The following is a 72,089-nucleotide window of genomic DNA, read 5'->3' on the forward strand; positions in this document are numbered from 1 at the left end:
GTGGTACCTATTTATCTATTCACATTTGCATGCTTTCAAACTGCTAGATGGGTGAGAGCTGGGGCAATACCTGGAGCTGACGCCATTACACAGCCCTCAGGTCTCGAACTTCGGCTGTCAGCTTTCCAGCCGACAAGCTCAGCATCTTTAACCACTGATCATGCTCCCCATAAATTAAATTACACATATTTAATTTAACATGCTAATTGTTTCTAAAAGTTCATGAAGGTGAAGAAAAAAAAAGTTCTAGTTATGTAAACTCAGCGATCTTCCTGGTGAATGCATTATCCTGGTGATGATGAAAAAGAACCCTCCACTGATTATATGGCATCCTAACCAAAGGACTTGCAATGAAAGATAATTTTCTCTATCAGACTGGATCTTATTCACTCATAATTATTAAATTATTAAATAATTTTCTAAGAAAACTTGCTCCCCTGTGGTTATTGATCACCAATCACTTAAAGTTTTTCCAATATAATTTTGAAATTATTCCATAGTATCTCTTTTTTAGGCAGATATTACATACTTTCAGAAGATGGAAACCTTTTGTGTTTATGGTGACTTTGCTTACATTCAAGAAATGCTTTGAGCTGGAAAAACCTGAAAACTGAAATTACTTAACACCTTAACAACATGCTGTTTTTGAACCAATGGATATGTATGTAATACGATAAATGTAAGGATAGTGATATTGCTGTGGGATGGAACCAAATGACCCAAAATTATTTGAAATTCACATACATAAATATTGAAATTTCTATCTAGCTTCAGCAGGGGGAGCAGAATTCCATTTTGTTTTGTAATTTTTTAGCATGAAGATAGGATGAATTAATCCAGGCTCCTATCTTGCTGAATCAGTGTGCCTCATGAAATTGCAAGATTTAAGATAAACCATTTTATCAGAAAGCTGGTGTTCGAGCAAAGCTCATGAGGGACCCATTAAACAATATTTTGCAATTTGTTCTGCTACATAGTCATTTGTCATTCCCTCTTTTATCCAAGGATTTAAGAGGATAGCCTATTAATTTCAACTGACTTTTTGTTGGGCTTTAACTCCCAAATCCAGACCCTCTGGTCCACGCAATAGCAAATTTGTATTATTATCAAATTAATTCCATGCAGGCTTACCATCTTGAGTGTTCAGAAACATTTTGAAGGCTCTGCTTTCTCTGATGCATTTTCAAAAATGTTTCAATAATTAAAAATAATGGCTTTCTCAAGTGTCAGCCTTGACAGAAATAACAGATTCAAACTGATAATAAATGCATGCACTGCTCTAGTTGAAGCACATCATTTTTCATGAAGTTTTAATTGAATTACAACTGTGTGGGTATAGAACAATAGCTAATTAACATTTAGATTTCAATTCACTAATTAGCATTTACATTGTTTAAGACAGCAAAGGTTGATTTTCAGACATGCATATCTAAAAGACACGAAAACATGACATCGCTTATGAAAAATAATTTGTATTTATCCCTAAACTTTGCCTCATTGTGTAACCTTACCCAATATCTTTTTGCTATCATAGTCATATCTACCCTGTTTCCCCAAAAATAAGACCTCCCCATATAATAAACCCAATCGGGCTTTTGAGTGCATGTGCTAAAATAAACCCTCCTTGGAAAATAAGCCCTCTCCAAAAATATTGCAACACAGCAGCAGCCATGAGGTGACTACATTCGCCACCTCCTGCAGCTCAAAAATAATAAGGCCTCCCCGAAAATAAGGTCAAGCGCTTATTTTGGGGGTCAAAAGAAAATAACATCCTGTGTCTTATTTTTGGGGGGAAATGGTAGAGATAAGCGGTGCAAACAACTGCTTTTTGATCTCTTGTTACATCAAGTTAGAAAATCAACCAAGTTACAACTCAAGAATAGACATTGAAAGTTACAAACCTAGCCGAGATGGCTAAAATATCGGCATATCTTAAAGATCATTCAAATGAGAGATATAAACGAGACTGGAAAAAATGAATTGACTATATACAAAACAAATACGGGACTAAGAAATTCCAGTTAGCCTATGCTTAAGAATGATTTAAATTGTTTAAAGTTAGCTCAGCAAGAAGAAGCTAAGGTCAATGTAGAATGTCATTAATTTCTTTATTTCTTTTTTCTCAATAGATTTTAGACTGTGTTTGTTAAAAATCCATACCGTGTACGGGTTCTGGGAAGTCGGGGGGGGGGGAGGAGGAGGGGGGTTGGGGGGGAGGGGGGAGGGAGGGAGGGGTATATATTAGGCTAAATTAGAACTATTTTGACACACAAAAAAATTGTATTTCGATGTCTTACTGATTGAGGAATGATGAAATGTTTGTTTTAAAAGAAATAAAACTTTTGAACCGAAAAAAAAAAGAAAGAAAATCAACCAAGTTAGAAAAATGTTAACATAAGAAGCCTGGAACTACATATACCCATCACACTCTGTGAAAAGTATTAAAGAGGATGTATGTGTGTGTTTGTATGTACACACACCTATATACACACAGGTGGCCCTTGCTTAACCACCACAATTGAAACCAGCATGTTGCTTCATGTCATGGTTATTAAGGAAAACATCAAGGGACTCCACCAGACTTTCCCATTGGGCCCATTAAGTGAATCACCTTTCGTCATTAAGCAAGTCATCATGTGCAATTTTACTGCTGACTTCTCCTTCGATTTTGCTTGTTGGCAGCCAGCTGTGAAATGTATAATTTCATAATAAATAAATAAATTTTATGTATGTATGTATGCATCTATCTATCTATCTATCTATCTATCTATCTATCTATCTATCTATCTATCTATCTATCTATCTATCTATCTTTCTATCTATCATCTATCTATCATCTATCTATCTATCTATCATCTATCTATCTATCTATCTATCTATCTATCTATCTATCTATCTATCTATCTATCATCTATCTATCTATCATCTATCTATCTATCTATCTATCTATATTTCTATCTATCTATCTATCTATCATCTATCTATCTATCTATCTATCTATCTATCATCTATCTATCTATCATCTATCTATCTATCTATCTATCTTTCTATCTATCTATCTATCTATCTATCTATCTATCTATCTATCATCTATCTATCTTTCTATCTATCTATCTATCTATCTATCTATCTATCAATCTATCTATCATCTATCTATCTATCTATCTATCTATCTTTCTATCTATCTATCATCTATCTATCTATCTATCATCTATCTATCTATCATCTATCTATCTATCTATCTATCTATCTATCTATCTATCTATCATCTATCTATCTATCATCTATCTATCTATCTATCTATCTATCTATCTATCTATCTATCATCTATCTATCTATCATCTATCTATCTATCTATCTATCTATCTATCTATCATCTATCTATCTATCTATCTATCTATCTATCATCTATCTATCTATCTATTATCTATCTATCTATCTATCTATCTATCTATCTATCTATCTATCTATCTATCTATCTATCTATCTATCTATCTATCTATCTATCTGATTTCTATAGCCTCCCATCTCAGCAAACGACTCTGGGTGGCTCACAATTCATTCATAAATGGTGATTAAGTGACTATGGGACACTGTGATAGTCATAAACACCTCCTCTTTGCAAAGCACCCAATTTTGATCATGTGATTGTGGTCAGGCTTCAAGGACTGGTCATAAAGTTACTTCTTCAGCACCATGATAGCTGTAACTAAAGGACTTTGTGGTTGTGGTCACTCTCCTAGTAATGGCCTAATATAATATTAAAGTCAGTTTATTTGTCTTTGTCTGTTTATCCAGTCAATAAGGACCCAGATACTTGGCTGGAGTCTGATAGCTATCCCTCCAAGGGAATATCAGAATATTCAAAAGGAAGGGACACCCCTTCCTTTTGAATATTCTTGCTCTAGTGTAATACAGTCCATGTAAGAGAAGACCGATCATATTTGTTTCTTTCTAAAGCCTATCATTATCATTAAAACCAGCAGTATAGTAGCACAAAAAGTAGGAGTATTTGAAACGGAATCCTTAACACTGAACATGAGTTTGGGACCCAGTGGGCTAAGTCAGGATTGAGAATCCACTGCCCATGAAGCCACACCCCACTTGCAGCCCAGAGTGAGCTAAGGTGACATTCTTCTATTTCTTCTGCTTTGGAGATTTGGGGAAGGGATTTTTTCTTGTTAAAATGTTTTTATTTTCCATTTTCCATTTCCATACACTCACATATATACTGTGCATAGCCAGGGCCATACAACATTAAACAATAATCACAGCAGTTCCTCTTGTCGACAATACCCCCCAAAATAGAAACCCAATATACCTCTTCCACTCTCCATACACCTCTTTCTTCCGCCCCCTCCAACTTTCTATCTTCCCTCTATCATCCCCCTCTACCCTACTCCCCTCCCCCTCTACCACTCCTCTCTCCCAGTCCACTCCCTCCCTTCCTTCTCACCCTCCCTCCCATCCTCTCTCCCGCCCTCTCTACCCATCTTTCTTCTATCCCACTCCTCCTCCCCTTGGTGTATTTCTACTATATATCAATATACTCAACTTGTCCTATTTTTACAGAGAAATTAAAGAGAAACAATATACATGTGAAGTCGCATTACATTGAAATCTAACACATGGCATATATCCCCCCTCCCCCCTCCCCCCAACACCCCACCTCCCTCCCCCCCCGACTTCCCAGAGCCCGTACACAGTATAGATTTTTAACAAACACAGTCTAAAATATATTGAAAAAAAAGAAATAGAAAAAAAGAGGTTAATAACATCTCTACATTGATCTTAGCTTCTTCTTGCTACACTAACTTTGAACAGTTTAAATCATTCCTGATCTTAAGCATAGGCTATCTGGAATTTCTTAGTCCCGTATTTATTTTGTATATAGTCAATCCATTTTTTCCAGTCTCGTTTATATCTCTCATTTGAATGATCTTTGAGATATGCCGATATTTTAGCCATCTCGGCTAAGTTTGTAACTTTCAATGTCCATTCTTGAGTTGTAGGCAAGTCTTCCTTCTTCCAGTATTGCGCCACCAACAGTCTTGCTGCCGTTATTAAATGCAAAATCAAATTAACCTCTACTGCTGTGCAGTCAGTAATTATACCTAACAAAAATAACTGAGGAGTAAACTTTATCCTTTGTTTAAGAATATTTTGTATAATCCACCATATTTTTATCCAAAATGCCTTAACCTTTTGGCCAGTCCACCATATATGGAAGTATGTAGCATCAAGAGAACCACATCTCCAACATTTGGGGAAGGGATTTTGTAGATAGCTTAAGACTTTAAGAAATTCATAGTATTCTTAAAATATAACACTAAACCAATTTTCCCCATGGGTGCCGTTTCCCAGGAACTGAGCTAGAGTGGATGCAGGACACTTTTTAATGCTGGGGGAGTATCATTGTTTCCAGACATCTGTTGTTATTTGTTTATATTTTTGAACTGTTTCAATATTGTCATCTAGACTTGCAATGAGGCTGAACAGCCTTATAAATTAAACTAGACAGTCTGTGACACATTGGATCATTATTTCAGAGGTATTGTATTTCTTTACCTAAACAGTGAAACAAAATGACCGTGAGTGGGGAAAATTCAGCAGTCAGAGCAGGAGTGACTTCTGACTTCTGCCAGCTGCTCTATTGGAAAACTCACTCACTCCCCCTTTCCTTCCTTCCTTCCTTCCTTCCTTCCTTCCTTCCTTCCTTCCTTCCTTCCTTCCTTCCTTCCTTCCTTCCCTCCCTCCCTCCCTCCCTCCCTCCCTCCCTCCTAGAATTCCCACTGGCTTCCCCATTTGCTTTGCTAGTGTGAAGTTTGCAGACAGAAAGTCAAGTGTTCCAATACAAGCAGGCAGATGTGGGATGCACGAAAGTTCTTTGTAACCAATTGACATCCTTTTTGTAATTTGTAATGGAATATGTTTTTATGGTGTTTGTTGTGTCTTGTTTGTTTGTGTTTATTCAAAAATAAAAAAAAATTTAAAAAAGAGTTTTAATCATATATAAATCAATGCAAAAAATACAAATCTTTTTGTACAAATTATAGTGGACAATGTATAGCCCACAACTACATGTATTTCCCCATAGCCCATTTCAAATGTCAAATGAAATATATCAACTGAATTTGTTATTCCTGTCAATGGGCTTTGATCCCAGGCATAATGAGAAGACCTTGAAATAAATTGTTAGAAACATGTGCTAGATTTGTTCAATTAAATCCTAATGAAGATAACTATTTCTTCTTAGTGTGGGTTACTTTACATAGCCATAAAGCATTGTAATAAGTGCAATGTGTGTGAACAAATCTCAGGTTTCTTTCCATCCTTATTGCTCATCCAAAGACACTGAGGTCAACTCCGACTTTCTGCTTCTGGTTGTTCAAATTAACTTTTAAAACCATGCATAATTTCACAAACGCTAGCTGAAGATTGAAGCTTCTATTCTATTTAAAGTTGCCTTGGGCCTGTATTCTATGAAAACTCTCTTTGAGAAAGATAGAGTGGGTGGAAGCAGCCTTGATGTAACTGAAAATCAAGGCTCCTTTCAGTGGTTCTCAATCTGTTTGACCAATTATTGTTTTTCCTGGTCTCAAATAATGTCATTATCCCCACAAAAAAATTCCAGACTCTATGTTTTTATCCAAGCATCTCAGCAGTGGCAATCCCAAACTGGTTTGTCACTTAGAAACAAAGAATAACTGCTGATCTACCCTCAGGATATACCCAAATTATCCCCTAATTACAATCAAGTTTAAGAACCACTGGTTTATCTGAACATATTAAAACCAGGTCAGGCCATTGAAATGAAATGTACAAGAAAATTGTCCACCCGCTAGATATAATCATTACATACTTCATTTATGTGTCAGGAAGTCTTCTAGAATTTATTTATTTATGCATACACTTACAGGTAGTCCTCAACTTACAACCACAATTGAGCCCCAAATTTCTGTTGTTAAGTGAGACATTTGTTACGTGAATTTTGCCTCATTTTGCAACCTCTATTGCCCCAGTTCTTAAGTGAATCACTGCAGTTCATAACTTAGTAACCCTGTTGTTAAGATAATCTCGCTTCCCCATGGACTTTTCTTATCAGACACAGCAACTGTCATAAGTATGAATCAGTTGCCAAGCACCTGAATTTTGCTCACATGACCATGGGGATGCTACAAAGGTCGTAACTGTGAAAAATGGCCATGAGTCACTTTTTCAAGTGCCGTTGTAACTTTGAACCGTCACTAAACGAACTGGTGTAAGTCGAGGACTACCTGTATTTATAACTTTTATATGGATGCAAATATTGTATAAAGTAATCCTAGTTGGCAAACAACTCAGTGTACAGATATCAGAAGACACAAAGTTAAAAAAATCCTATGCATGAGCAAAACTCTTATGCATGACCAGGAGTCTTAATACACCCATTTCAGGAGCACAGATGCTGGCCTCTGTCCTATTCAACTCATCAGGGAAAAATCAGGTCCTACAGTCTTCCAGAAGACAACAAGGTAAGGACCTCTGTAAATCTGAGAGGAAGCTTTTCCATAGATACCACTCAGAGGTGGGTTGCTAGTGGTTCCCACCGGTTCGGGCAAACCGATAGTGGAGATTGGGACTGGGTCATCAAACTGGTAGGGATAGCAGGCTGGCCACGCCCCCCCAAACCGCTTCCCCGGTTGCTGCTGCTGGCTTGTTTTTTAGTCATTTTTTCATGTTCTGCGCATGCATAGAACAATTTGCAGTCAAGTACGCACACATGCGAAACGCACACGAAACAAGCCGGCAGCAACCAACCCTGGTGCCACTCCAAAAAAGTCTTCCTTCCTAAGACCTGCCATATGGCAATATTTAACAGGGGACCTAGAGCAAGCCCATTCTATCCAATCTAGATGTGCTCAGGGAAGGAGACTTCATATAATCTGGCCTCATGCCATAGAGTTTTAAAGGTGATAACTGGCACCCTGAATTGCACCCAGAAAGAAATGGGTAGCTAGTCAAACTCTGCTACAATGGGATCACACAAACAAATTGCAGGATGCCCAGAACTGTGTATACTGTGGCATTCTGGATCAGCTGAAGTTTCCAGAAGGAGTTCAAGGGCAGCCCCATATAGAGCGCATTGCAATAGTCCAGATGGGAAGTGATTAGGACATGACTGACCACAAGGCCGGCCACCTTATCCATGCATGGATGCAAACTGGCGCAAAATGACCAAGACAGATTGACTTTTGAAGAACATATCTATCGTCTGACAATCAATCGATATAATACAAAAAATTGGAAGTAAATAAATTGAAAAAAAAAACAAAAACAAATCGACTCGAACTTTTTCTGCCATCGGTTTTCTATGTCTCTAAGAAAAAGAGGAATAAGTTTAACCCTAGAATTGCAACTTGGAAAAGAGAAGTATCACTTGGGAAATAGAGCACTGCATTCTGTTTTCAGGACGCGTCTCTTTCCTTTGTTTTCAAACTACATTCTGAGCTACTACTTCAGCATACTCATAGAGATATTTATTGCTTTTTTTCCTTGTGATTAAGGTTATCCATTACGGCAACTGTCAATTCTTGCCAAGCTACTGCAGAAACAAAAACAAAAAAACCCACAAAGGATGATTCTGCTTTAAAATGTAAAACGAAGGAAGTGTGCCAACAGGAGAAATGAGGCAATGATGCAATAGGCTGTAGGACTGATATTAACTTTTTCCCATTGTATGTAGAGGCAATTTACAAAAATGCTACCTTATTTTTTTCATGCACCGACAAGCTAGAATGAAAGTGAAGAAATGGATAGCAGGGCATGTTCACATTTTAATACATATCACATGACGCAGTCTTTGCAGTGAACTATGTTTTTAAAAGCTGAAATTGCATACGTTGCATAAGCTTTCTCCCTTTATATCAGGGGTGGGTTTCTCGCCCTGTTCCAACCGGTTCGGTTGGAACAGGGCTGGCGGCATCCTCGTGCACGCATGCGGTGCACGCATGGGTACTAGCGCCTGTGCGATGCTCCAGCTGTTCCTGGAGGATCGCGCAGGCACTGTATGTGTTCTGCGCATGCGTGGAAGCGCAGAACTCGTCAAAAGCAGGTAAGAAACGCGGGCGGGCGGATCCTTCAGCGTTCCTGGAAGTTACTTACTTCCGGGTTCACCAACCAAACGGTTCACGGGGACCGCCGCGAACCGCCTGAAACCCACCCCTGCTTTGTATACTACTGAGGCTCCCAAATAAACATCAGTATGTAATTTCATTGCAATTGAACTTTGCCTTCACATTTAGGGCAGGTGAAGGTGGCTCAAGGTGGCTCACTATCTTTTCCAAATAATGAGCCTTTCCCACCTTGGTTGAAAGTTCTCTCAGACTCTATAAAAGGGTAGTGGTGGTTGTTTTCTAAAAGATTTACCTTAGAGCATCTGGTATAAACCTTTAGAAAGTATACAAAGGCAAGGAGGAGTCCAGCAAAACTCAATGCTGTTTTCTATAGCTATTGCAGAGGTGGGTTCCTACCAGTTTGCACCTATTCGGTAGAACCGGTTTGTCAAATCTACCAAACCGGTTAGAAGAGGTTCCACCAGGGGACCCGGAAAGCAGGCCACACCTACAGAAGAGGTTCCAAAAAATTTTGAAACCCACCACTGGTCCTTGGATATAATTATTCTACACTATCATGCTCATATTTATAAAACTCAGTGCCTCGGTGAAAGGTAAGGATGACTACTGTGTTTGTGGTGCAATCGGAACATTGCGTGTGTTGAAGTTGTTCTAACGCAAACCAAAGATGCCTTTTAAAAAACAAGGTTACATCATATTCTTATGCATGCCAGTGCTGTGTGTGAGGTAATTTAAGGTGGTTCTGACAAGTGTCGTCGGCATCTTCATATCCGGTCACATGGGCGGCAAGCCACTCCTATCTGGTCACATGGGCAGCAAGCCACTCCCACAAGACGCCACACTCACAGAGTAGGTTCGAACAATTTTTGAAACACTGAGCTATTGCTATGCATATCAACTTATTTAAACATAGATAATCCACCAGCCATTCACCAATTGTAGATCACTCAGGATATTCATATACCTTTGATCCAAGTAAGTCCTAATCCCCTGCTATTATTAGAGTCTTGCTGGATGAGACAAAAAAATGCTGGTGTAAATCAACGATCCATTTATTCTAGAATACTGTTTCCTATCATGCCCTCTGGGAAACACACAGTCTAGGCACAACCATTGGTTTCATTTATTATACTAAGCCAGTGGTTCTCAATGATCCACTGACCCCATGGGGGCTCCGATGTCATCACAGGCGGTGCGTGAAGGTTTGAAGAAATGTTAAGATTTAAATCTTGAGGTAAGTCTCGGGGGTCTGTGGCCATGATCCTTGGCCACAAAAGATATTTAAAGGGGGTTCCTGGTTAAGAAAACCACTGTACTAAGACACAATAGGATTTTTGCTTTGTTGTGTTATTTGAACTCAACCAGGGGTGGGTTGCTCCTGGATCGGCCTGGATCAGGCGAACCGGTAGTGGCAGTAGGAGGTTGCCCGGATTCTTCTGCGCATGCACGCAAGCGGACACGAGCAAACCAGTAGTAAATAAAATTGAAACCCACCACTCAACTCAATCATTGTGGCTTGTGTAAGAAACTATGTTTTAACCAACTCTAGGTTAACATATATGTGAACCTAACCTAAGACAAAAATCTTTTTCACTATTATTATTCTCAATAGATTATTCAGATATTACATAGAGGCTGCAGATTGTGAAGACATCCAATTTAGCAGTCATCACATTTCCATCTCCAATAGGTTTCAGAGTTGAAGAGAGTAATTCATGATTCAATAGCTCTTTCGTAAATTCATGTATTATGCTCTTAACCAAATATTGAGGCTAGCATTCACTCCTCTTAGTATAGGGAGATTTTATCACAGATAGTCCTAGACATAAAACCATTCCTTTAGCAACTGTTCAAAGTTACACAGCACTGAAAAAGTGACTTACAACTTAACAATATCCCCACAGTCACATGATCAAAATTTAGGGGCTTGGCAACCAGCATGTATTTAAGTTGGTTGCGCCATTCTGGAGCCATATGGTCACTATCTGTGACCTTCCCAGCCAGCTTCCAACAAGCAAAGTCAATGAGGGAAGGCAGATTTACTTAATAACTACATAATTCACAATTGCAGTGATTCATTTAACTGTAGCAAGAATTAGGCACAACTCAACAACCACATTGCTTAACAATGGAAATTCTGGTCTCATTGTGGTTATAATTCCAGACTACCTGTATATTAATTAACATAAGTAAATAATAAGTGACAGGCAAGAGTTACATGACAGTGCATTACTACTGCTGCTATCCACCCTTCTCGCCCTACCCCATTTTCCTTTATGTGGCTTCTATTTAGCTTACTAGGTTTTTCAGCTAGGCTCTTCCAAAAATACATCCGGTCACTGAGTAACACCAGTTTTTTCTCTGTAAATTTCCAGCCGCTCTTGGCCTAATTTATAGCTATTACAGACTCAACTTAACAGTGTTTCTCAACCTTGGCAGCGTTAAGGAAAGATTTCTTAAGGCTTCCTGACCCAGCATGGGGTGTCAGAAGTTTTCAATATGTATAACTTGCCTGATAGATCAAATGAGACGCCCCTTTCTTCTCAGGAAATTAGACCCAAGAAGCTGGAGAGAAAATCAGGAGTGTAGAAGAAAAATTACACCGGAGCTGGAGGGAGAGCAGGAAATCAGGCAACAGAGCCATTATGAGGAAGAATGGAAGATAATGAGAAGCAATCTCTCTATGTCTGCCCAGCCACACACACACCTGTCTGGCCTTTTGGCATCTAAGCCAAGGAGAGGCTGGAGGATTGCCTATCTCCTGCCAAAGCCCTATTCCTCAATTGTATCAGCTTTAAGATGGGTGGACTTCTGTTACATAAGGTAAACAGATGAGACAGGACTCAGGCTTCAGTGACAACAACAGAGGTGGGTTCCTACCAGTTCGCACCTATTCGGTAGAACCGGTTCGTCAAATCTACTGAACCGGTTAGAAGAGGTTGAATTGAATTGAATTGAATTTATTAAATTTATAGACCGCCCAATCCCGAAGGACTCCAGGCGGCTTACAGAAAATATATTTTTTTTAAAGGGTTAAAAGAAACAGAAGAAAGCAGATTAAAAGAAGCACACCATGCACCCAGTCTAATTGGGGCTGGACCTCGGTCAAGAGGTCAACAGCCCCAGGCCTGCCAGAATAGCCAGGTTTTGATAGCCTTTTGGAAGGCCATGAGAGTGGGTAGGGTCTGGATCTCTGGGGGTAGTTCATTCCATAGGGCCGGAGCAGTTACAGAGAAGGCCCTCCCCCGGGGCGCTGCCAGCTGACATTGTCTGGCTGATGGCACCTGGAGAAGGCCCACCCTGTGTGATCTTATCGGTCATTGGGAGGTGTGCGGCAGGTTCCACCAGTGGACCCGGAAAGCAGGCCACACCTACAGAAGAGGTTTCAAAAATTTTTGAAACCCACCACTGGACAACAAACAGCTCTTTATTCAATAACTATGTACAGATCCAGCGCTGGCCTGTCGGACGGCTAGCCCTGTTATAGGGAGCTGTCAGACAGCTCAGCCAATTGGCTTTGAGTATTTTCCCACCAGAATGGAGGATCTTGGTGGAGCCTATTGCTCCAGTCTCAATCTGTAACAACTTCAACTCCCAGAATTGAGAAATCCGCACATCTTAAGGCTGCCAAATTTGACAAATATTGTACCAAGGACTCTGTAATAACTATAATTTAGGCTGAGAAGGGCTAGAGCGTTACAGAGGCCTAATTGCAAAACCTAAGAGCCATGGTGGCACAGTGGTTAGAGTGTAGTACTGCAGGCTACTTCTGCTGACTGCCAGGTGACTGCAATTTGGCAGTTCAAGTCTCACTGGCTCAAGGTTGACTCAGCCTTCGATCCTTCTGCGGTGGATATAAAGAGGACCTCAATTGTTGGGGGAAATATTCTGACTCTATAAACCACTGTAAAGCATGGTAAAGTAGCATATAAGTCTAAGTGCTATTGCTATTGCTAAGAGAAGAGACTGATAGCTGCAATTTCATAGAAGGCCCTGATTACTGACTAGAAAGTAGGCCCTAGTAACTGTTAGCTAATAGCTAACCTAAAACTATGTCCATATGTACATATTTATCTTGATTACACCCTTTCATCCTGCTTGCCTGTCCACAAAAACACACATTATTGTTAAATTAATATTATTGCTTTAATCTATGGGCTAGCGATTAATATTTTATCACACCCACAAAAGGTTGCGATGGAAAAATAAAAAAGAAAAGCTTGAGTTCCCAGATCAGTTTCACCCCCACTCCTCCCTTCTTTAATATATTTCATTTTAAGGACAAGAACATCTGCTACTGGATCATTGATTTTTACCTCTAAGGTCTTTCTTTCTATGTATGAACATTATTTTCAGGACAGCAATTACATCTAGGGAATAAATAAATAGTTGCCTGGATTAAAATCTTTTGTCTTGCCAAAGCTCTTTCCAGATTCATATTATAATTGCCAGCCTGTTAAAGGTTTTTGATTAGTTGTTTTCAGTGTAAAGAAAAGATCAATGCATTGATTAAATGAAGCATAGAAAGATTCCTGAAGAAATATGGCAGGGGAGGGGCTTTAGGCATCATCTGTTTTTGGATGAATTTGTCACTTTCTGAAGAAAAATAAAAGCCACCTTTTAACTGCAAATCTAAAAGTATGGGTAGAACAATCAAGATCTGGTCCTGATAGAGATTATGTTAATGATCTGTCATCTACCAGGCCAACAAGAAATTAGAATTAGTCTGCTTGAAAACCTCAGTTTTATATAAATATATACTTCATGGATGTAAATTTACTCCTCAGTATAGGCTCCCAAATGAGCCCGCCACTGGATTCAAAGATCCCTGCATTCCCATTTAGACTATGAGTGTTGGGTTTCCTGATGCTTGCTTCCAGACATGAGCATAAGCACCAGAGGTGGGTTCCTACCAGTTCGCACCAGTTCGGTAGAACCGGTTCGTCAAATCTACCGAACCGGTTAGAAGAGGTTCCACCAGTGGACCCGGAAAGCAGGCCACACCTACAGAAGAGGTTCCAAAATTTTTTGAAACCCACCACTCTCTCTCTCTCTCTCTCTCTCACACACACACACACACGCACACACACACAGACAGACAGACTCACAGAGAGAGAGAAAGAGAAAGAAAGGAAGAAATAAATGAATAAAAAAAGAAAAAAGAAAGAAACAGTGAGAGAGAGATAAAAGAAAAAAAGGAAAAAGGAACAGAGAGACAAAAGGAGAGAGAGAGAGAGAGAGAGAGAGAGAGAACACATGGCCGGCAAGCCACTCCCACAAAGGAGGCCACACCTACAGAGTAGGTTCGAAAAATTTTTGAAACCCACTACTGATAAGCACACAAGTAGAGGTAACTTTCAACTTACAACCATTTAGCAACTCATCGGAGTTACAATGGCACTGAGAATAGTGGTTTATGACCTGTTCTTGCACTTATAACTTTTGCAGCATTCCCATGGTCACCTGGGATTATATGATTGCCATTTGCCATATGATTGCCAGCTGGATTCCAACAAGCAAAGTTAATGGGGTAAGACGGATTCACTTAACAACCGTAGCAATATGTTTAACAATTGTGGCAAAAAGGCCATAAAATCAGGGGCAATTCGTTTAACCACCACATTGCTTTGCAATGGAAATTTTGATCCCAGTTGTGGTTGTAAGTCAAGGACTACTGGGGCACTCACATAGGCATCATGGGGTTTTCCAAAGACAAAAGGATCCACTGTTTTATTTTCCTCCACTCCAAAATTGCTCTGTTTCTTTGTTTATTCATTTATATATTTAATTTATATGCTAGCCATCTCACCAAAGTCGACTCTAGGTGGCTTATAATCAATCAAAATGTCTACGTAAAACAATAAAACCTTAAATTTCATAATAACCCATTATTATTATATAGACTCTACTAGACACCATAGAATTTCCTTTGATTAAGCCTGCATAAAATCCCACTAGATAATTATCAAGTTTTTTTTCCATTTGACATTAGGGGAATGAAATCATTATATTTTTTTCTGCCTGACCATGGAGTGAACCATTTAGAAAGATAAGGTTGTTGAGCTTTTGTCAACTTTTCTTGCTGTCCAATTAATCTAAGGGCACATTTTAATCAGCAATTACACTTTAATTACTACTCACACAGCTTAATTAATTAAACCTGTTAGCTTTTAAATAGCAAAGTGCTAGGAGGATAGAAGGAAATAGTATATCACAGATGTGGGGGGAAAAATCACAAGAAAGGAGTATGGTTCAACTAGTTTAAAGTAAACGAGTTTAAAAATTAAATGTCTATCAAAATTATTTTAATTCTAACTTCCAGGCATATCAAATTCATAAAACACAAAATGAGAGAATACTGTTATGTTTTTTTGTCCAAAAAGCGAGAAAAATGAGGGTGTCCGTGTTAACGTATGGAATGTTAATATTCATGTTTAATTAGCCGCATAAAAGAAGTGGCAAGATATTATTCAAACCAAATCTCAGCAGTGTGTGAAGACAAACGTTAACATGTTTGTTCAGCCTCTAAGGAGCTTCCCTGTCTCCCCTCCCTCCCCCATACACGGTTCCCCATCTCAGATAGCTTCTTCTAATTATTTATGTTTTTATTCTCCTGTGATTCATAAAGATATAAAGTGAGATGCGCTTCATCATGCTTATACCAGCCAAGCTTATATGAATGCGTCATTCTCATAGCTAGGATAATGGGAAAAGAAATCTCTAGTATTTCATTTTAGATGCAACTGAAATCAGGCTTCAGAACTTACATCATTTATATGTATGTATGTGTATATACATGTATATATGTTTATATATCATATGAATATTAGTGTGTGTGTGTCTGTGTGTGTGTGTGTGTGTACATTGAAGTGAACTTTAATTTTAAACCAAATTTTCCATGTAGGCTTGTGGAAAGTTATCACCCAGCCCTCTCCCAGAAAAATGAAATATCCTAGGAAATATTGAAAAGGCAGAATATTTCTCTGGATATGAAAAGGAAGAAACATGTTTTAAAAGACAGAATAGCTCCCTATAGCTTCCTGCCCATCCCCACTTTGTCAATGGGCCATTAAGAAGGCCAAGCTAGTCCCTTTACATAATAAAGAGTTCTCCATTTCAGCTCCAGGGTGTGGGATTAAGGCATGATAATATTGGCACTTTACCCAACTCACCACATGGCATCTGAAAACTCAACGAAACCTGGATTCAAAATGCAGCCTAGAGAGTTGCCCCTGCATGGCCCCATGGGAGTCTGACAACCAATCAGAATACAAGCTCAAGATCAAAGGCCAGAGAGGGCATAAAACCAGGGACTCAGCATCTCAGTCCTTCCTTCTCTTTTCTCCACCAACATTGAAGCATGTGATCACCTTTTCTGTTCAGGAGTCAAGCCATGTGGTCCTGTCCACCAATAAACCATCTTTCCAAGCAGCCTTCATGTCTCCAGTATCTATTTCCGCACTTGGAGCTGAACCCAGAAGGACATTTCTTTCATCAGGCTCTTAAGGACTTTCCTAATTTCAAGAACAGTATTGTCATAATAATGATTAATATAATAAATTATAGTACAACTCTTCTTCAGGATATCTATCTTGAGAGGGCAGAAAACAAAACCAGCATAAAATTTGCTTTTCCCAGTAGTGATCCTTATCCTGTTAGAGATGCAATGCCAGGAAATGGTATTGCTCTTACTTAGTGCATATTGGATAGTAATTGATGGATTTTTCCAGCTTTGTTTTCCTTTCCTCTTACCAAACATCACCAGTGTTGCAGTCAGATAACCTTTAGGGTCACTTTAGGCTATGGAGCATGGTGGCTCACATGGTTAGAATGCTGGGTTGACAATTTGCAAGCCCATGTTCAAGACACAAGTGCTCCTATGTGACTGAACTCCTGTTCTTTGCCCCAGCTCCTAATGATTTAGCAGTTCGAAAGCATGCAAACACAAGTACTGCAGATAAATAGAGGACTCATTAACTCAGAGTCCAGGACAAGAAAATAGCCAGCAATGTTTGCTGCAACAACATTCTGAGGAGTGACGGCCTACAGAACAGACTTGACTCCCTCTCTGCTCTTAGCAGGAAAGGAGGGTTAGCTCAAATGTGATCCCTGTGAATTAATTTCACATTTGAACCTTCGATCCTTGGACTGGCTGACAACCCTGACTCTGCTCTTAAGCTTTGGACTGACTGTTGCATGCTCGTCTTTGGAAAACATGCTTTGTAGAATGAAATTCACCCCGAACATCCAGTTTCAGGAAGGATTGGCAGAAATTCTGAAAGAGTTAGCAGAAACCGAGGATCCGGGCCCAATTCAACAATTCAGTTGTGCTTGCGGGTACTTATAACAGCAAAATGTCAGTCTGAAGTCACAAACCTGTTGTCATGGAGATACATTCTGGCAAACCAAGCCCAAACATCATGTCCTCCTTTTTCAAAACACCTAGAGGTTTCAATGTCATGGCAGGTACAGTGGAACCTCTGGTCGTGAACACTTCTGATCATGACCAGATCAGGTTCTGCCCAAGAAATTCACAAAAGTTTTGAATCTGGTCACGAACACATACTTGGGTGGTGATCAACCATGCCCACTGCCAATTTCCCCTTCCAGGCCATTTTTTTTGTAAGCACCGAGCAACAACATCCTCATGTGGCTGTTGCATTAATTTTGCTTTAATTTTGGTTAGGTTTGGGTCATGACCTAATCAGGTTGCAACCAAAATTATGGAATGAATTATGGTCATGACTAGAGGTTCTTCTGTACCATACACACCCTCCAATCCCCTCTAGTGCACAAATCAACCAATGGCTGTCCACTATGATGTGATACTGGAGCTTGGGCTAGAACACCATTGAAACATTATTTCCTTTTTTACTAATTTCAGAACAACTAGAACACCTGAAAACCTCTTGGTTGTTTATCAAGTTGGACTTTAGGAATGCTTCTACTATGTTCATTATACCAAAAGTTCTTTGACTCTAGAGTGTGATGGAGTAGAACCATTGCAGGTCATGAGAGCATCTCAGTGGGTGGATTCTTTTCTGCAACAATGGCTATCTTGAAGTCACACCATTTCAACAAACGATTCCAAAAACCATTGAGGATTTCTCAATGTCCACCATGTGTCTGCTTTGTTTCGTCCCTCTGGTGAATTATCATCTAACTTTACCATCCTATTTTGCCTGTGGGGAAATCCTTTGGACACATCTGTGCCCGGAACACAACACTGGTTAATGTTCTCAAGTGGCAACTGATCCATGTCAAGGGTGGAACAGACCTATGTGACTCTCTCAATTATTGGAACAGCTATGAGCAAGGTGGCTGAGGGAGGGTTGTTCTGTCTTCCCATCTTCTCTGTGGGTAGGGCTTTTAACTCTTTCATGAGGACATGTTGAGAGACTACTGATTAGTTTCATAAATTTTAAGGGAAATACTGTCTCCAGAAGAACCTGAGAGACAGTCAATTTTATCTCTGGTGCTTCAGAAGACAGAATCAAAAAATGGAAGGTTTTCAGCTGGACATTAGGAGAACATTCTAAAGTGAAGGGAGAGAATATTAGATAATTAATGGCCATGATGAACCATGTGATCAACCATGCCCACTGCCAATTTCCCCTTCCAGGCCATTTGTTTGTAAGCACCAAGCAACAAGGTCCTCATGTGGCCGTTGCATTAATTTTGCTTTAATTTTGGTTAGGTTTGGGTCATGACCTAATCAGGTTGCAACCAAAATTATGGAACGAATTATGGGCATGACCAGAGGTTCTTCTGTACCATACACACCCTCCAATCCCCTCTAGTGCACAAATCAACCAATGGCTGTCCACTATGATGTGATACTGGAGCTTGGGCTAGAACACCATTGAAACATTATTTTATTTTATTATTTATTTTAACTGCAGCTAATCTTCCTGTAAGTGAAAGTTGCTGTTTTTTTTCCAATTTTCCAAATCTTTTTTTATTCATTGCATAGTCTAATTATAGTTGTCTTCTTTGATTGTTGGACATTTTCCTGTTAACCAAATTCCTAAATATTTCACTTTTTTTTTTTTTGCTATCTGCATGCCCATTATTTCTTCCGATTCTCTTCCTTGTTTTTTAGTAAGATTTTTTGGGTATGATCTTTGTTTTGCTTTTGCTGATTTTAAGTCCTGCCACTTTGCCGAATTCCTCTATATTTTCCTATTAATTTGGACCCCATTTCTAATGGTTCTTCTAAAATGAAAACTAAGTTTCTTGTCCCTGTTTAATTTCCATTAGTTGCCCTTCCAACGTTAAAATAAATAATAAGGGTGATAGGGGGCATCCTTGTCTTAAGCCTTTCAAAATATTATATTTCTCTCTAACATCTGCATTATTAGTACTTTTGCCATTTGAATTGAATATATTGATTCTACCATCTTCATAAATTTCCTTCCAAATTGCCTGTTTTTTAATTGTGTAGTAATGAATTGCCAATTCAAGTTGTCAAAGGTCATTTGGACGTCCCAAAAAATCAGTGCAACTTTTTTCCTGGGCTCTGCTTCATAATATTCTAGTGTGTTTATAATTCTTGTCATATTATTTTTCAATTGTCATTTCGGTAGAAATCCATTTTGATCTGCATAATAGTTTCATTTAGTATTTTTTTAAAATCATTCCACAATTACAGATGTAAATATTTTTTAGTCTGTATTCAATAATAAAATGGATCTGTAATTTTTTTATTTCTTGATGGTCCGAATCTTCTTTGGGTATAAGTGCTATGTATGCTTCCGTTCATGTTTTTGGTAATTTAGTCTCTGTAAGTGCTTCATTATACAAATCCAGGATTACTGTTTCTATTAGTTCCTGTAAGTTCTTATAGAATTCAACAGGTATTCCATCTGGGCTCGATGTCTTGTTATTTTTTGGGATCTTCACTGCCTGTGATAATTCCATCATTGTAATTTTTCCATTTAACATTTCTCTTTTGGTCTTCCCAATTTTTTTTTTAAATTCATGTTATTTAAGTATTGTTCAATGTTATTTTGTGGGTATGTTTTCATGGCTGTATAATATTAAAATAAATTTTGTATTATATATTTTTTTCTTCCCTCCAGTGTTGTATGTTTCCTGTTTCATCTTGTAATTAATGCATTATTCTCTTTTCTTTTTCTTTTTTTAGTTTGTGGGCTAACCACACTTGTTTGCGTTGTCAAAAAAAAAGTTGTTTAGCTATTTTAATTTTCTGAACCATTTCTTCTTCAAAACTTCAAATTAAGTTTATGTTTTCTCAAATCTCTCTTTCCCTTTATGTTGGTTTTTTATAGATCTTTTTGCAGATCCGCTTCCAATTTTTAAAGTTCTTCCTCTAATAGTTCTTGTTTTTCTTTCTTTCTTTTTTTCCCTTGCCAAATATGCTATTCTCAGTTCTCGAACATATTCCATTGGCTTGAGATTTCTTGATAGGCTATCATTGAGGACTCTTTAACTTTGATGGTTATCTTCCTGAATCATCCAGCTCTCACTGGCATAATTCCTAGTTCCCAAGGATCTCTTTGATTCAGTGAGCTGCTCTCTAGGTTAGGTGTATGTCATATACAATCTTGGTCATCCCTTTTTGTCTTTGGTCTACCATTGTCACTTAGGAATCATGGCAAAAAAAGTCATAAAATTGGGTTTGAATCACCTAACAACTGCCTTCCTTAACAGTAGAAATTCTAGTCTGAATTATGGCCATAAATTGAGGACTACTTGTAATTTGCCATGTCAGTGTTGGGGGTATGATTTTCTCCTTGGTTAGGATATTCTTTTTGGTTTGGTTGTTTGGTGTTAATCCCTGCTTAAAAGGGTGTAGACTACTGGAGAGGATTCATTCTAGTCTTTTTGTTTCCTTCTTAGCCTTTTTATTGTCTCTTTTGAATGATGTGTAAATGTGATTTATCTCTATGTGTCCATTGCTGGATGGCTCAATGTCTAGTGAAGAGAAGGACCAGGGGAGACATGATAGCAGTGTTCCAATATTTGAGGGGCTGCCACAGAGACAAGGGGGTCAAGCTGTTTTCCAAAGCACCTGAAGGCCAGACAACAAATAATGGATGGAAACTGAACAAGGAGAGATTCAACCTGGAAATAAGGAGACATTTTCTGACAGTGAGAGCAATCAACCAATGGAATAGCTTGCCTTAAGAAGTTGTGGAAGCTTCATCACTGGAAGCTTTCAAGAAGGGACTCAACTGTCATCTGAGTAGAGTCTCCTGCTTGTGTGTGTGGGGGGGGGGGAGGAGTTGAACTAGAGGACCTACAAAGTCCCTTCCCACTGTGTTAATCTCTCTCTTAGGATTTGGCTTGGTCTAGGATGGTCACAGTTTTCCAATTGAAACTATAGTTGAGTCTGTGTATGTGTTGTAAGATTAAGGGGGTTTTGTGTGTATGTGTCTTCTGACTGCCAGTTGGTGTTTATGGATGCAGTCTGTCTCTCTGTCCTACATAGCAGCCCTTATTCCACATGTTGTAGATGGCCTCTGGTTTTGTCTTCTTAAGCTACTTAGTTGATTTGTGTTTTATGGTGATGCACCGTAAACAACCTCAAGGAGCAACTGGAACAAACCCAAAAATGTTGACACTGTCATGACTCCATCTCTAAGCCGAAAAAAGGAAAACAAACTTCCAAATCAAACTACTCAAGCTAAACTCCACAAACAAAGAGGCAAATGAGCCCAAATGAATAGTCAACACATCCAGTTGACCATTCTCTACTGGGAAGCACAATATGCCAGAAAGGCCTCAACTATAACATACACAATGCTAATCGGTCAGAGTTTTTTGCCGTTTTAGAATCAGTCTTTAAAACCACAGAAATTCTTCCCCTGCAGATCCAAGCAAACAAACCCAGGGAACCATACCAGAGACCAAAAGAACCCAGAATCTGAACTCATTCACTTTAAGAGATTGATGTGGACACACATCTTATACACAATATGCCTGATGGGTCCGTGCATAACAATAAAATATAAAAACCAACAAAACGATAGTAACTACAAACTGTACACTGTATGGTACCTGCGAAACTATTTCCCACCCTCTACCACCACACCTTCTGGACTGTAGTCTCAACCTACCCCATGTATTGGGGAAAGAACCAGCTGTTTGCAGTCTCCTTACCACCCAGTAAGGGGATGGAGATAGGTTGCTGGATCTCATAATCCTCTTTCACAGGGCAGGGCAGCTATGGGAAAGATGCGCTAACTAGGTTTCACTGGGTGACAACATCTAAGCGAGGGGGCCAAGAGGGACCCACCCTATCTGACATGGTCGGATGGGAATGTACCCTCAGAGAGGGGCACGTATCCTGGATCTCTGTATTTGTGGCTTGAAAAGTGATGCCCAGGACTTTGTATTGTGCCTAAGAAAAAACCAGAAAGTTTCCACAACATGACTAGCTGTACAGCCCGTTGCATGACTCCAACTGTGAAAGGACCAATTTGTGACAGACTGTGAGCATTCCTCTCAGTCCAAGAATGGCTGCAGGAGATAGCTCTGTGCAAAGGCAGTTACCAGCCACTCCTGGAACAATAGTTATGAGTCCAGAGAAAACTCAAACTGCCTAGCGGCTGCCTCTTGAGGAGCGTGTACCCCACTGAGAGCCAGCGTTGAGGTGGGTAGACCCCGTTCCTCCCTATGGTGAAATTCAAAGCCTCCAAGCACTGGGCAAGCATATGAATAGCATAGTCTGAGTGTCCAGAGTTTGTTGCTGCTTCTTTTTAATCCCAACAGTAGATGAAACCATTAGGTGAGATCATTTGGCAGGAGTGGGTGTAGTACAGTATTATGTGGCCTTTTGTGAGCTCTTTTCTTTCAGCTTAACCTAGAATGAAAGGAACGGAATACTTTCTTTCCTGGGGCCCAAATACTAGCTGTCTTTGCTGTGGAATCAGCAAGCCAGCCCAGAACTCTGGTTTCTAGAAAAACGTCTTGGGAGGAAGGCTGCTCTTGGCATGGAGATGATGCACTCCATTTCACGTGGGGAGAGCAGAGCCTGGGTTCTTCCCTCACAGACCAAGTGGCAAGGGGCTTGTGCTCCTCTCCAGCATCTTTCCTCAGACAGGGAGGTCACTGGGCAGAAAAACAGGCAACGCTTCCTAACCTTGGCATATGCCATAGTGTGAGTTGATGGTTTGGTAGTGCTGCAGCCTGCTTTGGGATGCCCACGCAAGGCCAGACACATTCTGGTGGTCCACCCCAGATACCTTATGGATCCAGTTGATTTCTGGTGAGAGACTGTTTTACCAGAGATCCTCGTTTGATTGTAAATTTACTTTGTTATTGAAAGAAAATACATTTCATATGATAAATCAGATATGTTTATGTGTCTGTCTGTGTGTGTTTTTCGCCAAGTATCAGGCAACGGCCCAGGGGCCGAAAAAATGGTTCCTTGAGTATCCAAACACTATGAACACACCAGTTAATGAGGAGATTTCAGGCTTTATTAAGTACCTGCAGAAGGCAAATTAAATAGAAGAACCAATCAAGTCTTAGATGTTTCCCTCTTCATTCAAGAAGCTTCTTCAGCTCTGATTGGGTGGTGGGAAGGAGAGGATTGATATTCCTTGCAGACAGCTGGTCATTTGCATTCTTTTAGAGAGTTGTTGAGACCACTTGGATGTTTGCCTGATCCTCAGGATCACCTGAGTAGTGCAAACGGCTGTGCAGCATTTTGGGAACTGCTGAAAGGATTCCCGTAGTCTGCAATTTTTCTGGAAATCCATTCATGCTGCCACACTTTCAGGTCCAATGATCTCCATCCAGCTGCTGGGAACCCCATAAGTTACTCCCCTGTAGTAATGATGATACTCAAAGGCCCTGAGTGTATAGCCCAGACTGTGGACGAGACCATGGTCTGTAACTGTCTGACGGGCATGGAAGTCTCGAGAGGTTTCCTGATAATGCACCTCTTCTCTTCCCCATAAGATGAATTGTTATGCCGGCAATGCTGCAGTCAAGGGACCCTCCTGATTTTGGTTGATTCCTTTTCACTTCCAAAGCTTTGTTTCTCTGTGCTCTACCATTGTCTATCCATTCTTGGCATTTTGGCATAAATTGTGCTTGTTCTTTGGCCCTTATTTCCTTTCCTTCCTCCATATCAATCTCTCCTTATTTCCTTTTCCTTTTCCCCTCCTCTCTCTTTCTTTTATCCTCCCACCTAACTTAAGGCAGCATCTAGACAATCACAACTGTTGATGACAAAGGTTTGTTAATTATGAAGCTCATGTGGTAACACCATAGTCCATTAAGAAAACAATATGTCACTCACTCCAAAAAGGCCCATTAAGTTCTTAAAAACCAAAACAATAAATACTTGCTGAGAGGTTTCCAGTTTGTTCATTTTGTCAACTTGATCCCAGATCTCATGCTACTGCTTCTCATATTGCACGATTTCTTCAGGGCATTTTCTCACCAAGATGAAATGGATGGGGAGTTTCAGGCCCTCCCCCATGGAAGTCATTTAAGGCTTTCTCAAGCTACTCATTCACCTTTTGCTTGGATTCTTCAGGGCATTTTCTCTGGATTCCTAGAGCAATTCTTCCACAATTGTTTTTGGTTTCTTCTGGGGATTCTTGACTGAGTTTTTGCAGAGATGATTGTAGCTATACTGGCATATCTGTTTTGGATGCAGTAGAACCAGGCTGTCTGGAACTTGCTAAAGATGTTTGAAGCCATCCATCCATCCTTCAGTTTCTTTCAGAGCAAGGAAGTTCTACCCAAATCACTCTCTCCTTCGTCTTCCCCATTCTTGTTTTTGATTCCTTAGATTATTTGAGATCCTGGATGCCCTTAATAGATGCTTCAAGCCATTCCTGAGGACCTAAATGGGATGCTTCACGGTCCTTCCTCTTTGAAGCTGTTTACAGATATTTCGAGCCATTTTTGGCATCTTGTTTGTATGTTTCGGGACCTTTTCCAAGTTTTTCAAGGATTCCTGAAGCCATTTTTCAAGAAGTGGTATAGGTTCTTCAGAAAATGGATCTAAGGATCCTTGAAGCCATCGTAATATATTTTCCACGGTTCCTTCAGAACATTGCTTCGTGATGTTCTCTATTGATTTTTCAAACCATCTCTTCCTTAGGCTTTCTCAAGACTCTGACTGGACTTTTGCCACCAAAAAACAAGTAGATTAAAAAAGGGGAAACAAAAAGACAGCCTTCCAGAAGTTGTTTTCCTTTCACTTTCTTTCTCTTCTTATCACTCTTGACTTTTCTTTTCTTTTTTTCATATCAATTCATTTTTTTTCAAGGTTCTTTCCAACCATATAATAATATAGTATCTTCTTTGGCCAGTAGATGGTGTCTCAACTGTAATTATTGGTGCCAAGATGAGGGACAGCTCTAACAGCTGATTATCAATGTTCAACAAAAAGAAAAAAAAACATTCTTTTTACAATTTCTTCCAACAATCAAACAATATTGCAAGCAAATCAAAGTCACTTTTAAAAGCAACAAAATTCCAGTTCAGTCTTTCTATATTGTAAAACTTCATATTCTTCCTTTAAAATGTGATTTCTCTTTTGGGTCTATAATTTTTCTCCGTGTATTGACTTGCCTCTTTCTGCACTTTTGAGACTTTTAAAACTTCTTTTATTTAGGTGGGTCTCTAATAAAGAAGTTGAAAATCATCTCACCCAGTTCCAATCCTCTCTTCACACACCACTTCAGCTCGGTTGCTCCAGCTTGATTCCAGTCATAATGGCTGTCTCTCTTCTCCACTGGTTGGGAGGGCTCCTGGGATCAAGCAGGAGAGCTGCCTATCTCCCGGAATCAAGTAATCCCTCGCTTCTTCGCCACCTCTCCAGGGTGACCCTAAAGACCTCCTATCAGAGTAGAATCAGCCGGGATATGAGGAACACACAAATGGAAGTCCACAATAATAAAAATTGTTGATGACAAGGGTTCATTGGTTATGAAGCTCATGTTGGAATACCGTAGTCCATTAGTAAAACAGTATGTCACTCACTCCAAAAAGGCCCAAGAAGTTCTGGAAAACCAAAAGAATAAATACTTGCTGATACATTCCCAGTTTGTTCATTTAGTCATCTTGATCGCAGTAACACTAGTAGCAGCAGAAATGGGAGACAAGTATATACCAAGATGGAATGGATGGGGAGTTTCAGGCCCTCCCTCATGGAAGTCATTTAAGGCTATCTCAAGCTAATCATTCACCTATTGCTTGGATTCTTCAGGACATTTTCTCTGGATTCCTAGAGCAATTCCTCCAGATAGTTTTTAGTTTCTTCTGGGGATTCTTGATTGAGTTTTTGCAGAGATGTTTGTAGCTATGCTTGCATATCTGTTTTGGATGCAGTAGAACCAGGCTGTCTGGAACTTGCTAAAGATGTTTGAAGCCATCCATCCAGCCTTCAGTTTCTTTCCGAGCAAGGAAGTTCTACCCAAATCACTCTCTCCTTTGTCTTTCCCTTGCTTGTTTTTGATTTCTTAGATTATTTGAGATCCTGGATGCCCTTAATAGATGCTTCAAGCCATTCCTGAGGACCACATGGGATGCTTCACGGTCCTTCCTCTTTGAAGCTGTTTACAGATACTTCAAGCTATTTTTGGCATCTTGTTTGTATGTTGCAGGACCTTTTCCAAGTTTTTCAGGAATTGCTGAAGCCATTTTTCAAGAAGTGGTATAGGTTCTTCAGAAAATGCAAAACTTTCTAAGGATCCTTGAAGCCATTGAAATATATTTTCCACGGTTCCTTCAGAACATTGCTTCTCGAGGTTCTCTATTGATTTTTCAAACCTTCTCATCTGGACTTCTGTAGATCCCGAATGCTTTTAATAGAGGCTTCAAGGCATTCCTGAGTATCTAGGAGTGGCGTTTTAGGTCCTTCTTCCTCAAGATTCTTTATAGCTATTTCAAGCGATTTGTTGGCATCTTGTTTAGATACTTCAGGACCTTCCTCTTCCAGGTTTTTCAAGGATTGTGGAAGACATTTTTCAGGAACTGGTCTAGGTTCTCTAGAAAGGGACAGGCTTTCTAAGGATCCTCGAAGTCATTTTAACATATTCTTCAGATCCTTCAGGACATTACTTCTTCAGGTTTTCTATTGATTCTTCAAGCCATCCCTTTTTTTCTAGCTTCCACGAGACTCTGACTTGAACTTTTGTAGGATATCTCCTTGTCCGTTTAGGGGGTTTCTCCTATCCGTGGGGGGATTTGCCTTATCACCCCAGCATCTACAGAGTATTCCCTTTAATCTGTTGACCCCTTCAGGATCAACAGTGCTCAAAAAAGAGCCCAAACAAACAAGTTAGAGTTAGAAGTTAGGAGAGCTTCTTTCCCTCCACTCTAAGCACGGTGACATCACCACAGGAAGTCCCCTTCTTCAGGTTTTCTATTGATTCAGCAAGCGATCCCTTTTTTTCCGGCTTCCACGAGACTCTGACTTGAACTTTTGTAGATGTTGAATGCCTATAATAGACGCTTTTAGCCATCCCTCCACATCTAACTCGCACGTTTCTGGCCCTTTTTCCTGGAGATGATTTATTGATGCTTCTAGCCAATCATTCACATCCTCCCTGGCTGCTTTAGCACATTCCTCCGGGAGGTTGGTGGCAGATGCTTTAAGCCATTCTGGCAGGGTGTGTTTTGACCGTTCAGAGGAATCCTCTTTTAGGAGTTTGAGAGATTTCTGCAGCCACCTCAGAATATTTGACCCGGGTTCCTTAGATTTTTTAATTTTGTCTACCGAAGCTTTAAGCCATTTGGGGTTCAATTGATATTCCGCCATCTGAGGCTTCATTTTCTCTTGAGCTTCTGTCTTGTCTTCCATCTGTTTTCTGTCTGTCAATAAGGTGCAGCGGCCTATCCTCAGTAGTTCCTTTCTGAAAAAAAAATCAGAATGTTAGCTGTGAATCTGGGTCAACAACAAAGTATTCTTAGTTAAAATAACGGGAACTGCTTTGATGTCAGGAAACTCTCACTCTGAAAGTATATAAATATTGTTGGGCACCGGGGGATGGAGATTGAAAAGTCTCTTCTATACGTATCTTCCCATTCCATGAGACTAACTCCTAGATTTGTATATGTAAAAGAATAAGAGACATAGTTTGTTAATTTCTTTCTAAAGTAAGGAGAATGTCAGGTTTTTCCAAGCTTTCTAAGATAAGGAGACCCTAATATGAAATTCTGGAAGAAGTATTTTGTGGTGGCTATCTAAAAATTTCTCACCTGCACAGTATTTCTTCGTACGCTCTGAAGATCTCCTCTTTCTCATCGGTAAGTTGAATATTTTTGAACGTCAGAATCTCTGTTTTGTTTCGGAGCTCTTCACTTTCTACGGTCAGTTTTGACATCACTGCTATCTTTCTGTAAATTATGAGGACCAGATAGATATTAGCCCTCTTAGTTTGTTACTTGAATTACTAATTATTATTGCATTCCATTATAACTATTGCTCTTCCCTTACTCAGTTATATATACATACATATATACATACATACATGAATGGAATATTTTGTTTATTTGTTTATTGTTTATTTGTATGTCGCCCTTTTCCCTGGGGGGACTCAGGGCGGCTCACAATGCAAAGGAAGAGGGGGAAAACAGACTTTCACACATAAGACAGTACATGATTAAAACGCAACATTCATACCATTCGGGCGGGTTACAATCTTTAGCCCCAGGCCTGACGGGATAGCCAGATTCTAAGGCTAATATAATATTTCTTTTATCTAGTATATCTGGCCTAAGGGATCTAATAAATCTGAATTTGAAAGAAAAAGTCAAATCGCTATCTAAATATTTCTCACCTATAAAGTTCTTCCTTGAGATCATTATTCTCATGTAGGAGCTCTGCTTTCTCCGCAGCTTCTTTCTGAGCCTTGCAGCGGAGTCTCTCGTTCTCTTGCCTCAGTTTCTCCAGCTGCCCAAGTTCCTCTGAACTAATTTTTCTGTAAAATATCAAGAGCAAAGTGTAATTAGCTCCCTTAGGTTTTTTTATTTGAATTATAAAACGTGTTTAAAATTAAAACTAATTGAAATAGCTGAGAAAGGAAGAGAAAGTCATGGTGGCTATCTAAATTTTTTAACCTGCTCATCTTTTCTTTATATTCTTTATACTCTTCGCAGAGCTCCTCTTTTTCTTTGGCCAGTTGGTGGTTTTCTTTTATAAGCTCCTGAATTTGGACTTTGAGCTCCTCTTTTTCTGCCAGAAGTTTTGAGATTTCCATTGTCTTTCTGCAAATTATGAAGACCAGAGAGAAATTAGGCCCGGGGGGGGGGGGGGGTTGTACTTGAATTATAAACCTTTTGATACAATTACAACACATTCCACCCTTTTTTCCCAAGCTTTACTCGAATATAATTTTCCACCACTTGTTTCATAAAATGGCCAGTCCTATTGCCAATGGACAAATGATGAATGTTGTATTGAAAGTGTGAACTGAATAGGGTTATAAAAAGATGTGATGAACTATGCAAAGACTTACATATAACTCTGGTCCCTTGTTCTCTTCAGATCTCCCTCCAATTTTTCTGTTTTTGTCTGAACAATCTAGAGAAGCCAAAATACATCACAAGTCAGGAATATATTTCCATATCAGCCCACTCACTACCCCCTACCCCCAACCCCATCACCCCAACTGGGCTTCTTCACCTCTTCTTATGACATGAATTGTCTCTCGGTACTGAACTCTCAACAGATTCCTCACATGCTAGGTTGCTTACCCGATGGGAACGCATCTTTAAACTGATGTTCTGGTCCATGTGCTTTTCTGGACTCCGGGAAACCTGGCAGTTCCGTGAAGAATGAAAAACAAAATGAATTCTAAACGCTTGCTTGATAATTTCCTTCATTTCATGGTCATGAGAAGAATTACATGAATTTGTTTTCCATAAATTCTCTCATGTCAGTGTAAAGAAGATATTCGTTGAAACATCCTCTTTAGGAAAAAAAAGTCTGGGGCGTAGACAAGCATATTTGTGCATGTTAAAATCATGCATGTCAAGATGAGCACAAATGTGCAACTCCCGATTTATTGCTGTAGATGTTCAATACAGGCAATAAAGGTTATTCACACCGGGATAGAAAAAGAACGATTTAGTGTTAGTTCATTTCTTTAGGAAACGCAAAACACGGTGGTTCAAACAAAATCTGAATCATCTACATTTTATTTCACTGCCATTGGTGTTGTATGCGGCCAAAGAAACTAGCTAATGTGGCAAAGAAGAAGCCAACCAAGAATGAGCATGAACTCTGATAATTGCCATTCTTGAATAGAAGTTTCAAATAAACTAGTTTGTATTGAATAGGTGTGTGTGTGTGTGTATGGATTTCATCCATATGGTAGAAATATAAAGCGAACATATATACTCTATAAAATATGCTGCACATGCATTATTCACAATTACCAATTGTGAAGAAATCATTTGTTTTTATTTTTCTCATAAATATATTCTAAGGTGAGCTGCAAGTATACATTATATACCTCAGCACGTCTCCGTTCTTTGGTGGTAGATGACAGAAGAGGAAGTCTCGATCGTTCCTCCTGCAATGAACAAAGACCCAAAGTTTTTAATGATTCTCAGGGACTGGCTGGATGAGTCCCTGCAGTTTTCTTAGCAAGGTTTTTCAGAAGTGATTTGGTGTTGCTTTCTTCCTAGGGCTAAGTGAAGCTGACTGGCTCAGGGTGACCCACTTGGCTTTGCTTCTAAAGTGGGGCAAGAAATGTCGGTCTCTGAGTTTGCAGGTTGATGCCTTAACCGTGGCGTAACAGAAACCACAATTGATATTCTTTCTGTCTGTCTCTAACTACCTAATCTGCCTGTCTGTCTTTCTTAAATTTTTATACACTCCATCCAGTGGTGGGATTCAAACAATTGAACAACCGGTTCTCTGTCCTAATGACCAGCTGGGTAGGCAGGGCTTGGTGGTCATGTGTCTAGGTGGGCGTGGCCAACTCAATGTCACTCATGTCGCTGGGGGCTTCGCCTTAGCTGTTATAATGTAATAAGGGTTAACCGGAGAGGCAGTTTCTGTAAGCAGGGCAATAAAGATTAGGCTAGAAACAACACCAGAATGTTTCCTTCCTGCCTTCCTTACAGGATTAGCCCTGTAAAGCGGAAAAAACCAAAATAAGATTTCTTCCAACAACCGGTTCTCCGAACTGCTTAGAAAATTAACAACCGGTTCTCCCGAATAGGTGCGGACGGGCTGAATCCCATCACTGATTCCATCACATGTTTATTGTGACAGCCTATGAACAAATATTTTCTCTTACCTCTTTTTGGAGACACTTCATGTTTTCTCTTAATTTTCTCAACAGATCTTTTTCCATCGTAAAATCAGTGATGGAAACTAGAAGGTAAAGAAATAGGTGACAAGGCAGAATAGCTTTGACATTTTTATTTCAAAAATTGGAATGTAAACTTGAGAGACAATGTCTAAAATAGGACATGATTGGTTAATTACATTTGCCCTCAAATCCCTCTACTCTGATCCTTTAGGACAAGCGTTGCCCTTCCCTCCCCAGCAGTTTCCCCTTTCCTTTTTTTTTCTTTCAACTAAATATTTGGCATTTCTATTCCATTTGATAAGGTCCCATAACCTTAAGCTACTTTTCAATCTCCTATGATTTACAGGGGAAGTTTATGACCTTTTTCATGAAAGCAGATGGATAGACAATTCAACATGTAAGAGGCATTCCTGTTCCCCATGCAATTTCCACCCCTTCAATTGTTCCTAGAAGCTGCAACCTACCTATCTAAACCCCACAGAATTCAATTTTCCTATTTATATGTGGCCCATCTGACCTAAAGGCAACACTAGGCAGCTAAATGAAACAAAACATTAACAGATTATAACGGGTAAGATCAAAACTAACATTGCTTTAAAAATGTAAATCCTACAATGTAGGGGATGCAGCAGTGATGGGATTCAAATAATTTAACAACCGGTTCTCTGCCCTAATGACCAGCTGGATAGGCGGGGCTCGGTGGTCATGTGACTCTTTGGGTGTGGCCATCTCAATATCACTCAGGTCAATGTGCGCTTCACCTTATCTGTTACAATGTAATTAGGGTTAACCAGAGAGGCAGTTTCTGTAAGGAGGGCAATAAAGATTAGGCTAGAAACAGCACCAGAATGTTTCCTTCCTGCCTTCCTTACAGGATTAGCCCTGTAAAGTAGAAAAAAACAAAAGGAGATTTCTTCCAACAACCGGTTCTCTGAACTGCTCATAAAGTTAACAACCGGTTCTCCCGGCTAGGTGTGAACTGGCTGAATCCCACCACTGGGATGCAGCCATGGATCTGTGAACTATCTCAAATGATCTATATAACTGGCCGTCAATATTCCCCATGAAGAGCCTTTCAATTCAAAGAACGTTTTTCTCTTTCATGCCACAACAGACACAAACAATTCAAAACAATTTCTAGAGGTACATGTTTTGATTTAGTGTGTGGGAAAAGTTCTCACTTTGTTCCCAAATGCCAATCTGCAAAGGTATCCCAACAAGTTACTTCCTCACAGTACCTTTTTTGTGAGGTCGCATGACATCACAATTGCATCAACAAAATTTGCAATAGTGATGAGAGCTTCATATGCAAAACAAGCTCAACTATTGAGGTTTGCAGCTTTTTTTCTTCAAAGTTTGATCAGAACGGAGGTTGACAAATAGCAGAAGTCTTCTTGATACTCTATATTGATTCTATGATTTATCTGCCTTTAAAATGGGGATTGGCAACAGGATTTTACAGACATCCACCAAGGTGTCTGCCCCCCCCCCATTTCACTAAATACTGAAAGCAAACATGTCATCAAGGCTTGGTGCAAGGTGGGCAATGGCATCTCAGCTCTAGAAGTGTGACCTGTGACCCACTGGACCATAATTCCAGAAGTGTGTCCTTACCAGGATCCGCTGGTCCTCCAAACGTTAGCACCTCAGCACCTTAGCACTTCTGCACCTGTGCACTTCAGCTCCTCAGCACTTCAGCACCTCCGCACTTCAGCACCTCAGATCTGTAGCACTTCAGCACCTCAGCACTTCAGTGCCTGAGCACTTCAGCACCTCAGAACCTCAGCACTTCAGCACCTCAGAACCTCCACACTTCAGAACCTCCGCACTTCAGCACCTTAACTCCTCAACACCTTTGCACTTCAGCATCTCCGCACTTCAGCTCCTCAGCACTTCAACACCTCAGCACTTCAGTACCTCCGCACCTCAGTTCCTCAGCACTTCAGTGCCTGAGCACTTCAGCACCTCAGAACCTCAGCACTTCAGCACTTCCGCACTTCAGAACCTCAGAACCTCCGCACTTCAGTAACTCCGCACTTCAGCACTTTAACTCCTCAACACCTCCGCACTTCAGCACCTCTGCACTTTAGCACCTCCGCACTTCAGCTCCTCAGCACTTCAGCACCTCAGCACTTCAGTGCCTGAGCACTTCAGCACCTCAGAACCTCAGCACTTCAGCACTTCCGCACTTCAGCACTTCTGCACCTCAGAACCTCCGCACTTCAGAACCTCTGCATTTCAGCACCTTAGCTTCTCAACACTTCCTCAATTCAGCACCTCAGCTCCTCCGCTACTCAGCACCTCAACTCCTCAACGCCTCAGCACAAGGACTGGGATCCTGAATATATATATGTGTAGCAGTCAAAGTCATCACAATCAGTGTTTCATGACACGGCCTTAATATTTTATCTAGCTGTGGATAGGTGCTAGGGGTGAGCCTTATATGGCTCACAAGAAATGGGCACCTTTGAATATGAAGGGGGACAAAGGGTGCCCTCATGCCACCAAAATAAGGATATCATTGTTCTAATACCAAAGGCAAATGGCAAACCTTTACTCTAAAATCCCCATGGTTCCTCATATATGTGGTGGTCTCATCTGCTTTTTTTGCATTTTTATAAACTTGAAACAGCAGAAACAAGAAAAAAATCCTACATGAAGGTTTTCCTGGGAAAATTGTATCCACCGTGGTATCCCCTTTAGCCAAAGAATTCAATTTAATTTAATATTTTATCATCCCAGTTGTTGAAAAAAAATGAAAGAACATCACCAACTTGCCACATAGGAAACACTGTAGAAAATACATTTTCCCCCATGTTTAAATTTGCAAGATGAGATCTAATGGAAGAGAATCTTTGTAGCTCAGGGTTGAAATGTAGAGTCCTGCTCTCTGAGCTTGGTTTATTGCTTGCAGACATTTCATTACCCAACATCATCATCACAGGGACATGCAGTCAGGGTAGGCGTGGCCTCACCAGCGTCATGAGGGGAAAAAAGAATAATTAAAAGGAAAAAGGCTGAGGTAGTTGCTGCCAGAGTCACAGTGGATCACTCTGCTTAGTGCTTAACTGCAGTAGGAGGCGAGAGAACTACGGGCCTCCTTTACTCTAGCTTTATGATCACTTGAGCAGAGTTAAGCAAGGGTTAAAAGATGAAAAATTTCTTATGCAAAGGAGGCAGGTGTTCTCTCGCCTCCTGTAGAGGGCATTTTTAGAGGCTTTTTTTTCTTTTCATGAGGGCAGGCAAAAGCAGAGTTGAAATCCTCTCTGAAACAACTGGAAAAGGTGCATGTGTAGGGAGGGGGGAGGAATTCAAAAAGTTTGATTGCATACAAAACCACGTTGCCTTTTCAAACACACACACACACACACACATACACACACACACAGCTGGATAAAAGTATATAAGCCCAGTTTCACTGATTACAAGTTTGAAAAGGCAACGTGATTCACCTGCAATCAAAGGCTCTGATTGGAAGGCAGCAGGGGAATGGGGGGGCGGGGTATGGCAGAGGAGCTGCTTTCAAGCCTTTGGAAAATATATCCAATCCAACTTCTGTGTTTGTGTTTGTTTGAGAGTGAGTGAGTGAGAGAGGGATCCAAGTTCTCTGTGTGTGTGTGTCTGTTTGAGGGAGGGGAGAGGGAGGGAGAGAGGGAGGAAGGAGGGGGAGGGAGAAAAAAAAGAATGAGAAAACTTATTTTGCAAGGGGGAAAAATGCTGTCGCTTTAAATCGGAACTGAGCATGCCTGGCTGTGGAATTCTGGGAGTTGAAGTCCACAAGTCTAAAAAGTGCCTCACCAGGCATAAAACTGACCGCAAATCACTGATGATACTCATTTCCTATTATCTTACAATGAAGTTAATAGAATAACAAACTTCCATTAGGGTTATTGAATACAAGGAATGTTTGATTAAAATTGATTCAAATCACATTATTATTGGAAATGTAACTCAGGAGTTGGAAAAATAACCAATGTGGTTTATTCTATTATAGTTGCATTTGGCTATTAATAGGATTGTTAACATGACTGGCTCAATTGCTGTACATTACAGAGGCCTGTTCTCCCAACAGGCCTATTAAGACTTGTTGATTTGGGGATCATGTGGTTGGCTAAACAATTGTATAATAAAGATTACATGACACTGAAAAGATTTGCATCTGATCTGCAGCAATGGATTATTGACATGTGTTATTTGTCAATATTTTTATTGTTGGACAAAGACTTTCAAGCAAGACTATCAAAAGCCTAATCAATATTTTTCTAATTCATCATCCACCCTAAATCACATTTCCAGAAATGAGAACTTCTGTTGACCCCCATCTCAAGAGAGCAGTCAGCAGTACAGTGGTGGGTTGCAGGCGGTATGCCCCAGTACAGGCATACCGGAGCCAGCCTGGAGCACCGGATACCGTTCCGGTACGGTGCTCCGGAGGGCCCACCCACCTGCCCGAGCTCCTTACTGGAGTTTAAAGGTTTCTGCGCTTCCAGGCACGCGGATGGCGCATGAGGACGCTTCCAGTTGGAACGGGATTTGCAACCTACCACTGGTGCAGTACTAATTGACTGGTTTTTCTAGTCATCCCTAATGCTGTTGATAACTATTGAAATCTTAATCTGGAGGTGTCAATCTTCATCCCCTCATTCTTACTAGTTGTCAGCTTTTATAACTATATATTATCCCTGGTTGTTTTAATTATCCTGATGTTTATTGTCACTGAAATATCCTGATTTTGCATATTCTTGCCTCTAGTTTTCATTACCTTTCTCCCAAGGATTAATTTCCTCTGCATTTCCTCGTTATTAGATTTTAAAATAGATTATCTAGGGCAGATTGGAGGAAATTGGAAGCTCATAAGGATTCATGTATGTAGTCTACCAGTCTTTACAGAACTAAAAATGGTTTATGCAACATGGCAACCATAGAATTGAATAATTCTAGTTTTCATGGCTTTAGAATCAGAATAGTTGGAAATGCTTTACAGAGAGTTCTAAGCTTCCAGGTAAAAAAACAGTTTCAGAAGCATCAAATTAAACACAAGAATACCTGGGTTTCAACTACCTATAAAACATGGTAGATTTAGAGACATTAGACAAATAATGGGAAACTATTAAATACTAGTGTCAAACTAGAAATCACTGAGGCAGGCATGTCTCATGACACAAATTTAACTCTTGGACATTTTTCATTTGTTGGGCAGACACTAAGCATTTTTTTTTCAGGAGTTTATATATTCCTGGCATTAAAACTGAAGCTACGGTATTGAGAAAGTGCAGCAACTTCCCCTTCTCCTGCATCAGTAGTGGAAAAATAAATACCACTTAGGAGTTGGAGTGATTTGTATACAGCTGCTGTTGTTTTGTCACTATTTTAAGTGCCTTTTGGATAGTGTGGTACACAAACAACAGTGAGCCTTATTACAATCGTTTTACGTATTTTCCAGATTCTAAATTGCCATGATGGCAGTTAGTGGAGAATTCTACTCGGGATCAGGGCCGGATTTTCCTATAGGCTAACTAGGCTTCGGCCTAGGGCCTCAAGATCAAGAGGGGCCTACATTCAAATTGTTAGCAAAATTAAAATTACACTATTCTAAAAACAGTGAACACTAAAACACTGAACCGAAAATAAGGAGAAATTCTACGCATATGACTAATAAACAAACATAAAAATGTATTGGTTAAGATCGTTCCAGCACGCGGCAGTTGGGGAGCCCACCCACATTCCCGGCACCGGCGGTCGGGCAAGAGGCGCGCCCGCTCCCAGTAGCCGTCCCGTCGACGCGGAGCCCACCAGCGGCCAGGCAGGTGAGGGCGAGGGGGCTGAGCCGGGCAGCTGAGCGCAGCAGGGGAGGCGGCTGGCCTCGCTGCCTTTGCCGCAGAGCAGAGCCGCCCTCCATCGGGAGGCCAGCTATATATATTGATATATATTGATATATATCACAGTAATGATGTATTTTATTGTCTCTCATGCAATTTACAAATTTAAAAATGGGAGGTGAAAGGGCCTCATAAGTGGAATAGCCTAGGGCCTCTTTTCATCTTGATTGTTATTATCTTGGCTGCTAATTATCTATATATTTTATATTTTGGTGGACTTTTTCCTGGTTTTGTATTGTTTTAATTTTTAGTAATGCAGAGTCAGTTGTATGAAATGCACAACCATATAAATTACGTACATACATACTCAGAGGTGGGTTGCTATTTTTTTTACTACCAGTTCTAGTGTGCTCTCACGTGCATGCGATGCTTCTGCGCATGCGCAGAAGCATCTGGGCAGGTGGGCAGAGCCTCCCACCACCACTACTACCAGTTCACCTGATCCAGCCCAAACCAGCAGCAACCCACTTCTGATACAAATATACATATATACATGCATGCATGCATGCATACATGCATACATACATAGATACATACATACATATCACAAATCAAAAATAAACTTAGCTAGTTTGTGGTCACTGTGTTTGCAAATCCAGACACTATGGTTAGTTCATTACTCAGTAATCCAGACAACTTTATTAATTCAGTTCAGTGAACAAGAGTTAAATAAATCATTAGCATGTTGTGTAAACACACAGTCATAGTTAACAGAGCAACTTGACAAGAGAGAAACTGAAGAGCGTGAAAAGTCTCAGGCCAAAGTACAAGACTGTATTTACTGGTTTGTCATTCTCCTGACTGTCTCTCACAAGCAGAAAGAGGCATATTTTTAAACTGATCATCTGGACTAGCCATGTGAGTTACATTAGGGGTTGTTTTTTTTTGCACACATCACATCCAGCTGTATGGTATTTTGGATTCTCCTGAATGAGAGCCAAGACAGCTGTTTTGCCCATTTTAAATTTGTGCTATTCTTGTGCCCTTTAATTTTGAAGCATCAGAAAGTCCAGACTTTCCTTTATCATAAAAGTCTTAAATGTTCACGATGTCTTATATTAGTTTTATTAACATGTATGCAAAAAAAAATAAAAATGGAAGTAAGATGATGCCTAAAACAGAAGGAGAAATAAAGAGAAAAATATTGACAGTGTAAGGTAAAACACCTGAGATTAAAATATACCATCTCTTCACACTTTGAAATGATCAGAAGGTGCGGGGTGCAGGTAGCTACAATAATTTTCAACACACTTCAATGCACATTAATGCAATAATGAAATCAAGCTTGTGAGACGTATTAGTGTTATTATTTTTGGGATGTAATTTACCAGGTTCAAACCCATGCTAAGTAGCATATTTGTTTAGACTTTGTAAGCTGGCTTTCACAAAATTGTTCTTGTGATATGTGAAACTAGCCAAAACTTGCAATGTTCCTTAACTTCTTTATTAATATTATTGACCCAGATAATTTCCACTGTCAATCAGCTTCCTTCTTATCCAAAATTGGAGATTTCACATTGGCTTTTGATGTCTGTCTCACACTTGGACCCAAGGTATCAATATTTCTCTAATATACAGCCCCACAAAGCCCTTTAAACAAGTTGCTAAACCCATTTGTACTTACAATAGCTTTTTGCTATTGTGTTATTGATCCTTCCATCAATCAGAATTTCCCTTGCACTAATCTTGATAGTATATTTGAGCTTTTCCTGTGGACTGTAACCTGCAGACCTGTTTTCTTTGCCCTTTCTTGTTAAATGACATGGGACAGGCAAAGAAAGAACGCTAGAAGCAAACACCTGATGCCCAGAGGTGGGTTCCTACCAGTTCGCACCAGTTCGGTAGAACCAGTTCGTCAAATCTACTGAACCGGTTAGCAGAGGTTCCACCAGTGGACCCGGAAAGCAGGCCACACCTACAGAAGAGGTTCCAAAATTTTTTGAAACCCACCACTGACACACACACACACACACAGACTCACACAGAGAGAGAAGAGAGAAAGAAAGAAAGAAAGAAAGAAAGAAAGAAAGAAAGAAAGAAAGAAAAAAGGAAAGAAAAAGTGAGAGAGAAATGAAAGAAAAAAGGAAAAAGGGACAGAGAGACAAAAGGAAGAGAGAGAGAGAGAGAGAGAGAGAGAGAGAGAGAGAGAGAGAGAGAGAGAGAGAGAGAGAGAGAACACATGGCTGATAAGCCACTCCCACCAGGTCACATGGCCGGCAAGCCACTCCCACAAAGGAGGCCACATCCACAGAGTAGGTTCGAAAAACTTTTGAAACCCACCACTGCTGATGCCTATGGGAATGTTTAAATACTTTGATATTATTGATATCCTGTAAATGACCATATAAATGACCATATAAATATCAATACAGATAGGGATAGATCAAATAATGTGGCCTAATGTATATGCAAATTTGGGGACTAGAGATCTTAATGCAAGAATATTAAACAGGTATTACAAAATCTGGTGAGACAAAATTTATTACAAGGGACTTTCCAAAGTACTTCCAAAACTATCTGCTCAATAGGAATTCTGATGGTTCCTTCTCCCAAAAAGATTCAGTAGAGACCAAGGAACTTACTTGACCAAATCAGTTTTTTTTTCCTAAAAATCATCAAGGAGCAAATTGATCCTGTCTCAGATCCCCTTTCTGAGATCATTGAGAATTCATGGTGTGTGGGCATAGTGCCAAAGTATTGGAAAAGAGCAAATTTTGTTATTTGAAAAGAGAGGGGCAGGGACCCAGGTAGCAACAGATTGCTCAGGTTGATATTGATACTAGGTGAAGCCTTGAAACAAATATTGAACAGATGAGCACTTAAAAATACTTAACTGCTTGGCAGGAAGTACCATGGCTTTATAAAGAAAACAAAAAAACAATTTGATCTCTATTTTTAATTTAGCTGACCCTCAGAACACAATGGATTTAGTCTACTAGATTTCAACAAATCAATCAATAGTCTCTTCTGAGATTCTAGTAGGGAAGATGGCAAAATCTGGACTAGACAATGATACCATCAGATAGATGTAGAACTAGCTAAACAATCATACTGAACAAGCCTGAAAGAAGAATTATTTACAAATGACTTGGATTAGGAATTGGAAAATATATATCAAATGTACATATGACACTGATGGGTACCCTAACTGATACGGGTTAATTCTAGTTCTTCAGAATTAAAGCATAATCATAATAATTTTGGGTGATTTTTAAAGGGATATATTAGTTTCCCTGATATCGTCAACCCTCTTTCTGCTTCAGAAATGCTTTTGGTTTTCTTTTGACAAGCTGGAATCATGGGCAGAAACCAGAAAAACCTATTTCAACAAATATCAATGCCCAATTCATGTGGGTAGGAAACCCTAAGGTGTGGATATTAGTTGAGGGGGCCATACCGGGCAACCATATATATGTTTTTGATCAGTGGTGGGTTTCAAAAATTGTTCCAACCTACTCTGTGGTTGTGGCCTCCTTTGTGGGAGTGGCTTGCTGCCCATGTGACCGGATGGGAGTGGCTTGCCACCCATGTGACCAGATATGAAGATGCCGATGACACTTGTCAGAACCACCTTAAATTACCTCACACACAGCACTGGCATGCATAAAAATATGATGTAATCTTGTTTTTTAAAAGGCATCTTTGGTTTGCGTTAAAACAACTTCAACACACGCAATGTTTTGATTGCACCACAAACGCAGTAGTCATCCTTACCTTTCACCGAGGAACTGAGTTTTATAAATATGAGCATGATAGTGTAGAATAATCATATCCGAGGACCAGTGGTGGGTTTCAAAAAATTTTGGAACCTCTTCTGTAGGTGTGGCCTGCTTTCCGGGTCCACTGGTGGAACCTCTTCTAACCGGTTCGGTAGATTTGATGAACCTGTTCTACCGAATAGGTGCAAACTGGTAGGAACCCACCTCTGCTTTTGATACATTAGAAGCTGAACATGAATCAGCAGGGTAGAGAGTTGTAAAAAAAAAACAAAAATAGAAGCAGCAGGAAAGGTGTTGTTTAAAGTCACATTTCCTATCTATTCTGCCCTGGTTAGATTGTGCTATTTGGGGGTTTTATATTTAGGAAAGTTACTGACAAAATGGAATACCCAAAGGAGGGCACTCAACATGATTAGAGGCTTGAAAGAAAAAATATTTGGGGAACATTTGGAAACATTAAGTATGTTTATCCTGTGGAAGTGAAGACGAGCGAGAGACATGAAAGCTAATAAGAATTTGAAGCACTCTTGTATAGAAGGCAAAAGAGAATTGTTCCATGGGTTTAAATTACACAGCACAAAGTATTTCCATTAATGGATCCATGCACTGGGGAATAGACTAGATCAATGTTTTTAGACTTTTTTCTCTCAGCACCCCTTCCTACTTTTAAAAATTATAGAGATGTCCTATTCGTAGGGCATATATTTGTCAATATTTACCATATTTAAAATTAAAATTGATTCATTCACTGCTGTGACTGCCTCAGAATAACAGAATGAGAGTTGCAAGGGACTTTGGAGGTCTTCTAGTCCAACCCCCTGCTCAAGCAGGAAATTTTATATCATTTCAGACAAATGGTTATCCAATCTGTTCTTAAAAATCTCCAATATTGGACCACCCACAATTTTTGGAGGCAACTTTTGCATTGATTAATTGTTCTAACAATCAGGATTTTTTCCCCTTAGTTCTAGGTTGGTTCTTTCCTTGATTAGTTTCCATCCATTGTGTCTTGTCTTGCCTCCAGATGCTTTGGAGAATAGATTGACCCCCCCCCCCTCTTCCTTGCATCAGACTCTCAAATATTAGAGCATGGCTCTCCTGTCACCCGAGTCCTTTTCATTAAATTAGACCTACTGTACCTAATTTCTGCAACAGTTCTTGATACATTTTAGCCTCCAGTCCCCTAATCATCTTTGTTGACCTTCTCTGCACTCCTTTTAGAGTATCAATGTCTTTTTTACATCGTGACAACCCAAACTGGTTTGCAATATTTCAAATGTGGCCTTACCAAGCCATTATAAGGTGGTACTAACACTTCGCATGATCTTGTTTCTATGCCTCTGTTAATGCAGCCTAGAATTGCTTTGGGTTTTTTGGCAGCTGCAGCATACTTCTGATTCATATTTAAGCAATTGTCCAATAGGATTCTAAGATCCCTCTCAAAGTAACAATTTTTGTGCCAGGTACCTCTCATTAGCATCTCATGATTTAGCCTCCCATGAGTGTTTGATGGGATTTAAATATTAATATTAAATATTAATATATCATCAATATTAATATTAAAATATTATTTAATATTGCATTATTTATATTTATAATTTATATTTATTTATATTATATTATTTTTCAGTGGCAAATAGTCTGGCAAATACATTTGATTTTTTCAGTCCCCTAAAAGGCTCTTGGAGGATCCCCAGGAGACATAGAATCACATTTAAAGAAATACTGAACTAGATAATTTGCAAAATCCCTTATAATCTTTACATTCTAACAAAGAGATGAACAAGAGAAAATGATGCCTGTAAAAAAAAGTCTGAAGTATTTTATTTATATTGAAATACTACTAATCTAGTGTTAGTACATTTCCTCAGCATAGAAAGTGGCTTAAGCATCAAATCTGTCAAAATATATATTCTATTCCATCAAATAAAACTGTAATTTTCATATGGTGAAATACATTTTCTTCATAACCTACCGAAGCATAGACTATATTTTACAAAGATAAAAACTATACAAGCATAAAATGGGATCTGTGTGTCATGCTAAGCCAGAATGCAGCTTGCTTTTATCTATCTCTTGTGTGAACCAGTTTTTGTACATTTACATATTTAGTAAAGTACATTTAGTAAAGTACATTTACTAAATAACTGCTAACCAAAGTACATGTTAATGGTAAACAAGGTCATTGAATCTGAAGGACAGAGTACAGGTCCTGATGTAAGAAATCCACAGCCTCAGTACTCCTAACAGATAGCTAGTCTGCCTCTATTTAACATTTCTAAGAAAGAGAGAAGTACCAGATGATCTATGTCACTAATATATAATTCAGGAATTCCATAATATTCAGTCAAAATATTTCCTCTTGTACTTTTAATTCATCAGTTAATATAGGCCATTCTTCACAAACTGATCAGTTTCATTCATCACCTTTTCTCATAGGCTAATACCGTTATATTAGATTGCCCACAGGATTTGATCTCGAGGCCTATATTGCCTCACTCCTCCATAGAATAATCATGTAAATCTGAGATGTACACAAGTGGTAAACATTTACTCCATAATAATACCTGACTCAAATACAACAAGATGATACTTCTTTATGTATCCTTTGAGGCCATTTACTCACTCTATGACACTGTTGTTCCTGTCTGCTAATCATAAATATTTCTTACCTATTACCTCTTTAACAACCATTCAGGTTCAAGCAAAATGTGATTAGATACTCACCTTGCTTCTGTTGCAAGACAGAAACATTTGTAAATAAAAATTGTAAAGGAAATAAATAATTTAAGATTTATTCCCGCCACAGATACTGGGCAATTACGAGACACAGTTTAGTGACAATTAAGAGACTATTCAACACTGATTTTCCACTTGTGATCAACAAGAAGCATCAAAATTAGTGGTGCACAAAAACAGAAAAACTTCAATTAAAAACACAAAGCCCCTGATTTTCCTTTCACCTTGTCAAGGTTGGTGCTGGAACTGCATTTTCACCTGCCGCCTTGCTGTTCAAATCACCATAGATAGTTCCAATAAATATATTTATATTTTAAATATAAATTTAAAAATACCACTCAGCAACAAGTTGTAAATAACATCTTTTGAAGTTATATAGAAAAAAAATGAATGAATAAGGATGGAAATTTCAGAGAAAAAAAGCTACCTCTTAATAGAGGTAATCCTCAACTTAAAGAGTGGTTCAGTGGCTAAGACGCTGAGCTTATTGATCAGAAAGGTCAGCAGTTTGGTGGTTCAAATCCCTAGTGCTGCATAACGGAGTGAGTTCCTGTTACTTGTCCCAGCTTCTGCCAACCTAGCAGATCAGAAGCACATAAAAATGCAAGTAGAAAAATAGAGACCACCTTTGGTGGGAAGGTAACAGCGTTCCGTGTGTCTTCGGCATTTAGTCATGCCGGCCACATGTCCATTAAGACGTCTTCGGATAGCATTGGCTCTTCAGCTTTGAAATGGAGATGAGCACAACTCCCTAGATTGGGAATGACTAGCACATATATTCGAGGGGAACCTTTACCTTTAATCCTCAACTTAGGACCACAACTGAGCCCAAAATTTCAGTTGCTAAGTGAGACATTTGTTAAATGAGTTTTGCCCCATTTTACCACCTTTCCTGCCACAAGAATTCACTTGTTAAGTGAATCACTGCAATTGTTAAGTTAGTAACAAAATTGATAAATAATCTGGTTTCCCCATTGACTGCACGTGCACAGTTCACTGTAAATTTTTCTGTGCATGGGCGAAGAATGTGAAAAACTACTAAAAAACATGCTGGCAATGGCAGCAGCGACCAGAGAACTAGTTCGTGGGCGTGACCAGTTCTGCGACCAAGGCCAAATTACCACTACCGGTTCGTCCAAACCGGTGCGAACTGGTAGAAACCCACCTCTGCCCAGGACACTGCAAATAGAAATATGAGTCAGCTGCCAAGCATCCAAAGTTTGATCCAGGGATGCTGGATGGTCGTAAGTGTGAAAAATGGTCATGAGTCACAAAGAAAAAATCTCTGCTGTGAAATCCATGTGGCGTCTGAAAGGGCATCTGACCTTAATCCCCAAATTAAGGGATTATAGGGTCATAGAAATTAGTTTTTTAGATTATCAAATATTAATATTTCATTGCATTTTAATAATTAATACATTAATAATAATTAATATATTAACATAATATATAAAAGTGTATTAATATTTAATAATGTATTCATGATGTAATTAAGTATTAATGCTTAATACTGAAGTCATACAATGCTAATGCTGCACACTCAAAATCTGTTCATATCTAGACTTCATTGTCTGGAAACGTGTCTTCCAAATGGCTACACAGAACACTTTTTACTATAATTATAGAATTACTATCCACTTGATTATTGAGAGCCTATATCCATAAGACCTTTAAATTGATGACTCATTAAGCTATTGTCTTCTTGTTCAGTACCTTCAATGTACTGTGTGGAAAATGAAATCCTTCCAGAGTTATCAAGCCACGTTTTGAAACATCAGAGATAATGAAACCATTATTTACTATCGTTGGCTTTTGGGCAGCAGAATGAGAAATTGGATAGTTATCTTTACATTGCTCAAAATATTTCAGGAGGCGATTGAATAATTGTTAGAAATCTCTAGACATTCATGGTTTGTTCAGTGCTGCTTAACTAAGTATGTAATGACACAATTCAGCTGTGCTGCTCTACCACTAAATCTACTCAATATAATAGAGTCATTATGAGATGTGAACATCTCTGGTTTCATTTGGCCCAGCTTCATTGATTGCAGCAGCAACATAACATTGCTATTGCAATATTCTACCAAATATGAAATTACCAAAGCATCTGTAACAGAGATGGGTTCCTACCAGTTCGCATTGGTCCATGTCAAACAGTAGTGGAAATTGGGTCTGAGTTGGTGAACCGTAGGGACAGCAGGCTGGCCACGCCCCCAAACCAGCTCGGATGCTCACCCTGCATTGCCTTCACCACATGTATCCACAGAACTGCCTCCTCCTGCCTACACACAGACACACAGGTAAACATTTGAACTAGTCTACCCCCCCTCCCCACTGGCCAGTGTCTCCCAAAGCCGCCTCCATTGCAGCCACGGTGGGGAGGGGGCAGCCCGGCAAGCTCTGCAGCCACGTGACTATGAAGCTTACCAGGCTGGGTAGCCCCCTCCCCGCTGGGACGAAGCTGCCACCATTACAGCTCCTGGAGAGCCACACTCATGTTGGCGATCCAGAGGGCAGGGGGAACCAGCCACTGCTTCCTAGCTCGAGAGCCAGCTGGGGGTGAGATGGGCAGGGGTGATGGCAATGGCAAAGTCTAGTGCTCAGGGAGGGCAAGGTTAGCTTGCTCCCAGCCCTGTCCTGCGGTGCCTCCATCTGCCAGCTCAGGGCAGCAGGCTCAGCTGCAACCTGGATGAGCCGAGGCTGCAGGGAGATCCCCACATGTTGCACCCCCTCCCAGCCTTTGCCCATGCCTCCGTGCCACTTTTGGCTGCCAAGCTTGCCGGCTGCCCCCCCCCCCTCCCCACTGAGCTAATGTCTCCCGAAGCAGCCCGTGTTGCAGCCATAGCAGGGATGGGACGGGAGGCAGTCCAGCAAGCTTGGTACCCAAAAATGGCATAGAGGCATGGGCAAAGGCTGGGGGGGGGGGGGGTTGCAACACACAGGAGGCTCCCTGTGTCAGCCCCATTTTGCTCCAACAGCTCGGTGCTGTCATTCTGCAGGGAAGGATCGCAATGGGCACAAACATTCTGGGAGGCTTCATCCCCACCTCCCAATGGTGTGGTGGGGTGGGGTGTGTCCTGGAGGCTTCCCCGGGCATCCTGGGAGGTTCCCCAGCTTCACCCCCACCTCCTGAGGCTGTGCTGTGGTGGGGTGCATCCTGGAGGCTTCTGCCCACCTCCTGGGTACGTGCTGTAACAGGGTGCATCCCAGAAGTTTCCCCAGCTTAACTGCCACTTCATGATGGTGTACTGTGGCGGGTGCATCCTAGAGGCTTCCCTGGGCATCCTGGGGGTTTCCCCAGCTTCACTGCCATCTCCTGAAGGTGTGCTGTGACGGGATGTGTCCTGGAGGCTTCCCTGGCTTCCCCCCACCTCCTGAGTGCATGCTGTGGCAGGGTGCATCCCAGAAGCTTCCCCGGGTTCACCTCCACCTCCCGAGGGTATGCTGTGGTGGGTGCATCCCAGAGACTTGCCTGGGCATCCCGGGGGCTTCTTCAGCTACACTACCACTTTCTGAGGGTGTGCTGTGATGGGAGGCTTCCCCAGGCAAGAAGTTGTTAATTGCCTTGCACTCACAATAAGTTTTTCTTTACTGTGCAAGGGCCAGGAGTTGCTCCAAGGCTGAGGCTCTGAAGCTCTGAGTTCTCAGAGGTGGAAACACTGCCCTACTGCCCCCTCCGGAAGCAGCCTCGGAGGTTTTCAAGTGGCATTTTTAAAAAAGAAAATCCCCCCAAAGCCGCAAGATCCAGAGCTGCCAGTCACTGGTAAGATGCTCACCTTGCCCCATTTCCTACCCGACCTGCCACCCCCACATTTCACCCCACTGTGAGCGTCTCTCAGCCGTTGTGTGCAGGGAAAAACAGTAAAGTCATGTGACTGAGTGGGCATGGGCAAGAGTGACATCAAGTTGGCCATGCCCACTCAGTCACATTCTTCCACACCTAGCCACGCCTACTAAACTGGTAGTGAAAATTTCTGAAACCCATCACTGATCTGTAAAATATATACTGTAGGTCTACAGAACAGGGAGTCAACCTATTCTCCAAAGCACCTGAAGGGAGGATAAGAAGCAATGGATGGAAACCAATCAAGGAGAGAAACAACAAAAAACTAAGGAGGATTTTTTTGATAGTTTAACCATTAGTCAGTAGAACAACATGCCTCCAGAAATAGGGAGTGTTCTGACACTGGAGGTTTTTAATAGGAATAGCAATAGCAGTTAGACTTATATACCGCTTCATAGGGCTTTCAGCCCTCTCTAAGCGGTTTACAGAGTCAGCATATTGCCCCCAACAACAATCCGGGTCCTCATTTTACCCACCTCAGAAAGATGGAAGGCTGAGTCAACCCTGAGCCGGTGAGATTTGAACAGCTGAACTGCAGAACTGCAGTCAGCTGAAGTAGCCTGCAGTGCTGCATTTAACCATTGTGCCACCTCGGCTCTTAAGAAGAGATTGGACAACCATTTGTCTGAAATGGTATAGGGTTTCCTCCTTTAGCAAGAGGTTGGACTAGAAGACCTTCAAGGTCCCTTCCAGCTCTGTTATTCTGTCTAAATATAGATTCAAATATAATGTATATACATATAAGCTTTCCCCACTTTTTCCTGGAGAAAGTTCTCCAGGAGCTATAACAGCACAACAAGTATGAGCTTGTTCCTATGTCATCCAAACATTTAGATTTGAATGAGGTCACTATCTATTTGTGCTCCAAACTCATAGACAATGACATTCTTTATTTTTTACCTTTTCGCCTTCAAAATTATTTTGAAAAAACATGTTTACTACACTGTTGTTGTTCTCAACAAAAGAGAGCTTCCAATCCTCCCCTTTGACACTGACTTGCCTGTTTCCAATTTGACTAACAACATCACAAATCAGTCAGCTTTCAGATCATTTACCCATTCCATGAAACATTGAAACAACATCATACAGGAAGGGCACCGGAACCAGGGAGATTGTTGGTGATGTGGACCACCAATAGGAAGGCAAACACTAGATGCCCTGGAAGCAGGGGTGAACTACTATCAGTTCAGACCGGTTCGCCAAACTGGTAGTAAAAAATTGCTACTGGTTTGGGAGAACTGGTATTTCCGACGGTCAGCTGTGACCTGCTTTCTGGCTAATCTAAATCGCGCAGCACAGCAGATTCCCGAGGTGGCGCAGTGGTTAGGGTGCAGTACTGCAGCCACTTCAGCTGACTCCTAGTTCTGCAGTTGGGCGGTTCAAATCTCACCGGCTCAGGGTTGACTCAGCCTTCCATCCTTCCAAGGTGGGTAAAATGAGGACCCAGATTGTGGGGGCAATATGCCGACTCTGTAAACCGCTTAGAGAAGGCTGAAAGCCCTAGGAAGCAGTATATAAGTCTAACTGCTAACTGCTATATATTCCCCCCCCCCTTCACTCTTCTACTTACCTTTCAGGTACACTCAGTAGTAGGCTCTCCACACCCGCCCAGAGTCATCATGTCCGTTTTTGACTCTCTGCACATGTGCAGAAGGTCCTGTGCATGCGTGGAGGTGGTGCGTGTGAGCGGAGATGCACACACGCTCACATTTGCGAACCAATAGCGAAGGTAAGTAGATTTCACCCCTGCCTGGAAGGCATTATACAAAGTGAGGGAAATTTCTGAGTTATGAAACTGAAGCATCTGCTAGCTTCAATGGGTAATGGTATGTGGGTATGGCCTTGGCAGACCGGAGGAGAAACCACAGACTAGACAACAGTTAGACAAGCAGCAACTTAGTCCACAGAAGGAAACTATATTTGGCAAATTTCTCAGAAGAGACCCTATTTTCTTGGACTGAAAAGGCTAGGAGGACTTTCAGATTTGTACTTTGGAAGGCTGACAACTTTATAAATGCAGATAATTTTGGTTTCTTCGCTGACTTAGTATTTAGTATTTTAGTATTTATTAATACTTATAGGCCGCCCTTTTCCCTGAGGGGACTCAGGGCGGCTTACATAAAATGAGGGGGGGGGTATACAAACAATAGACACAAACAATACATAGAAGTAAAATAGTAAGCAACATTCATTCATCATTCGGGTGGGGACAGTTATCTTTGTCCCCAGGCCTGACGGGCTAGCCAGGTCTTAAGGGCTGTGCGGAAGGTTTGGACGGTGGTGAGGGTACGAATCTCCATGGGGAGATCGTTCCAAAGGGTCGGAGCTACTACTGAAAAGGCTCTCCTCCGTGTAGTTGCCAGTCGGCACTGACTGGCAGATGGAACTCGGAGGAGGCCTAATCTATGTGATCTAATTGGTCGCAGGGAGGTAATTGGCAGGAGGCGGTCTCTCAAATACGCAGACCCACTACCATGAAGGGCTTTATGAGTGACAAGTAGCACCTTGAAGCGCACCCGGAGATCAACAGGTAGCCAGCGCAGCTCGCGGAGGATAGGTGTTATGTGGGTGAACCGAGGTGCACCCACAATCACTCGCGCGGCTGCATTCTGGACTAGCTGAAGTCGCCGGATGCTCTTCAAGGGCAGCCCCATGTAGAGCACATTGCAGTATTCAATTTCAAACTAATGGGATTTATTTGAAAAAAAACAGCAATATTCTATTTTTCATATGTGCTATGTGCTACACTGTGGATGCACATGATTTATATGTTGCCTCCCCATCATGGTTTTATTTAAGCCAAAGAAAAACATATTATCTCATTATTTTTATTTGATCCCATTGCACTCCAAAATCCTGGAGCAAGACTTGTCACTTTTGTTATGATGTCTGGTTTCTTTGAACCCCTACTCTGGGGAGGGGAAGTATACCTTTTCCTGGCAAATGAGAGCGAAGTAGAAGCACACAAATCATAAGGACCAGCACACAGCTCTTTCATGAAACCTGCCAGGCTTCTACACAAATACAAATTTGGTATATTTATGAAGAGCAAAACACAACTGAGAGGTATCTCGCTGGAGCAAAATAAATGGGATAGAAAACTTCCCAAGGCAAAATGAAGCTAGAACTAGAAAAGAGCACATTTTTATTCTTTGGTTAGGAAATGACTGACAAAGATGAAACTAGGCAATGTTCTCTACTATGGGTTCTTCTAGTTAAAACACCTACTCACAAAGATTTATCAACCAGCAGGCTTGAATGCATCCAAAACACCCCCACTGATTTCCGACTTGAAGCTAGCTGGAAAGGTTTCAAGTCCTGTAGCTTTCCCATATAAACAAATCACAAATCATTCTAAATTGGTTACTTCGACATCATACAAAAAAGAAAAGAATGAACTGTATAATCTGTATTACAAATTTAGCGGAAAAGGAGTCTTGGGTCCTAAAAAGTTTTTTAAAAATTAAAAGCCCTCCTTTTTTTATACCGTAATCTCCATTTTTGTGTGTGTGTCTGCCATAGTTACAGTGACCATATTTTCTTGGAGAAAAGTAAAGGACAGATTATGAAAGGGGGAAAATCTGAACAGGACTCATAAAGAAAAATAATGTGTGTTTTTGCTTTACAAGGGAAAATTCAAGAGGAAAACTAAGCAAATAGCTAATGAAATAAGCCTGCCACATACCTCCCAATGGCCGATAAGATCTCACAGGTTGGGCCTTCTCCGGGTGCCATCGACCGAACAATGCTGGCTGGCGACCCCTCGGGGGTGGGTCTTCTCTGTAGTTGCTCCAGCTCTGTGGAACGATCTACCCGCAGAGATCCGGACCCTTCCCACAATCTCGGCCTTCCGAAAAGCCACTAAAACCTGGCTATTCCGGCAGGCCTGGAGCTGTTTGACCTCATGAACGAGGTCCAGCCCCACCCAGATTGAGTGTATGGTGTGCTGCTTTTAAATCTTTTTTTCTCTTTCCCTATTTTTTAACTTTTTATCTTTTTAGTCTTGTACGTTGTAAGCTGCCCAGAGTCCTACGGGATTGGGCGGCATATAAATTTATTAAATTACAATTACAATTACAATTAAATAAATAATTTAAAGGAGAGCTTTCTGAAATAAAGCGATATATGGCCACTGTGGCCATAGTCACTATCACTCTCTAGTCTTATCAAAGGTATTAAGATATTTAAATTTAGTAACTGGAGCAGTGGGGTTAGGCAGTAAGCCAAAACATATAGTTGTGATTGATTGATTGATTGATTGATTGATTGATTGATTGGAGATTGCTAATGCTTCCGTGAGGCAATTTGCGCTGTGATTCATTGCTATGGGTGTGGAGGGGGAGTTTCTCTTTTTCCCCCGCCTTTTCTTCTGTGTGCCTTGTGTGCTCTGTGATTTACCCCATGATACGCCTGTTTGCCTGACTATCTAGTTTGCTTTATATATAGACATAAATATATATTTATGTCTTGATCTTCCTCCCATATTTGGGCATACCGGGGGTTGTAACTCTAAATAGATACCGTTCACCCTGGCTTGGCTGATAAGGAGTCGAACTCTGTGGCTGAGTGGTTAACACATCTGCCTAAGATGCAATACAGCACAGGTTCGAATCCCAGTAAGGGTATGGCTAGCTGATGAGAGCTAAATAGCTTGAAATAGATTTAGGTTTAGGTTTAGGTTTATTGACATTTGTAGGCCGCCCTTTTCCCTGAGGGGACTCAGGGCGGCTCACAGAAACCAAGGGAGGGGGAATACAACATTAAGACGACAACATATAATAAAATCAACACCATACATTCAATATTCGGGCGGGGTAACGGTCCTTATCCCCAGGCCTGACGGGCGAGCCAGTTCTTCAAGGCTGTGCGGAAGGCTTGGACGGTGGAGAGGGTACGAATCTCCACGGGGAGCTCGTTCCAAAGGGTCGGGGCGACTGCTGAAAAGGCCCTCCTCCTTGTAGTTGCCAGCCGACACTGGCTGGCCGATGGAATGCGGAGGAGGCCCAGTCTATGCGATCTTATAGGTCGTAGGGAGGTAATCGGCAGAAGGCGGTCTCTCAAGTAAGATCTAGTCTCTCGAGACTAGATCTATACTAGTCTCCCTTTATTTATTTATCAGCACAAATATAACACAAATATATATTTATTTATACAAACCTGCAAGTTTGTGTCAGCATCTCTGACTTCATTTGGACAGTGGCTATGCAATTCCCTGACAGTGTTATCTATAAGTATAAAGGTGGATGCCATCCCTGAAGATAGAAAGGCTCATCTTGAGACTCAACATGTGGTTTCTTGAGACTCCTAAAGTTGTTTAAAAAATTACTAGGGTTTTTAAAATATGATTAGAAAGGATACACTATGGGCAAAGGTGGTATTCTCCTGGTTTGGCCCGGTTCGAATGAACCGGTAGTGGCGGTGGTGGGAGGCATGCACATGTGCTCCCGGTTCCAAACCAGTAGTGAAAGTAAGAGAAAACCATTACTGATTATGGGGTATCTGAAATGGAAATAATAATATTAACAATATTTATTAATTATTAATTAAAACAGTGTATTCATTTATTTATTAAATTTACATAAGCAAGCATCTCATGGACAGCTCACAACTGAAAGAAACAATTAAAAACAGAGCCTTAAAAATAAAACATGAATATACTAAATTAAAACCATGAGAGAGCATGTCCAAGCTCTCACATACAATATAGCCATTTTGTGGGTTCCTTATTTTATGGGACCCCAAGCCTGCTGGCACAATTACATTAATTAAATCCGATTATATATAATTTTATATATTTATTCACTTTGTATTTTATTTTTCTATTTGCATCCAGTAGTGAACACAGCTAAGGACAACTAAAAGGCAAAAATCAAAACATTGATTAGTGAGCAAGTGATCTGTTACATGATACCATTAACCTACAATCCAAGGTAGATTAGGTATCATGAGATGCTTATCAGTCCATTTAACTCTTAATCCCTTGCCTTTATTATTAGCATTTTAAAAGATCATATTAGAATTTTTAACATGGCAGTCTAGACCCCTTTTCTGCTATCAGTAAAACATTTTTTTCTTAACCAAAGTCATTTCTTTTGGTATACAAGAACTTGTCTTTTCAGCACTAAACAATAGAGTGTGTCCTTGAATACACTTGCAAGTTTTAAGAAAGATATAAACCCATCGGGGAAAGAGCAATGAACCCAAAAATGGCAATTTATGTAATATTATCCAGACTTTCCTGTTGCAATGTGCTGTTGTAACTTTGAACAGACACTAAATGAACTGTTACAAGTTGAGGACTAATTGTACTGTGTTTTTATTGTTTGTAAGCTGCCTAGAGTCCCAAAAAATTAAATTGAATTAATAGCACAGGCTGGAAGGGTTAGGATGAGGCCCAAATTACTTTGGCTAGCTGAATATCTGGTTTGCTTACTGAAGGTCTCTTCACACTGGACTCCAAGATTTGTAAGTAATGAGAATTGCCAGCAGTACCAAGAAAGCTGCAAAAAGAAGAACCAGGAAAGGGAATAGGGTAAGGCCAGTTTTAAGCTAAGGCTGAGTAAATTCTGGCTTAGGGCACCAAAGTGGGGTATATTAAGGGATGCCAATTCTGCCCTTCCAAATCAGCCTACAAATGCAAATCTTTGCATTGGCAGGAACTGGCACCATCAGAGTTATCTTGCTCTTTACCTCCATCCAGACTAGGGAAACTGGCTGAAAAGTCAGCCATGCATTTCCAACTCCTTTTGGATTTTGATTCAGCCAGAGGTGGGTTCCTACCAGTTCGCACCTATTCGGTAGAACCGGTTCGTCAAATCTACCGAACCGGTTAGAAGAGGTTCCGCCAGTGGAGCCAGAAAGCAGGCCACACCTACAGAAGAGGTTCCAAATATTTTTTGAAACCTACCACTGGTCCTTGGATATGATTATTCTACCCTATCATGCTCGTATTTATAAAACTCAGTGCCTCTGTGAAAGGTAAGGATGACTACTGCATTTGTGGTGCAATCAGAACATTGCATGTGTCGAAGTTGTTTTAACGCAAACCAAAGATGCCTTTTAAAAAACAAGTTTACATCATATTCTTAAGCATGCCAGTGCTGTGTGTGAGGTAATTTAAGGTGGTTCTGACAAGTGTCGTCGGCATCTTCATATCTGGTCATATGGGCGGCAAGCCACTCCCATCCGGTCACATGGGCAGCAAGCCACTCCCACAAAGGAGGCCACACCCACAGAGTAGGTTCAATTTTTGAAACCCACCACTGGATTCAGCCATTCTGACTCCTTTGGATCCCTTTCAAATAGCTATTGCAGTCATGAACAAAAAGCCAAATGCTTAATCTTATTAAACTTACATCCTCTGTGCTATCTTGTGGTAATTACTTCTACAGATTGCAATGGGAGGTGTGAAATTATTACCTTGAAGTAGTTCTGAGCGACCTCTGAATTCAGTGGAAGGAGAGGCAATTTTATTATAATGTGAGAAATGATGAATATAGTATACTTCTCTTTCAAATAATAAGAATTGTTTGGGTATTTAGAAATGAAGATGTCAGTCTTAACAGAGAATCCTTTCCCTCCTTTTCTTCCTTTCTAGGCAATGACTTCACATTTGAGACCTTCCAGTCAAACATTAGCATGCAAAAATCTTAAAACCCAGTTAATATTACTACAGCAGAACCAGGAAAAGAAGCAAGAAATCCTATAAGACCTTTTAACTGAAAAATAGAAAACTTGACTTGGCTAGGATTGTGCCCATTATTAAATCATAACAGAGCTGTCACTTAGATATATTCAAAACAATTCTTCCTGATAGGCAGCCTGTAAATTGGCATTTTCTGAGTATCTTCACAGAGCAGTTAAACAGAAAATCTATAGCTGGATAATGAAATCATAATACCTTATAGCAACTACAGCTTTAGGCAACCAGAAGCTGTCACTGCAAAGGAGAGAGAGAAATTCATTTACTTTTGACTGAAATGCAAATTTATCATTTTTCAATCACTACAGGAACTGAAATATAATTAGCCTTTAAATTTACGCTTCTTAGAACTTTACAATGTAGTTTGCCAAAAGTTGTGTTTAAAAAAAAAAATCCTAGGAGAAAAAAGCCTGCACAAAAATGCACAGACTCATGAAAATAATGTACAAAATACATTATATTTGGATAAATTACAGTATTTTCAGAATTACTGATTAAGCCAAAGAGCAAATCTAAATTCATATGCTGAAAAATAAATTTTAAAAGTGCTTATAAAGTTTGGTGCAAACTTTGCTTGAGAAAAATAAAATCTTGCTAGAATCTGAGAATAGGGCAAGCAGATTCTAGCAAAATTTTATTTTTCTGCACTCAGTCACTCATACCTGGTCATCTCGCATTTGGACTAATGCAATGCACTCTTCATAGGGCTACCTGTGTGTTGTGGCCCAGCAGCGGCCGGTTGAGCTGTTGATGGATTCTGACAGCGATGACCATTAGGGGACTGCTCTGGAGAATGAAGAAGACTCTGGAGGGTGTTTGGAGTCAGAGCAGGGACTAGAGAGGCCTGTTGGCCATCAAGTGGCATCTGAGTCAGGGAGCAGTGAGGAGGAACAGAGAGAGGTTTTCCCTGATATGCACGTCCGTGGAGCTGAGAAGAGAAGGGAGCAGCTGTGAAGAAGAAAATAGGGACAGGTGGGTACTGTTGTTGCCCCTCCCAAAGAGCTTATAGGTAGAGCAATGAGAGGGGAATCTTTGCAGGAAACAACAGCCCACTTTACTAGCCATTGAGAAAGCATTCTGTAAGTCTAATCTTGGTTTCTTGAAGATAGCGTTCTGGGCTCCTAGCCAAGCGGTGGCTTTAGCTCCATCATTAGTCATGGCAGACAGCCAAGCCTGTGTCTGCACATTCATTAGAATCACGGGACAGAACCCTGTGAAGAGTATTCAGAAGCTACAGATGGCATAAAATGCCGCTGCGTGGGTAGTTCTAGGAGTCCTAGGTGGCCCATATAATAGTGCTGTTGCACGATCTGAACTGGTTGCTCATGTGCTTCCAGATTCAATTCAAAGTGTTAGTTATGACTTTTAAGGCCCTTTATGGCATAGGTCCAAGCTACCTGGGGAACAAAGGGATTGGCCCACCCTGCTTGTTCTAGCAGAAGGGGCATGCTGCAGACCCCCTCAGTCAAAGAATTCCAGCTGGTGGGGTCCAGGAGAATGAATAAATAATTTCTGCTGTGGCTCTGGCTCCACCTCCACCCCATAGTATTCTGGTTTTTAACTTATTTAATTTTGGTTTATGTAAAATTTAATGTTTGCACCTCTCTTTTTATGATAGTTTGTAAACTACCAAGAATCACATTTTAGTGAGATGGGCAACATATGCCTTAAATAAGCAAACAAGAAACAAACTGAACTTGGGAAGAGAATGAAGAATAATGATGGAATGTTCAAACTGATAAATGTATCCATTCCTAGCTCTAGCAAGGTGCAGAATTTATTTATTTAAATGATTCATATAGCTACCCATCTTCTTCAGCTTAACTCTGGGCACCCACAAGCAATCCCAGATTTCATTTTTAGGCCCAATGAGTCAAGGTGCCCACTCTGCCCACCACCAAGAGTGCTGTCCTAGATACCTCAGCCATCTGACTCAGCATAGGACGTGACAATTTCAGGTGACTGTGAAAAATTGATTCTTCTAGGCTGTATAAATCATCTGTGCTGACCTGTTCTCAAATTCCTTCTGAATTTTTTTTAAAAAAAATAACACTGAAAGCTTTCTCTTGCTCCTCTGTCCCTCAGATATGACTCACTAGCAATAAAAAGAACAGTCTTCACTAGCAGCAAGGAGACCCCTAACCCTAGCGGTAAAGGGCACCCGCATTTCTAGAGAACAGTTTGAGACTGCAAGATACTCCTAAAAATAAGAATTTCTTTTTGGTCTTGTGGGAAGTTATCATCCAGCCCTCTCCCAGAAAAATGAAATAGAAAATATTGAAAAGGCAGAATATTTCTCTGGATATGAAAAGAAACATGTTTTAAAAGACAGAATAGTTGCCTGTAGCTTCCTGCCCATCCCCACTTTGTCAATGGGCCATTGAGAAGGCCAGGCTAGTCCACTTTACATAATAAAGACTTCTCCACTGCACCCCAGGGGGGATGGGAGTAAAGGCATGATAATGTTGGAACGTTACTCAACTGGCCACATGGCATCTGAGAACTCATCCATACCTGGATTCAAAACACAACCTAGAGAGTAGCCCCTGCATGGCCTCATGGGAGTCTGACAACCAATCAAAATACATTTCTTACCCAGGAAGAGGAAACAGAGAGGTGGGACTAAACAGGGTGTAAAAAGCCTAGCAAGCCCCTCCTTCTTCCTTTCTCTTCTTCTCCACCAACATTGAAGCATGTGATCACCTTTTCTGTTCAGGGCTCAAGCCATGTGGCCCTGTCCAACAATAAACCACCTTTCCAAGCAGCCTCCATGTCTCCAGTGTCTTTTTCCCCACTTGGAGCCGAACCCAGAAGGACATTTCTTTCATCAGTCTGATGCAGATAATCTTCTAAAGGAAACTGCAAATCAGAGCAATGGAAATGTCTACAGTTACATATGAAATTTAGGCACCGTTGGTATATTTTGATGAATCCCCATGTGAACTGGAGCTGGCATGGCCTCTGTTTGGTATAGGGTTAAACATGCCATTTTTCTGCAAATTTCAATGAGTGAATTTGCACTTAGTACTTACGTGCATTGTTTACAGATTCAGAATAAGAGACCTGAATATTGTAGAAGGCAGTCCTCTGGTCACCCTTCAATTAATTCAATGCTTTTTGCTCTCTTTTTTTTTGTAAAGCTGGTTGTAAGGTTAAAATGGTGATTGGTTTTTTGAAGCCTACAATTGCCAAGAGAAGAAATCCACAGGTGAAGAGATACTCTGACTCTCTTCTAACCCCTCTGACTGTGATTATTGTTCTGTCTGTTTTCAAAAACCATGGGTTGCTTTAAACAGCTGTCCACTGAAACATAGAGTTTCACCTAAACTTACTGTATAATATCACAAAATATAGTCATCGGTCCTGTGCACAAATTCATTTCAGAGATTTGAATCAAAAGCGAACTGGGGAATCATTAAATCAATGTTCCCTTTCAAATAATCAGTTCTGCTTGTTCCTACCTGGTCCAATGATCCGATGTTGATTTCGGCAGAAATAAACCAACTCAATTTTGGCAGTCCAATTCAAAAATCCCAATCAAATCTATTTATAAATCCAAACTGACTTCTTACATTTGGCTCAATCCACACACTTTTGCTGAATGTCTCAGCTTCACAGATCTGCAGAATTTAGAAAATGAGGCTATAATATGAGGCTATAGCGATCTTCTTCAGTTGTGAGTCACTCAGGAGTTCCGGCACTACAATCTGCACACTCCTTTTCTAAAGAGTAGTCATCTCAACACACTGAAAAAGTTTTAGGTGAGGAAAGACTCATCTCTAGCAATATGTGAAACACCATCAGGTTTTGCATTGCCAGCTTTGATGACAGCACCATTCCAACACTCTGAATACATGGAACAAAGCAATACTATCAGCATCAATTTGACATACGGCTTTTGATTGTTTGCCTTCAACATATGTTGAGAGTGGTCATTTTTTCCCCATCCACCCCCAGATGAAGATCATACAGACTACAGGGATCGTTAAAAAAAAGAGTGGGAAACTGGATTGCATGAGATCATAGAATGTAGGGCAAAAGAGAAGCACTGTCTGATCAATGCCATCTGCCTGAGAAACTCAGACAGTTATAACATTTCTGCTTGAGCAAGACAAACAGCATGGGGTGATCAGTCCGACCCTAAGTAAATATAATTATGTTTACAATTTGCTTCTTTGTTCTAGCAATATAAAATTCTCCTTCTTTTCCTCCTTCTCCTCCAGTCTTGTGCATCTTGTCATTTTTAAGGCCGTTAGCCTCCAGATAGCTTTTCCATCTAATTCCCTTTCTCGTGCTCTGTCTTTATTGATGGCAGCTGCCTCCGAAAGATACTGCTTGTCTAGAAAGTGGGCTAACGCTAGAATTCAATAAATAAATAACCGCCTCAAAAAGAGCACCACTGAAACTGTTGATGTGACATCTCCACCGCGGTAGCTCTTTTCATAGAACAAAGGTGTGAATTTGGCTGATGGATTATTGGGGAGGAATCTGTTGGCTTCAGCTGAAGTCATTCCTAATGGGAATCGGGGTTTGACAAACATTAATGCTTCTTAAATAAGCAATTCGGTTAAGGTTGTGAAGGCAAGTCTTAAGATAACTGCATGGCACATGTAGCTGTCCAACAGAACCCTTGTTGATTTTGAATGTCAGAGTGAAAGACAGAGCAAAATTGTTGAAAAGTCCTTGGGTTCGTATTAACAAGAAAAACTGGAGGCCAGTCTTGGGGAAGGAAAGTGCAATATATGCTCTTGGGTGATCTGTTGTCTTCTGAAGGGATATACTGTATGTTCACTTCCACAATGTTTTTACTTGTTGGTAAATAAAACAATTAGATGGACAGCTTTATCTTCACTACTATTAGAAAGACAATTTTATCTCAGTATCCTGCCAACTGAGGTGGGAGGAATTATTTTCACAGCTATCACCACCCTATTACATTTCTGCTGTGTTAAAAGCAACACCATGGATAGTCTTTCACATTGGGACTTCATTCGGAAGAGTTCTGCCTCAGAATGAAGCATGTTATTGTGGAAAGCTCCCGCTCTTGTTCTAGAGCACATTTTGGGTCCTCTAAGCCTTGCTCTAAGAAAGAAACACTGGGTTTGGGATTGTGGAACATTAAGTAGGGCACCATCATGGCAGCAAAAACTATGAAGCATTGTCACAGTTTCCATATTTTCTGCTATCCAGATACAACATTTTTTTTTATTTTTCATTTATTGAACATTTATAGGCCGCCCTTTTCCCTGAGGGGACTCAGGGCGGCTTACAATCACAAAGGAAAGGGAGTGTAGGACAGTGCAAAAAGAAATGTGAACAAAAAAAATTAAACAATAAAACTCAACATTCACTCAACATTCGGGAGGGGCGAAAATAGGCTTAGCCCCAGACCGGACGGGCTAGCCAGTTCTTGAGGGCTGTGCGGAAGGCCTGGACGGTGGTGAGGGTACGAATCTCCATGGGGAGATTGTTCCATAGTGTCGGAGCCGCAACAGAGAAGGCTCTCCTCCGGGTAGTCGCCAGTCGGCACTGACTGGTGGATGGAATACGGAGGAGGCCAACTCTATGCGATCTGATGGGACGCAGGGAGGTAATTGGCAGAAGGCGGTCTCTCAAATAGCCAGATCCACTACCATGGAGCGCTTTATAGGCGGTGAGTAGGACCTTGAAGTGCACCCGGAGATCGACAGGTAGCCAGTGCAGCTCACGGAGGATCGGTGTTATGTGGGCGAACCGTGGTGCGCCCACGATCACTCACGCGGCCGCATTCTGGACTAGCTGAAGTCTCCGGATGCTCTTCAAGGGCAGCCCCATGTAGAGCACATTGCAGTATTCCAGCCTGGAGATCACAAGGGCTCGAGTGACTGTTGTGAGGGCCTCCCGATTCAGGTAGGGCCGCAACTGGCGCACCAGGCGAACCTGGGCAAATGCCCCCCACATGCTAGCTGAGGATTTCTGAAAGTTGAGGTTCACAGCCCACAATGCTGCTGAGGTCGAAAAACATTGCTCTAAGAAGCCAATCTCTCAATGTCTTCTCTAAGGAAGGACCCTAAGGAAAAGTGTTAGAAATGTATGCCAGCCTTTTTTGGAGGATACTTGAGGAGTTCACACAAATGGATCCTTTCTCAGACTGGGACATGGAACCCAGCTGGCAAGCATGACAGCAAAATGTCTCCAATACTCTTAATCTGGATAAGGAGATGCATTCAGAAATACCTGAAGATAATTTCCAAATGAAATTGCTCAAATTGAACATTAAAAAGCTGGCAGAATATACACCAAACATAAATAAATCAGGGGCAGCTCATGACAGAGCAAAGTATGTATGCAAGTATTTACTTATTCATCATATTTACATAGCTGCCAATCTCACAAAATGTGACTCTCGGTGGCACACAATAAAAAGTACTATTATTAGGCCTGAAACAATTGCTTTCCCGGGGGCTTTGGATTTAGGGTTTCTGCCTCCTGCAGTGGAGGATGGGTATCTTACTGGTCTGAGATTGCCTTATCTGAGGTTTTTTTTTTTATTCCATTGTCTTTTTTCTCAGCTGATTATTTTCACTCAATAGCCATCATTTGGCTAGGGACATATCTGACATTACTTCTGGTGTATGTGTGTGTGTGTGTGTGCAGTCCTAAGCACTGCTATATACCATTTGATGTTCTTCTGGTTTGATTGCAGTAGAATTCAAATTGCAACACGTCCATTTTGTAGTTTGTGACTCTGAAGGTCTTAGGGGTGAGTAGTTTTCAGATTTGTAGGAATTTCTCTTGAATTTCTCTAATGTATGGATTTTAAAGATCACTGAATCCTTCTAGTTGGTTTCTAGACAGTGTTTCAAACTGTGTAAAAACCATGCCTGTCTGCTCATGTAGTCTTACCTCAATCTCGATTTTTTTTCAGCCTTTGAGACCATTAGATATCAATCTTCCATCCTTCCATCCATCCAATTTATATCCTGCTCATCTTGATTTTCACAAATGCATCTATACCAGTGGTGGGTTTCAAACATTGTTGGAACCTACTCTGTGGGTGTGGCCTCCTTTGTGGGAGTGGCTTGCCACCCATGTGACCGGATGGGAGTAGCTTGCCGCCCATGTAACCAGATATGAAATTATGAATTAGTACTTAGGTCGGTCCAAGTAGCTATTCAGAAGTTAGTGGTTAGAAGAAATCGTAAAGCAAGATATGGAATTAAAACCAGAAATATTTTGTTGGCTATTTGAAAGGGAGTATAATATATATTTAATTTTACACATGTTAGCAGCTGCTGGAATTGTGTTTGCACAACAGTGGAAAAACAGAGATATGTAAATGAATAAATATTACAATGTGCAGGAATAAAGAAAACACCAATTATGTAAGGAAAGGTCCCTAAAATGTATAAAGAAATATTACTAGATCATTATTAATGCGTAGATAACTGCGGGACATTACACACCCACCAATGGTGGGTTTCAAAAAATTTTGGAACCTCTTCTGTAGGTGTGGCCTGCTTTCCGGGTCCACTGGTGGAACCTCTTCTAACTGGTTCGGTAGATTTGACGAACCGGTTCTACCGAATAGGTGCGAACTGGTAGGAACCCACCTCTGATCTATACAGAGAGTGGTTGTATTCTGCAGCATATAGCTTTGGTTGCAACTGCTTCTGGCTGCATACTAAATCTCATGACTGTATCACAGATTTCAGGTGTATACGTAGGGGTGAGGGAAATTTTGTTATGCCAGCAGCTGCTGCGATACCAATTTAACAATGATATTGGGAACCTCCCTGTTACAGTAGTCAGATGGATGGTTAAGGTTGGATTTAGATCATGATGTAAGTTCCATCTTACTAATTTAACAGCTTCGGTGCTTCACTTATCAAATGTGGCAAGAAAAGTGGTAAAAGGGGCTAAAACTCACTTAACAAATTTCTCACTATCGGCATACATTTTGGGCTCCATTGTGGCCATAAATTGAGGATTACTTGTACTACATTAAAACTGTAATGACAGCATCACTTCCCAGCCTCACTTCCAAGGCAGATTAGAGCTCAGCTGTTGAAACAGAGCAAATTATGCTGGCTTACTTTAGTTTCCATCTCCTGGCAGACAGCCCGTTAAATTGGCTGTCAGGATGAGCCCTTAATTAGAAACCTGTGTCCAGCAGTGGACGTCTCAGGGATGGTTGTTGCAGATTTACCCATCTGGCCGATCTGCCACCTGAGCTAAGAATCCCATCCTAGAAAATCTGCCCTAATCTTTGGTGGTCTTTCATCCCCAGGAAACGAAGACCACAGGCCAATGTACACCAACTTAGGTTCAAGTTTCACCGAACAAAATAAAACTTACTCCTTAGCAGGCAGGCATAGAACTGCATTATAAGCCCCCTTTCACTGCAAGATGAACTCAGAAACCATCTCGCTCTCGTACTCATCACAATATTTAAGATAAAGTTTCTAGTATTTACCTATTTTTTTCTTCTCTCTTTCTCTGTATGTTTGCCTGTTTGTTCACTAATGACTGCAATCGTCACCAATTCTCCCAAGCAGGAGAAACTTCCTGGAGCAGCCTTACACTGGATAAGTTTTCCTGATAAGAGATGTACAAGTACTCCTTGACTTACAACAGTTCTCCCAGTGACTGTTCAAACTTACAACGGCACTGAAAAAGTGACTTAGGACAGTTTTTCACTGTTATGACCTTTGCAGCATCCCCATAGTCATGTGATCAAAATTCAGATTTGAATTTGGCAACTGGTTCATATTTATGACCGCTGCTGCTGTGTCCCAAAGCCATGTGATCTCCTTTTGCGCCCTTCTGACCAGCAAATAGCAATAGCAGTTAGACTTATATACCGCTTCATAGGGCTTTCAGCCCTCTCTAAGCAGTTTACAGAGTCAGCATATCGCCCCCACAGTCTGGGTCCTCATTTCACTCACCTCGGAAGGATGGAAGGCTGAGTCAACCTTGAGCCGGTGAGATTAGAACCGCTGAACTGCAGATAACAGTCAGCTGAAGTGGTCTGCAGTACTGCACCCTAACCACTGCGCCACCTCGGCTCTTCAAAGTCAATGGGGAAGCCAAATTCACTTAACAACCGGGTTACTAACTTATCAATTGCAGTGGTTCAACAAGTGAATTCTTGTGGCAAGAAAAGTCATAAAATGGGAGAAAAATTCACGAATGCCTCACTTAACAACAGAAATTTTGGGCTCCATCGTGGTCCTAAATCAAGGAATGTTGCTTGATCTTTCAATCTATACAGGCTGAAGAAGGAAGGAGAGAATAGGCAGGCAATGAAAGCTCACTTTTAAAATCTTGCCTAGCTCCAAAACAACATTAGCTTTTAGCCAGCCATCCCAACTGGTAAATATGCTTAGAATTTGCAATTCTGAACAAAAAAAAAATCAATGAACACAAGCGCTTGTTAAGCAGCAGGCACCTTCAGCAACCCAAAGGCATTGTTCCTCAAAGCCCATCATCCTCGGACCATCAGACCCATTGGGAATAATAATATTATACAGGCTTGTATCTTATATTCAGACAGATATCTTTGCATTTTGGTATGAATGAAGTTTCCTTTATCTCCCCCCACCTCCCCCTGCAAGTTTCTCTAGCAAATTTTTGGCTGCAGCACAAATGGCACATATGGATTTCTCACATACGTCAGTTCCTATAAAGGAAGGTTAAAGCCCTGTGATAATGTTGTCTGGGCTAAGCTCCAATCGTACCTTCTCATTTCCTTACTGATTTGAGGGAAGGCTGGAAAAAACAAGTCCCACAGGAACTTATCCAACATATCTCCTCATGTATGAGGCAGTGCCATTAACAAGATAATGTAATATTGATTGCTTTTCAGTGGAGTGGATAGGAATATCTGCCAAAGGAATTAAGGCCACAAAGTGCAGATGAAGGAGAGCAAATTATGGTGTAAATGAAGATGTAAAAGCATGTAATACAAAAGGAATAATTTGCCACAAAGTTCCCCCAGTCCAGCCCTTAGTTCCGGAGCGGCAGTAAGCACACCATTTCGCAACATAATCATCATCATCCAAGATTGCATCTGCTGTACCCTAATGGAAATGTAAAATATTTCATGCAGGTTGAAGTATGCCAGATTAACATTAAAGATAATTGGTTCAGGCTAACATTAACATTCCCTTGTTTTAATCATCTCTAAAAATTTATATAATCCAAATGAGGCTATTTCGGTCAGAGGAGCAATGTAGCTATTCACTTAACGTAGATATATACAGCATTAACAGCAGTGGTGGGTTTCAAAAATTGTTCGAACCTACTCTGTGGGTGTGGCCTCCTTTGTGGGAGTGGCTTGCCACCCATGTGACTGGATGGGAGTGGCTTGCCGTCCATGTGACCGGATATGAAGATGCCAACGACACTTGTCAGAACCACCTTAAATTACCTCACACACAGCACTGGCATGCATAAGAATATGATGTAAACTTGTTTTTTAAAAGGCATCTTTGGTTTGCGTTAAAGCAACTTCAACACACGCAATGTTCTGATTGCACCACAAACGCAGTAGTCATCCTTACCTTTCACAGAGGCACTGAGTTTTATAAATAGGAGCATGATAGTGTAGAATAATCATATCCAAGGACCAGTGGTGGGTTTCAAAAATTTTTGGAACCTCTTCTGTAGGTGTGGCCTGCTTTCCGGGTCCACTGGTGGAACCTCTTCTAACCGGTTCGGTAGATTTGACGAACCGATTCTATCGAATAGGTGCGAACTGGTAGGAACCCACCTCTGATTAACAGCATCCCTCAAAACTAGGGGACTACTTCTAAAGCTCCTCCAAACGTACCATCCAATTGAAATGGTTAAAAGGAAAGATCAAACATGATTTATTTAATATTTAAGTAATAATGGTAGTATTTAACTACACAGTGAATAATAGTATTTAATTTTTCATGCTCAGCAACAGGAATATCTGCAAAGAAAAGGTCAGTTTGTTAAAATGGACATGAGCTTGTTTGGCTCTTAGCAAGAGAAAGGATCTTTGTCTATGTTCTAGAAGAAAGCTTCAAGGGAGCTAAAGAGGTTTTCACTCCATGGAGAAAAAAGAAATAGCATGTATGAACAATTCAGAGCAGACATCCATATACTGCAGGGGTGGGTTCCAGCAGGCACTACTGCCAGTTCGCTCCTGAGCACACCAAGCACATGCACATGCTTGATGTGTGCAGTGCATGCATGCACAGTGTAATAAAAATTGACCTGTGCAAGCGCAGAAGCCAAAAACAAAATGGTGGTGCCTATGACACTGCCCAGAGAACTCATTCAGGGGTGTGGCAGGCCTGGGTAGCTGCCACTTCCCTCGATTCAGGCCACCAAGCCACTACCATTTCAGCCAAACTGGTCCGAAGCGGTAGGGACCCACCACTGATATATTTTATGTATACTAATACAAACTAGTATAAAATAAGAAAAACAAACAAAGGAAATCAAAGAATTAAAAAGCTCTAGAAAGGAAAAAAAAGTAAAAGAAAAATAGGAAAAAGGAAAGGAAAGGAAAAAAGATATAAACGAGTGACTTGATTTTCTTTACAGCTATTATGAGTTACACATTTATTTAGGTTAGATTTAGGTTTATTAGATTTATATGCCGCCCTTCTCCCAAGGACTCTTTCCCACTCTATGGTTACATGATTCACTTCTTCCTATAACCTATCTTGTCTAATTATCCAAACCATAAATCATATGTTCAATCTTTTTTCTGTTTTATGCAAAATTCTATAAGGATTTTCCAGTTGGCAGCAACCGTAGCAGAGGTGGGTTCCTACCAGTTCGCACCTATTCAGTAGAACCGGTTTGTCAAATCTACCGAACCGGTTAGAAGCGGTTCCACCAGTGGACCCGAAAAGCAGGCCACACCTACAGAAGAGGTTCCAAAATTTTTTGAAACCCACCACTGAACCGTAGGTTCCTTTTCTCTGATCAAAAAAGTCAATTTAGCCATTGCAACCCGTTTTAACATGTTTACCAACTATTCCTCCATTGTAGGTAACATTGAATCTTTCTGTCTTTGTGCCTGCAATAATCTTGTTGCAGCTATCATATATAAAAACATAATATATTTCCAATCAATCCATCAATCCAAAAGAAATGCCTCTGGTCTCAATTGTATATTAATCTTTAAAATCCTCTGAATAAGTTTATGCATTTGAATTAAAAACTTTCTAGCATTTTTACATGTCCACAATACATGATAAAATGTCCCTTCTGGTTGTTCACATTTCCAAAATAAATTTGAAGTGCCTTTATACATTCTGGAAAATTTATCTGGTACATATTACCAGTGGCACATCATTTTATAAAAATTCCCTGTAAGATTAAAACATATAAATTTCAATCCTTATGCATAGATGCAAGGAGAGATGTTGAATTGTACTAATGATATTATTTCCCTAATATTAAATTTAGAAATAAAAACCACCATCCAATACAGGAAACTCCTTGTTTCCTGGTTGAATTCAGGATTTCACATCTCAGAATACGCAGGAAAGAAAGCAATTTTAAAAATATTGTTTTAAATATTTTTAATAGGAATATGAAAAATGAAATGGTTATCTGCTTTTATTCTGTAAGATCTAAATTTGAAAATCTTGAAAGTGTCTGAAAATTTAAGGCTAATTATATTGATTTCAATTAACCTTAGCACAACAGATATGGTGCTGTGTACTAGCTTTGCTTACCCAAATTATGACATTGATTAAGCATTTTATTAGTGCTATTTCTACATCCCTTATGCAGTTTACACATAGTCAAGCTAGGAAACATTTATTATTGGAAGGATTCTACTTATTCACATGTGCATACATCATGCTATCTTTGGGGGGGGGTAGAAAATATTATGCTTAGCACAGAAAATATAAAACAATATAAAACAAAATAAAGATGAGAAATAAGAAAAAAAAGAAATCTAACTAACTACTGATGGTCCTTTTACAGAATAGAATAACAGAATGACAGAGATGGAAGGGACCTTGGAGGTCTTCTAGTCCAACCAATTTTTCAGTCAGGAAGCCCTGGCCTATACCATTTCAGACAAATGATTATCCAATCTCTTCTTGAAAACTTCCAGTGAACTCCACATGAAGATCTATCTATATATTTATCATCTATGCATCCATCCCTCTATCTATCTGTCTGTCTGTCCATCCATCCCTTCATCCAGCTCTCTCTCTCTCTCATCTATCTATCTATCTATCTATCTATCTATCTATCTATCTATCTATCTATCATCTATCTATCATCAATCACTTTTAGAAAATGAAAAATGGAGCTATTATACTAGAGCCAAGAAAATACAGATAGTCCTGTACTTACAATCACAATTGAGTCCAATTGAGTTTCTCTTGTTAAATGAGTTTTGCCCCATTGTACGACCTTTCTTGCCACAGTTGCTAAGTGAATCACTGCAGTTAGTAGCCCGGTTGTTAAGTGAAATTGGCTTCCCCATTGACTTTGCTTGTCAGAAGGTTGCAAAAAGTGATCACGTGACCTTGGGACACAGCAACAGTCACAAATATGAACCTGTTGCCAAGCATTTGAATTTTGATAACATGATAACATGGGGATGTTGCAAAGGTTATTGTGAAAAATGGTCATAAGTCACTTTTTGCTGTGCCATTGTAACTTTGAATGGTCACTAAACGAACTGTTGTAAATCAAGGACCTCAAATGTTCATATCTGTATTGATAAACACCTTGCTGCATGTTTATTTATTATTTATTTATTTATTTATTTGTCTTGTATGCTGCCCACTCCCAGAGGACTCCGGGCGGCTCACAAAAGACAAGGGAAAGGGGAGAACAAGACAAAGACAACATATTAAAAACAAAACCAACATTCACAATTTCTATGGAGGTAGATGCTTCTCAGCTCCCCCAGCCTGCTGGAACAGCCAGGACTTGGTGGCTTTGCGGAAGGCCGGGAGGGTAGTAAGGATCCGGATCTCAACAGGGAGCTCGTTCCAGAGGGCCAGAGCTGCAACAGAGAAGGCTCTCCCCCGGGGAGTCGCCAGCCGACATTGGCTGGCAGATGGAATCCGGAGGAGACCTAACCTGTGCGATCTAATTGGTCTGAGAGAGGTAATCGGCAAGAGGCGGTCTCTCAGGTACCCAGGTCTGATGCCATGTAGGGCTTTATAGGTAGCGACCAGCACCTTGAAGCGGATTCGGAGACTAATAGGTAGCCATTGCAGCTCGCGGAGGATAGGTGTAACGTGGGTGTACCTTGGTGCACCCACAATCGCTCGCGCGGCTGCATTCTGGACTAATTGGAGTCTTCGAACACTCTTCAAGGGCAGCCCCATGTAGAGCGCATTACAATAATCCAGTGTTCTGCTGCATGCACCTCTTCTATGTTATGAAAAGGGTGTCAAAGAAGCTCAGAAGATAAACAAAAAAAGGGTTTGCAAATGATGCAAAAGCATTAGCAAGGAGTCATAGTCTTCCTTCTGCCTGAAAAGAAGAAATTCAGGAGTTGTATAGCAAAAATCTAGACATTTTGTTTGTACTTTATGATCAGCAGCTAATCTCGATGAACCACCTGCATCTTACATGTAAAAGAAATTATGGGAAAGTCTTGAATCGTATTAACATGTTGAGCTTCACTGCAGTCCTCTGAGACAAGTGTTGCTAAAATGCATTATGCATTTTATTTAATTAATTTCTATAGCTGCCCATTTCAACTAGTTACTTCTGGTGCTGTGCATTGTAAAAACATAAAACAATGAAAATAGTTGTTATATTATTGGGAAAAACAAGCAGGGAAGAGCAGAATCATCATTTGCACTCATCTCTGCAAATTGGAAGCCTTTCCCTCAGTGTCTTTTGCTTCAAAATTACTTCAAAAGAAATTAGGCAACCTCCATAAAGTCAGTTGAGCTGACCAAATAGTGGCACCAAGTAGCTATTATGTGCAGACACAGCATACTGTGAAGAGATGAATATTGAGACTATGAAGAACAACTGTGCTTTCTAACAACCCACTCTGGGAACAGTAAAATCTTATCGACATCAGAGCTGAGGAAGCAGAGAGAATTTCAATGTGGGAATGGGAAGCTATTCTAAAATATATTTTTTATCCCTTGTACCTCAATCCTTGGGGATCAAAGAAATTCTCCTTCTGTAAGTGCAACTTAGAATCCTAAAAGAATTCTTCATGAACATGCAGTTCCCATAATAATTTAGGCAAAGTCAAGCTGGTTAAATTTGTTTTATTTTTCCATTTCATGGTAGAACACCTCTTCTTATTGTAGTAAATATGCAGAGAAGCCTCAGCAAATATAGCAATACTTCAAAGATCACAAAACTGAAAAGAGAAGAGGAAAAGAAAAGGAAAAATAAGAAAAGTACTCATAAAGTGAAGTGACATTGACAAAGAGAGAAGTTCCATAAGGACACAATGTCAAATGAGTGAGGAAGAAAATTAGTGCCATTTGTGTGGGAGGGAGATTGCAATATTTGGAAAGAAGGGAAGACAATTGTTTCATCAGAATGCAATGAACTGTCACACTGTCTGAAAGAGTCATTTCCGGTTCACACTCTTAATAATAGCATTAATAAATGTGGTACATAGAGACACTCCAGATCAGTAGCTCTCAACCTTGACCAGTTGCTTAACAACTGTTTGAAGTTTAGTTGGACTAAAAAAAAAGTTACTTATGAGCCTTTCCTCAAAGTTATGACTGCCACCCTAGCACGATCAGAAGATTGCATAGTTTGCAACCAATTCGCATTTATGATCCATTGCCTGTCCAATGATCACATGACTGTGATTTGCCTCTTTCCCACCATTCTCTAGCAGAAAATAGGGGGGGGAAATGCCAATTGGATATGTTGGATTTGCTTAACAACCATGTGGTTTACTTAAACAATCATGGTAACCAGTGATGGGATTTAAATTTTTTTACTACCAGTTCTGTGGGTGTGGCTTGGTGGGCGTGGCAGAGGAAGGATGCTGTAAAATCTCCATTTCCACCCCAATCCAGGGGAAGGATACTGCAAAATCCTCCCAATCAGCTGGGACTCAAGAGGCAGAGAATAGATGGGACAGGGCCAGTCAGAGGTGGTATTTACAGGTTCCCTGAACTACTCAAAATTTCTGCTACCGGTTCTCCAGAACTGGTCAGAACCTGCTGACTTCCACCTCTGATGGTAACTCACCAAATAACCATCATAAAAATGGTGATAGAATTGAGGCAGAACATATGATGACCCACTTAATGATTACAACAACTTGCAATTAAAATTCCAGTCTTAATTGTGGTCATAAATCGAGGTTTACTTGTAAATAGAACTTACAAAAAAAATCACCCTCCCAATCAAATGCTTTCTTTTAAAAAAAAAATCCACTCAAAACTGCATTCATTATTGAAAACCGTAATAACCATTTGTAATTCAAAATGGCAAAAAAGCAGGGTTGTTAAAAATTTGGCAGATTATCATGTAGCTGGGTAAATAGATTTCAACTTTATTCATTATTGGGAATTTGATTTGGCAGTTTTAACACTTAGCGTACCGCACAGCAAATTATTTCAGTTGTTTTCCTTCCAAGGTGGCCTTGCTGATAGTCAGATGCTACAATCTTTTGATTCTTAGTTTATTTTGCCAATAGCTGAGCAATATCATTGCAATATACTACTGAGTTGTAATAAATGTGCTTTCCCTAAGATGTTATCTATCCTAATATTATTAATGAGCCCTACATTTTAAACAAAATGAATGTTTATTTGAACACATATAAAAAAATCTCATCATTTACAGCACGTTACTCATCCTTCCTGATTATGGTGCACATATATTTTCATCAATTGAT

At 40.4% G+C, this 72,089-nt stretch overlaps 1 protein-coding gene across 1 annotated transcript; it reads right to left on the minus strand.

Annotated features, from left to right (window-relative positions):
• Nucleotides 1–27,471: 27,471 nt before the first annotated feature.
• Nucleotides 27,472–29,923, minus strand: LOC148045164 (uncharacterized). Its single transcript, XM_087719037.1, has 6 exons — nt 29,805–29,923; nt 29,567–29,631; nt 29,169–29,315; nt 28,889–29,029; nt 28,308–28,445; nt 27,472–27,961 (listed from the first exon to the last, which is right to left on the minus strand). The coding sequence occupies exons 1-6, from the start codon at nt 29,841–29,843 to the stop codon at nt 27,472–27,474; spliced, it is 1,020 nt and encodes a 339-aa protein (XP_087575163.1). The 5' UTR covers nt 29,844–29,923.
• Between the last annotated feature and the right edge of the window lie 42,166 nt (nt 29,924–72,089).

The sequence above is a fragment of the Thamnophis sirtalis genome, unplaced genomic scaffold (assembly GCF_051295495.1).
Source record: "Thamnophis sirtalis isolate CommonGarterSnake01/CBP01778 unplaced genomic scaffold, rThaSir2_p1.2 scaffold_6, whole genome shotgun sequence".
NCBI lineage: Eukaryota > Metazoa > Chordata > Lepidosauria > Squamata > Natricidae > Thamnophis > Thamnophis sirtalis.

Excerpts from the sequence above, each read along its gene's own strand:
- LOC148045164 (XM_087719037.1), bottom strand. The coding sequence starts at position 29,843 with ATGGACCAGAACATCAGTTTAAAGATGCGTTCCCATCGG. Across the intron at positions 29,316-29,566 it reads ACAAGGGACCAGAGTTATAT|AAAGACAATGGAAATCTCAA; the intron begins GTAAGTCTTTGC and ends CATAATTTGCAG. Across the intron at positions 29,030-29,168 it reads TATAAAGAAAAGATGAGCAG|AAAAATTAGTTCAGAGGAAC; the intron begins GTTAAAAAATTT and ends GATATTTTACAG.